Here is a 72,089-nt window from a genome sequence, read left to right on the forward strand (position 1 = left end):
CGATTTTTTATTTTTATATTTTATGTTCTTTCTATGAAATTGTATGAAATGTCTGTATTATTTGTGCTTTTATGGACATGTTTTTTAAATGATCCGAATAAAGCTTTATGAAATGAAATGACTGAACTTCAAACTAGCTTGAGGGCATGGGAGGAAGCTCACTTAGATGGGAATTTGGAGGAGGAAGAGGGGGATAGGGATACTGTCATCGGAGTGGATGAATTGTACCAAACCGAAAGGGGGAACCTATTGCAAGGTCCAAGGACACTTTCGAGGGAGGGCAGCAGTGTCTCTGTGAGGATCTTAACCGAAGCAGAAGTAGCTGACTGAAGAGACGAAAGGCAGTTGAAGTGGGAGTTAGCTAAGATGGAGAAGGAGAGGTAGGAACAGAGGCTGGCTCATTAATTGAGTTTAAAGGAGTTAGACCTCAAGGCCCTGCAAATAGTGACTCCTTGTGCTCCTGTTGGTGGCAGCGAACCCAAAGAGATAGCCATGGAACCCCGGCCCTATTTGCCAAAAGCTACAGTGCAGGGGATGACATTGCGAAATGGTTGGCTGCCTATGAGGTCTCCTTAAGAGCCCATGGGATATTGGAAAAACACTGGGTGGGTGGTTTGTACAAATACATGCCTCCTGCAGGAAGGGATACACTTTTGGCCCTAGAGCAGGGGGAACAGACCAACTACCCCACCATGAAAGTGGCACCGATAAAAAAGTGTGGGTTGACTCCCGAAAAGTACTGTCAGAAGTTTAAACTGTCACAAACTGGCCTCGCAGAATTGGGTGGATTTCCAAGACTATGCAAAGAAGGCCCTAGAGGGTTGGCTGCAAGGCAGCGAGGTGGGGGACTACGAGGGGTTGTATGATCTTATCCTCAAGGAGCACCTACTCGAGAAATGCTTTCCCGAGCTGCGACAACACCTGGTGGACAGCAAGCTGACCAGCCCCCGGAAGCTTGCTGAGGAGGCGGACATCTGGGCTAGTACCCGGGTGTCCTCGAAGGGGACTGGAGGGGATTCCCAAAGGACCGGGCAGGGCGCTCCCCAGAAGAAAGAGGGGGGAGATAAAAAGAGGGAGTTCTCAAGAGGCCCCCAAAACAGTTTCCAGGGAAAGGGAACAGGATTCATTCCCAAGGCTAACCCGCCAAGAAACCCTCATCCTGACCATAATCATCAGCCAAGGGTTGTCCGCTGCTATGAGTGTGGTGGGGTGGGGCACTATAAAGGTGATGTCAAGTGCCCAAAGAGACCACCCCCTCCCACTGGAGGAAAAGCCCCGGAAGCAGCTAGTGTAGTGCTCGGGGAGGAGTTGCCCTTAGATAAAGGGAGAGTGGGCGGGAGTCACTTTAGTGTCCCTGGGAGATCAGGAGATGGTTCCTAAGATCCAGGTGCCCTCAAATACTACCAAGTATGGGCAGTGGGTCACCATCAATGGCCAAAGAGGGGAAGCTCTGAGAGACACAGGAGCCATTATGACTATGGTAAGGAGTCATCTGGTGTCTCCAGAGCAGGTGATTCCACATGTACTCCACCCCACAGCGATGGCTGGCGGCAGAATGGGTCACTACCCGGTGGCCGAGGTTCCATTTGAGTGGGAAGGGGTTGCAGGTCTACTTAGAGTTGCCGTAAGCACTGCCGTACTAGTTGATTATTTGTTGGGGAATGATATGGAGCACAATGCTTGGAAGGAGGTGGAATACCAGACTCATTCTGAGATGCTAGGTACACCTGACTGGGCCTGTGCCAGCACAAGGTCCGCGACTACCCAGAGGTGGAGTTCGCCAGGGCTGGTGCCTGAAACAAAGGCACAGCCAGTTGCCAGGAAGGGAAAGAACCAGGGACAGGAGAAGCCTGCCTCGACATCCAAGCCTCGTGAGATGGATAGGCCGCCTGAGGTGGTGGACCTGGAGTCCACGGAGGGGGATGTTGTCTCACTGGAGAACCTACCAATCCCTGCCGAATGGCATGTGAAGGGGGGGCCTACCAGGGAGGAGTTTTGTAAGGGCCAGATGGAGTGCCCTACCCTTGAGGGACTGAGGCGACAGGCCGAAGCCCAGGCAGCAGGTAACGTTACTGGGAACTAACACATTTACTGGGAGGATGGACTACTCTACAGTCAACTCAAGGCACCAGTGCACGGTTCGTCACGGGCCTTGGTTGTTCCCCAACGTTACCGAACCTTTCTTTTAGGACTGGCTCATGAGATACTCTTTGCAGGACATTTGGGTCAGGACAAGACCTTTGCCCGGCTTGTCCCCCACTTTTATCGGCCTCCGATGAAGGTGGCGTCCGACACTTACTGCTGGACATTTGTCTTGCCAAGCCAGTGGGAAAACAGGGGTGAAGCTGAAAGCTCCCCTGGAACCACTTCCTGTCGTTAGCATCCCCTTTGAAAGGGTGGGCATCGACATTCTGGGGCCATTAGATCCACCAACTTCAGCTGGTCAAAGGTTTATCCTGGTTCTGGTGGATCACGCCACACGGTACCCAGAGGCAATTCCTCTGAGGACCATTACTGCACCTGCAGTGGTTAGGGCCCTGATGGGAATCTTTACCAAAGTGGGTTTCCCCAAGGAAGTTGTGTCTGACAGGGGGACCAACTTCATGTCAGCTTACATGCGGGCTATGTGGAAGGAGTGTGGAGTTACCTACCGGTTCACCACTCCTTACCACCCACAGACCAATGGTCTAGTGGAAAGGTTCAACAAAACCTTGAAAGGCAATATCAGACGTCTGCCTGAGAGCCTGCGGAGGAAATGGGACGTCGTCCTACCCTTTCTGTTTTCCTACAGGGAAGTGCCACAGAAGGGAGTGGGCTTCAGCCCCTTGGAAACTTCTGTATTGGCACCCTGTGCGTGGACCGCTCAGCCTGGTTAAAGACTGATGGGAAAAGACTCACAGGAAGCTTCCCCAGGATGTGGTGAGCTATATGCTGACCTTCCGGAGGCAAATGGCTAAGTTGTGGAAGCAAGCTTCTGACAACTTGGAAGCCAGCCAAGCAGTGATGAATGAGTGGTTTGACCACAATGCTCACCCTGTGGAGTTGGAGCCTGGCCAGAAGGTGTGGGTGATGGAACCTGGTGTGGGTGATGGAACCAGCTGTGGGTGATGGAACCTGGAGAGCTGAGTGCCCTCCAGGATCGCTGGACAGGCCCCTTTGAGGTGATAGAGAAGGGTAAGGCCACTTAGTGGATCTTAAGACCCCCCCCCCGGCAGCCCCTTCGGGTGCTCCATGCCAATCACCTCAAACCCCACCATGGGAGGACAGAGGTCATCTTGATGCTGGTGAGTAATGGAGCAGAGAAAGAGGAAAGTGAGCCTCTCCCTGATCTATTTTCGTCTCAGGAAAAGGAAAGGTCGGTGGAGGGAGGATTCTCTCCCCATCCCTCACTCCTGAACAGCGTAGGGTCTGCCAACAGGATTTGGAGCAGTACTCCTCGCTGGTCTCCCTTATCCCAGGAAGGACCCACCTGTGTACCCATGATGTGGACACAGGAGACAGCCCACCAGTGAAGTCTAAAACCTACCGGCTGTCTGATAAGGTGAAGGCAAGCATTCATAGCGAAGTCACTAAGATGCTGGAACTAGGAGTGATTGAACCTTCAAGTAGTCCCTAGTCCAGTCCGGTGGTTCTAGTGCCAAAAGCTGCCCCACCGGGCACCACTCCAGAACTAAGGTTCTGTGTGGATTACCGGGAACTGAATTCAGTGGCCAAGACTGACGCTCATCCGATCCCTAGGGCGGATGAACTCATTGACTGGCTGGGAGCTGCCCAATACTGGAGTACCTTTGACCTCACCTCAGGGTACTGGCAGATCTCCCTTACAGATGGAGCAAAGGAAAGGTCAGCCTTCTCCACGCCCGAGGGCCACTACCAGTTCTGTGTGATGCCCTTCAGGCTCAAGAACGCTCCTGCCACATTTCAGCAGCTGGTGAACAAGGTCCTCTCTGGGATGGAGGCCTTCTCCGCTGCTTATCTGGATGACATTGCAGTCTTCAGCAGCAGCTGGGAGGACCACTTGTGTCATCTACAAGCTGTTCTCCAGGCCCTGAAACAGGCAGGCTTGACAATCAAGGCCAGCAAATGTCAGATCGGGCAGGGGTCGGTGGTGTACCTAGGCCACTTGGTGGGCAGGGGAACGGTGCAGCCCCTCCAGGCGAAGATTGAGGCCATCATGGCCTGGGAGCCCCCCCAAGACCCAAACAGAGGTCTGAGCTTTCCTGGGCCTCACAGGTTACTACTGTCGCTTTGTGAAAGGGTATGGCACAATTGTGGTACCCTTAACTGAACTCACTTCTAAGAAGCAACCCCGACGGGTAGTCTGGACGGAGGCTTGTCAGCGAACCTTTAACACCTTGAAACAAGCAATGTGTGAGGCTCCAGTCCTACGAGCCCCTGATTTTTCCAAGGAATTCATTGTCCAAACAGACGCATCAGAACATGGCATTGGGGCAGTGTTATCGCAACTCAATGAAGAGGGTCTGGATCAACCTGTTGTCTTCCTGTCCAGGAGACTGCTTCCCCGGGAACAGAGGTGGAGTGCATTGAGCGGGAAGCCTTTGCGGTGGTATGGGCTCTGAAGAAGCTGCGGCCATACCCGTTTGGCTCGCACTTCCTGGTGTAGACCGACCACCGACCCCTTCGTTGGCTGATGCAAATGAAGAGAGAAAATCCCAAGCTGTTGAGATGGTCTATCTCCCAACAGGGAATGGACTTCCGGGTGGAACATCGGCCTGGAGTGGACCACGCCAATGCAGACGGTCTCTCTAGGCATTTCCGCCTTAGTGATGAGAACTCCCAAGGGGTTGGGTAGCTCTCCCCACTTTCAGCTAGGGGGAACGAGTGTTAGACCCGTCGGCCCTTTGGGTGGTCCCTCCTATTTATTTTGTTCCCTTTTTGCCTCCTAGCAGACAGATTCATGAAGAACACATTTTGCGATTCCTTAATAGCGAAATTTACCGATTTGCTATTAAGGAATAGCAAAATGCTATTCATCAAGAAATCACACAAGATATAGCGATTTCTAATTATTCCTTAATTGTGACTCGCAAATTGCGAGTCGCAATTAAGGAATATCTCCCCATTCATTCCTATGGGCCTAGAGGCCCATAGGATTGAATGGGAAGACACTCGCAATTTGCTAATCACAAATAGCGATTCGCAAAAAGAAATTGCGATTAAGGGTGCAGGGGTGTCCAAAGGACACCCTGTAGCACCCCTGAAATGTGAATTTACACTGATGTTGTGCACACACATGTCCAAAGGACATGTGTGTGTGTAACATGCAACTTCGAAAAATGCATTTAAATGCATTTTTCTAAGTTTGCTATATACCACGAGGTTTGACTTCGTGGTAAATAGCGATTCTAAATTGTGAATTCGCAATTTTTAAATGTTTCATGAATAGCATTTAAGGAATCTAATAGATTCCTTAAATGCTAATCCTTGCAAATTTGCGAATTCTTTATTAGCGATTTTTGCATTTGGGATGATGAATCCAAATGCAAAAATTGCACTCGCAAAGGGCCAGATTCTGAGCATCTGGCCCTTTTGCCAGCGCATTTCGCTTGATGAATCTTGCTGTAAGTTTTCTATTTTTTATGTTCACTGGAAATTTTTGATGTTGTCCAAGGGGTTAGGTGTTACCTTGTCTTTAAAATTTTTTGAAGCCCAGTCACCCTCACAAAATGGTGAACGCAGTGATATAAAATGGTGGCTGCCAACTGTCAGTGAACTTTACCTCAGAGACTGACCCATAGACTAATGTGAGGAATCTAGAACCTTCTGGCTGATTCTGGACACAAGGGACCAAGGGTATATAAGGCCAAATCCTCGGCAGCCATTTTGCCATCTGAGAGTCAGTTGGGAGTGCAGGCTGTGCTGCTAGGGGGTTAGGACACCCAGAGGGTTGACTTATTCTTGAGGGTTGCCTCTTTACTGCGGTCACCGTCCCTCTACCCATAGATCTGGCCCTGATTATTTACACCGGTCTCACTGGTCATGAGGAACCGAATCCGAGACTGCTGGTGGGTTGAGCTGAGGGGATAGTTCTGCCCAGCTATCCAGCTGAAGTAACCTGACCAGGAATTCTGAAAAAGTATCGGAAGGGTAGGGACTGGAATAAGGGAACTTTACAGCCTTTTTCTTCCCCCTCCCCCTTCCAGGGACAACTTTCTCCTGCACCACCTATGCCGTGAAGCGCTACCGGGAGGGTCTTTCTCTCCCCACCCCTTTGAGGCTTGTTGATTGCCAGTGTGTCTGCTGTGTTGGGGACCATCGGTAGAGTGGCCTAGAGTCTGGTGGTGACCTAGGGATGGGTTGTGGGGACTCCCAACTGAGGAACGGTGAGAGGAGCCAGTGAGGGAAGTGTTCCGGGAGTTGCTGCCACTGAGTTGGAAGCGGAGTAAGCGGAAGATTGAAATTGTAGTGACTCATTGCTGCGCAGGCCCCATAGGGGTGGCACACTTCTCACAAGGGGGCGGAGCGGTATTGAGGGAGTTGCTGTTTGCCAGTGGGTCCGGAGGAGGACCTTCCTCCTGCTTGAGAAGAGAGGCGGTGCCGCATTGAATCCACTGAACACCCGCGCAGGCCCAGAAGCGCGGTTCGGCAAGGAAATGGCGGAAGTGTCGGGGTGAGGTGAATACAGAGACTCCGTCAGCAAGAGCGTCCTCCCCTCAGTGCGGGCTCGGAGGTAAATTAGCCTGGCCTGAGAGGGAGCGGACGCAGGACGGAAAGGCTGACTGAAGTGTGAACTCTTTGCAGCTGCCAGAGACTGCTGTAACGGAACACAGGCGCTCTTGGCTCAAGTAAGCGGAGATCTGAGGGTTGGTGAGAGACTTGCAATCAAAAGCTGGAGCCACAGGTCCTAGTGGGTAGTCATCCATAAAGTCCCTAGACAAACTGTCGCGCTGGTCAGGAGAGCCTGACCTGGCAGGACAAGTAGGGTAAAGCTGGGGGCCATTGCAGCACGAGACTTTTGAACCTTCGTATGATACGGACTGTAATACCAGCTTAACAGGAGGGAATAGTTCTGGCTCCTGCTGAGTAAGCACCTAATGCAAATTTACCTGAGCAAGTGGTAAAAAGAGGGCTCCAGACTGATCTACTGTTGGTTGCTAGCGGATACGATTTAATGTAAAATGTTTTCATATTGAGCCTTGCTTAAACCACCAAGAACGTCCTATAACTTGTAAGAAGTGTAATTGGTTAATTCTTTGAATCTCGAGAACAATGTAATGTTGAATTTTTATTGATGCAAGAAGTTAATGGTGGAGGTATCTGATGTGAGTAGCTATAATGTATCTTACAGAACAAGAAAGCTTAAAAAAAATTTATAAAAGTGAACCGTATTTTTTTTAACCTGGTGTAGTGTCATTTTTGAGTGGATGGGCACTGGGTTCCTGTGAGAATGTGACGCAAGCTTGTTATGTTATGTTAAATTGGGACTTGTATAGCGCAACGGCTACTCCAAAGGAGTGTCCCGGCGCTTTGAGCTCCAAACCAAAAGTGGGACAGGAAACATAACAATAACAGAGAAAGGGCCACAGAGGGGAGAGTTATCCGGCAAACAGCCAAGTTTTCAAGTTTTTCCTGAAGACAAGCAGATTAGAAGTGCTCCGCAGGGACAACGGCAACGAGTTCCAAAGCTTAGGAGCAAGAAAGCTAAAGGACCGGCCGCCTAGCCGAGCCTTTTTGATACGTGGGACCCGAGCCAAGGCCAAGGTTTCTGACCTAAGGGAGCGTGCCGGTCGATAAAAATCAAGCCTCCTCTGAAGATACTTGGCACCAGTGCCATATAAGGCCTTGTGGGCGAGAGTCATGGTTTTAAACAGTATCCTCTTCCGCACCGGGAGCCAGTGGAGGGATGCAAGAAGATTAGAGGCACTAGTCCGACGATGAAGGCCAAAGATGGCACGCGCAGCAGCGTTCTGAGTGATCTGCAGGCGTTGGAGGAGGTATTCAGGCAGGCCCAGATATAGAGCATTGGCATAGTCCAATCTGGACCCTATGAGGGCCTGAACAGTGATCCTCCGATGTTGCTCCGAAAGTAAGGGGAAAAACTTGCGCAACATTCTGAGGATGCCAAAACAGGTTCCCGTAAGGGTAGAAACCTGGGATTTGAGCGACAGCTCATTATCGATTTTGACTCCCAGGTTCTTGGCCCACTTAGATGACTGTGTGGGAGGGAACTTGTCAGCAGGCCACCAGCCTCGCCAGTCTGGTTCAGAGGGGCATCCGAAGAATAGTATTTCGGACTTATCCGAGTTGCACTTGAGGCTGTTTTGTGAAAACCAGCTAAAAACAGCCCCAAGGCACTCGCGGATCCCTTCACCATCAAACTCTTCACCCTTACGACAGGTGAAGAGGAGCTGAGTGTCGTCAGCATAAGAGACGATCCGGGCCCCATGGGACTCCGCCAATGTCGCCAGAGGGGTCATCAAGATGTTGAAAAGAGTGGGGCTCAGGATAGAGCCCTGAGGCACTCCGACTCCCAATGGCGGCATCTCGGCGGATCCGGGTGGAACCCAGACCGTCTGGCGGCGGCTGGCCAAAAAGGAAGAAAACCAATTGAGCACCGTCCCCCCTAGCCCGATGTCATGGAGCAAGCTTAGCACATGTTGCCTTGAGGTTAGACCTTCCTACTCTGAGCCAGACTACCCCATGTGGACTGTTGACCCCAGGTCCAACACTCCCTATTCAATTTTCTCTCCTTTTACTGTCTTGCCTACCCCTTCTCCCATGGGCTCATGCTGGTCCTCTCCTTTTTGCGGTCCTCTTGTTCCTGATGAGCTAATCTCAGCCTCTCACTATTAAATTGAGGCCTTCTTTCTCAGTCTTCGCTTTCTACAAAGCGAACAGTCAGCAGTTCAGTGTCTTAGATAGACTTACCGACTCTAGGAGTCATTACCGTAGGTAAAGTGACACTGGTAAAACCATCAGTGATTTCTTTGGGAAGACATTGGAAAGCAAAATTGAGCATACACATGTACATCCAGGATCTACCCCCATTAACATTTTATAAGTCATTACAATATGAAGGTCCTAAAGAGTTCAAGTTGAACTTATTGGTCTGTTGGAACTGGCTTTTCTATGCTCCCACACTGCCCGCTGCCAACAGACACCGTGTTTGGGGGATACGGGGTGCATCAACAGGGCAAGTGGGTTCTACTGGGGCTCAATCATTTATTTATTTAGAAAGTTTTATATAGCGCGGACAAGATCTTTGCAGATATCAGAGCGCTTTACATAGAGGGGTACATGAGGGAGCATAGTCAGACAGATAAATCAATAAATCAAACAGTACAAATAGGTGACTGCAAAGCCAATCATGTGAGTAATGAGACAACTCCTACAAGTAGGCAAAGGGGTCAAGCATGTAGTACAGATCGGTGCAGAGTATTAACAGAGTTCTAGATACTGGTTCAAGGAGTAGTTTATTTTCTGTAACTCCAGTTCTGTAGTAGGGGTATCTGTTATAGTCATAATCTAATGAATAGTCCCGCCCAGGTGCGTGGACCCCGGAGCAATCAAAAATAATCTCCAAAGTGTCGAAAAAATGCAGAACTGCATAGACACTTAAGAGAGAATTTAAAGACATAATGCAGCCCATAAAAGGCTACACTGTCCAGTACTTCAGCTAGAAAATCCACCAAAAAATCCACAAAACAGCAAAGCCTGTCCAGATTTTCATTGTCTTCAGTACAAACCCCTCTGGGAGATAGAGAGGAAGACCTGGACAGACAAGCCCCATAGGCTGCCATTATGTGTCTCAGAATAGGGTACTGTGCCTTTAAGAGAACTTTCCAGAACTTCACAGTATCCCAGAATGCCTTGCAGGTCTCTCTTACTTTCAGTTCTTTTTGAAGGCGTAACACGCCAGACCTGTAGCATTTCTTACATGAACATCTCTCTCCACCGGGGAGGAGGGCGGGCGCTTATGACTATAACAGAGATACCCCTACTACAGAACTGGAGTTACAGAAAATAAACTACTCCTTCTGTAGTAGGGGATCTCTGTGTATAGTCATAATCTAGTGAATAGAATGGCACGCCCATCCCCACACCAAAGCGGCGGTGGAGAAAAGAGAACCAACACCACTATTGTGCGAACAAATTCCGCAGCGAAGCCTGCCCCACCTGAGCATCCGCTCTGGCATCAGCGTCCAGACAGTAATGCTTAGCAAAGGTATGAACCGACTTCCAAGTGGCGGCCTTGCAAATTTCTGCAATCGGCACATTACGGAGCAAGGCTGTCGTAGCAGCTTTGCCCCTGGTGGAATGAGCCCCCTAAGGTCTTATTAGCTTTCTGGTAACATAGTTGTATGCAGGACACAATCCACCTAGAGATGGACTGCTTAGAGGTCGCAAGACCCGTCCTGACCGATCCATAATTGATAAATAATTGGTCTGACCTACGAATACCTTTGGTCTTATCCAGGTAAAATTTCAACACCCTCCTAACATCCAGGGAATGTAAGGACCTTTCCGCTGGAGATGAAGGATTCTGAAAAAACGTAGGTAAAGTTATGGTCTGATTAACATGAAAGTCAGAAATAACCTTGGGAAGAAATTTAGGGTGAGTACGCATAACAACCTTAGCAGCATGAAATACAGTATAAGGTTCATTACAACACAACGCCTGAATTTCACTCAGCCTGCGGGCCGATGTAATGGCCACGAGGAACACCGCCTTCCAGGACAGGTGCTGCATCGAAGCCTTATGAATGGGTTCAAAAGGCTCCTTCATCAAGCTGGACAGCACCACATTCAATTCCCAGGAAGGCGAAGGGAGCCTGACTGGAGGGAACACTTTCTTCAAGCCTTCCAAAAATCGTTTGATCACAGGGATCTGAAAGAAGGAAGTCTGTGAAGGGCTTTTCCTGTAGGCAGTCAATGCAGCGAGATGAACCCTAATAGAGTGAACATTAAGGCCAGATCGCGCCAAATGTAGAAGGTAGGGAAGGATGACATCTTCCTTGCACGTCGTAGGATCACAGTTCCTGGACACACACCAGATACAAAACCTCTTCCACTTGTAAGCGTAGGACGTCCGAGTGGAGGGCCTCTTAGACTCCTTCAGTATGTCCATGCAATCTTCTGGTAGATTCAGATGACCATATTGCACTACCTCAGGAGCCATGCCGCCAAACTCAAGGATGAGAGGTTGGGGTGCACCATCTGCCCCCCGAACTTCGTGAGAAGGTCCGGCCTGCACGCCAACCGTATGTGTGGAAGGAGGGACCGGTGTAGGAGATCCGTGAACCACCACTGTCTGGGCCATTCCGAGGCAATCAGGATCATCCGTGCCCTGGACCTGGACAGCTTGATGAGCACTGCCGGAATCGGATGGGTGGAAAAGCGTAAACAAAGCTGTTCGACCAGTTGATCCAGAGTACATTCCCCAGCGTCCCTTGCTGGTAGTACCTGGAGTCGAAGTCTCGGCATTTGCTGTTTTCGGCGGTGGCGAACAAATCTACGTCTGGAGTCCCCCACCTTGCGAAGACTTCTCCTAGTATGTCGTCGTTTATGACCCACTCGTGGTTTTCCTGAATCAGTCTGCTCAGTGCGTCCGCCTGAACATTCTGCACACCTGGCAGATGTCGCCGTTATCGTCAATCCTCTGGCCAGAAGCCAGTGCCAGATCGTCTGCGCCTCCCGAGACAGGGTGCACGATCTCGACCCCCCCCCCCCTGCTTGTTGAGGTAATACATCGTAGTCGTATTGTCCGTCTGCACACGCAGAGAGTTGGTCCGGAAGGACGGATGAAAGGCCTTCAGCGTCAAGAGAACAGCTCTGAGTTCCAGGAAATTGATGTGATACAGATTCAGGGCACGTGGTCTCAGACGGAGTCCACGTGCCCTGAATCTGTAAGTCTCCCGAATGCGCTCCCCAGCCCTGGAGAGAAGCATCCGTCACGATCGTCTGAGTAGGGATGTCCTTGTGGAAGGGAACCCCTCTGAGGAGATTCTCCGCTGACCACCACCACTTCAGAGACTGAAGAGCATGCAGAGGCAATCTTATCTTGTCGTCCAAAGATCCTCTCCTCTGGTCCCATTGATCCTCCAAGCACTCCTGCAGAGGCCTCATGTGTAGACGCGCATGAGGAGTGAGGAAGATACAAGAGGCCATCGACCCCAGTAGAGAAGACACCGTCCTCACTGTTGTAGATGGAGCGGTCATAAGAGCCTGAGCCTTCCGAAGGATCGATTTCAGTCGCTCCTCCGAAGGAGACACGCTTGCTGACAGCGTATTGATGGTGGCTCCCAAGTATTGAATACATTGGACCGGGATCGGGACAGACTTGGACATGTTGATGTGCAACCCCAGCTTGTTCAAGAGAACGCACGTCTTCCGGAAGTCGGCTTGAGCTTCCGAGAAGGAGGAGGCCTTGATCAACCAATCGTCCAGGTACGGGTAGACAAAAACCCTGTCTTTCCTTAGGTGTGCCGCCACCACTGCCATGCACTTCGAGAATGTCCTGGGTGCAGACTTCAGTCCGAAAGGTAGCACCGTGTATTGGTAATGATTGGCGCCGACTTGAAAACGCAGAAACTTCCTGTGCTTGTGTGCTATGGGCACGTGGAAGTACGCATCCTGTAGGTCTATGGCGCAAAGCCAATCTCCCTGTTGCAACTGAGGATAAATCTGATGCAACGATAGCATGCGAAACTTTTCTCTGCGAATCCACTTGTTTGCTTGTCGCAAGTCCAGAATGGGCCTGAACTCGTTCTTGTCCTTCTTGCGAACCAGAAAGAACCGGGAGTACAGACCTCTTCCTCTTTGAGACAGAGGTACGTCTTCTATCGCCCTTTTCTTTAACAGGATATCGGCCTCCGCCTGGAGCTCGAGCAGTTGATACTGCGAGCTGACCGGAGGGATCGCTGGAGGAGGGCTGATGAACCAAAGACTGTATCCATTGCAAACAATATTCAGCACCCACTTGTCCCGAGTAATTTTTCTCCACTCTGCCAGAAAAAAATTGAACGCTTCCCCCCACCGGAGCGGGTAACGGATGACGGGGAAGTAACCGCTCAGGGTCGAGGCCGGGCCCTTGTTCGCGGTAGAGGGCTGCTGCCCACCTCTACCCCTCTGACGTTTTTGGAAAGGTCTCCGGAACTGCTGCTGTTGCTGCTGCTGTTGTCCCGAAGATAGTCCTCTTCCTTTCCCTTGCGAGCCGAACCGCCGTTGGAACTGGCGGTAGGGTTTCTTGTCCTTGGGCTTCTCCAAGCCCACCGCCGTCAGGGTCTCCGCCTCGGCCTTCATCCTGGCCATCTCGTCATCTGCGTGTTTACCGAAGAGCGTGTCCCCGGAAAACGGCAGGTTGGCCACTCGCTGTTGCGCCTCAGCCTTGAGAGACATAAGCCTGAGCCATGCATGGCGGCGCTGGTTGATACCGTGGCAATAGCCATGTGCAGCTAACAAGGAGATATCCGCCGCGGCACTGATGGCCTGGTTCGAGACAAGCATACCCTCCTTGACAATCTCCATGAAGTCTTCTCGCCTGTCCCGCGGCACAAGGTCCGCGAACTGCTCCATGGAATCCCAAAGCGCACGGTCATATCGTCCTAGCAATGCAGAGTCGCTGGAAGCCTTCATCGTGGTGTAAAGTCCCACACGCCTTCCTTCCTGCTGAATCAATCCAGCGGCTCTCCTTGTCTGGAGGCACGGTGGAGGACGGGGAGGTGGAATGCTGTTTTCTGGCCGCCGTAACTATCCCTGAGTCGGGGACTGGGTCCATCCTCAGGAAGGCAGGGTCTGAGTCCGGTGCCCTGTATTTCTTCAACAGTCTAGACGGGGCGGCCTTCACCATCGCAGGTGTAAGGAATAGTTCCTGTGCCGGTTCCACCAGTCCCGGAACCAAGGGCAGCAGAGGGCGAGACAGGTGCTTCTTGTGCAAAGTCTCGAATATCACGGACGTCATAGGTGTAGGAGCCGTCACCGTGATACCCAACTTCGCGGCCCCCCTCAGGAGAACCTCCAGGAATGTACCAATGTCATCAATAGGAGACACCCTATTCTCCGGGGAATCGGACAACGTAGGAGAATAGGAGCGGGTCCTAGAAGATGTATCTGTCCTGGACCTGTGTCTCCTATGGCGCCGTCTGGAACGGGTGGAGGACCTGTGCCTGCTCCTCGAACATTGCCTCCGTCTGGAGCGACACTTCGATCTCCTGGGCCTCGGCCGGTCCACCAGCTTCTCCGGGGTGGCCGACTTGGGCTTACGCGGTTCCTTGGATTTAGGAGTCTTCTTGGGAGGGGGTCGGGAGATCGGGCAACGAGGCCGACCTCGGCGGAACCGGTGGAGGCTTGACGGGCAGAGGAGGAGGAGTAGGAGTCCTCGGACACAGGCCTCTAGGTAGCGGAGGAGGAGGTGGAACTGACTTCTTTGGAGTGTATACCTCAGAGTACACCGATCCCGGTGACCCACCATCCTTCCCGGGCTGAGGGGAGCCCCCCACAGCCTTAGGCAGCGTAATACGATCCTTCGACGCCGCTGGCCGGTGTTCAGGCGTCGACCGCCGACCCCTCGACGTCGAGCGACCCCTCGGCGTCAACCGTCTCTTCCTCTTCGGCGTCAAACGACTGCAGTGTCTCGACGTCGACCCGGACCATCTTGACGACGACCCTCGGTGCCTTGACGGCGATCTCCTGTGTCTAGACGGCGATCTCCTGTGTCTAGACGGGGATCTCCTGTGTCTAGACGGCGATCTCCTGTGTCTAGACGGCGATCTCCTGTGTCTAGACGGCGATCTCCTGTGTCTAGACGGCGATCTCCTGTGTCTAGACGGCGATCTCCTGTGTCTAGACGGCGATCTCCTGTGTCTAGACGGCGATCTCCTGTGTCTAGACGGCGATCTCTGGCGCCTCGACGGCGACCGCCTCGACGCCGCCTTGGAGCGTCTCGACGGCGACCTTGACCTCCTACGCCTCGACGGCGAACGCCTCCGTTTCGCCGGCGAGTGCTTCCGCGTCAACGGCGGGCTCGACGACTAGGATCCCCTCGACGACGATGAAGTCTTGCGCCTTGACGGCGAACGACGGTGTCGCCTAGGAGGCGAGCGTCGGCGCCGATCCTGTCGACGCCGAGAGCTCGACGTCGATGACAGCGACGATGACAGCGTCTGTGTCCGACGGCGGCCTATGCAGGTCCCTCGACGGGCGACGTTTTCTCGACCCAGAGCCCTGGGGAGATGGGGAGCCGGCCTTGGACTTCCCCCTCGACGTCTTGGTGGGGGCCACCGACCCAGACGGAGAATGGGGACTTGTGCTGAGCTTCCTGCCCCCGGGGAGCCCCCCAGGGGCCTCAGCGTGGGCAGATGAAGCCCCTCCAGACCCACCTTGCGTCTTCTGTCTTCTTTCTTCTAGTCCCTGAAGTCTGATTTTCAGTCTGTCCTTCAGGGTCCTGCCAGAGAAACCTTGGCAGATCTCACACTCCTCAGGGATGTGGGAGGAGGGAAGGCAGAAGATAAAGACCTCATGGGGGTCTGTCTTGGCCTTCTTCCTGGAGCACTCCGGGCATTTGTCGAATAATGCAGGCATCATGGACTACCAAGGGGTGCAAGAAACCAAGAAGAAAGCTTTAAAGTACTGAAAAAGTACACAAAATCGAGTTTAGTGTAAAAAACACCAACAAAACCCTTGAAAAGGGAGAGCTCAATGCTCCAGGGTCCTGCTAGCAGGAGCCGGAAAAAAGAACTGAAAGTAAGAGACCTGCAAGGCATTCTGGGATACTGTGAAGTTCTGGAAAGTTCTCTTAAAGGCACAGTACCCTATTCTGAGACACATAATGGCAGCCTATGGGGCTTGTCTGTCCAGGTCTTCCTCTCTATCTCCCAGAGGGGTTTGTACGGAAAACAATGAAAATCTGGACAGGCTTTGCTGTTTGGTGGATTTTCTAGCTGAAGTACTGGACAGTGTAGCCCGTTATGGGCTGCATTATATGTCTTTAAATTCTCTCTTAAGTGTCTATGCAGTTCTGCATTTTTTCGACACTTTAGAGATTATTTTTGATTGCTCCGGGGTCCATGCACATGGGCGGGACTATTCACTAGATTTTGACTATAACCGAGATACCCCTACTACAGAAGTGTATTTAGCCATGAGAATAGCTTTACTTCTTTTTTTAAAGTGTGTAGTGGAAGAGATAAGCCTGGTTTCTGGAGGGAGCGAGTTCCAGATCCTAGGTGCCATTCCCGAGAAGGAGCGCTTACATGTTTTTTCCTTCCGGAATCTTCGCGGTTTCAGCAGAAGATTGTTTGTGCCTCTAGTGTTTCTGGTTCCGCCAGAGATTGTCAGTTTCTGAGCGAGGTAGCCGGGTGAGTTTAGGTGAACCGCCTTGTGTGTCATGCAGGCGATTCTCAGGTGTATTCTGGCTTCAAAAGGCAGCCAATTCAGGGATTTCAAGTCAGGGGTAATACAGGAGTGCTTTTTTGACCCAGTGATGAGTCTCGCTGCAGCGTTTAGGGAAGCTCTTAGTGGTGCGGTTGTGGTTAGGGGGGGGGGGGGGGGGGGGGGGGGGGAGTACGCAGAGGGCGGTGCTACTGTATTCAATTCGAGGGATGACTAATGCTTGTACTGCGGTTTGGAAGTCTTTGGCTGGGAGGAAGGGTTTTAGTTTCCTCAGAGTATTGATCTGGAAGTTCGCTCCCTTAGTTGCCTTGCTGATATGTTGCTGCATGTTGAGATTGGTGTCGAGTGTTATGCCTAAAAATTTTGCTGAGTCCACGATGGTGGGTTGGACATTGAGTGCGGTTAGGTGTTTAAGCCAAATTTGAGTGGTGGAGATCTTCGCTGGAGGTGAGATCAGAAGGAACTCGTTTTCAGGGCATTGAGTTTGAGATGATTATCGGCAAGCCAGGATTGGGTGCATCTGATTGTTTAGTTCAGGAGCAGGATGTCATTGGGGGATTGTAATTGGAGATAAAGTTGGGTGTCATCGGCGTACATGTGAAAGTGTACATTGGATGCTTGTAGCAAGGTTGTGAGTGGTTCCATGACTAGGTTGAACAGAGTTGGGGATAGAGAGGAGCCTTGGGGGACGCCTAGCGTTACAGGTATTGGCGAGGACATCTGGTTGTTGCTCTTGAATTTCTGCGACCTGTTGTGAAGAAAGGAAGTGAACCACTTGAGAACAGTTCCAGATAAACCCATTCTTGTATTTAGTAGTTCTAGCAAATTCTCATGTTTAACGGTGTCGAATGCTGAAGAGAGATCAAGAAGGATGAGGAGGCAAGTGTTTTGGTCTAGCATCTGAAGTGAGTCGTCAATTATGTGCGTCATGGCAATTTCTGTACTGTGTCCTGCTCGGAAGCCTGACTGGTGAGGGTTGAGGAGATCAAATTGTTTAATGTGTTTAGTCAATTGTAGTTGTGCGCATTTTTCCAGCAGTTTGGCGAGAGTGGGAATATTGGTAACGGGACGGTAGTTGTTGAGATCAGAGGGGTCGGCTGTGGGTTTCTTTAATAGAGGTGTGACTTGACCAACTTTGAGGGAGTCAGGTATGCTTCCTTGGTCAGGTCTTTTAGGTGCATTGCAGAGGGAGCTGATCTCCAGGTACGCTCTGCCATTCGCATGTCTCGTCTATGTGGGTTGAGAGAGCTTGCTTCTGATGTCCCGGGCCAATCCTACCATCGATCGAGAAGCAGGGCCAAGAATCACCTCAGCATTCAACTTGCATTGATAGCAGCAGCGAAAAGTCATAAGCTTCTGATGGTAGTAGCGCACAAGCTCAGAAACCTACAATCCCAACAGCTAAATAACCGAATGTCCAACACCCACCAGAAAATAGTCTTACACGTGCTACACTGATGTCTCTGCTATGTGTAACGGAGATCAGTCTTGCTCCAGTTTGTACAGTATCTCATTATAGAGGCACTAAATTAGACTTAGACCTCTGCTCCCATTCCGCAGTACGGACTTCGCGTAAAAAAATAAAAATACAAAAAACACAGGTGGGTCAAGGGGTGACTGAATGCTAACATGGGCATCAAATTATAAGTAACCAGTATTGGCTCAAAACATTTATCACAAAACCAAACTAGGATGCAAAACTATTCTCTAGAAAACTAAACTGGACCTATAAATACATAAAAAAAATAAGTAAAAAATTCCACTTTATTACATCAGGTCAGCGCACATGATTTACATGCTGGGTGAAGAAAGAAAACACTTTGCTCCAAAACAAGTTATTAATTTTATTTTTCTTAGAAAAAATTCGAAAAATAAGCTCGGGCATTTAATGCATTGTATACATTCTTCAAATCTACAAATGTAGATAATTTGCAGAAGGCAACACATTGCTTATCTTTGGCAGGTAACCATTACCACCCCGATGTATAATCTGTAGAACATAGCAACCAAATATATAAATATTTATGTACATGGCAAAGAAAATATATATACACAACGTGATACAACATTAAGTGATCTGGTAGCAAGATTGCACATTCATCAATAACCTGCTATGCCATCAACTATCGCCCCCGAACTTTCTTTCTACATGGACAAGATGGGGTTTCAGCGTTGCCTAACTAAAGCATTCAACCCCACCACCTACACCATGTGTCTAGGACCAACTGACTGCAGAAGTACCAGCCTTTAAAGTACACGTTTCTCTCTAAAAGCACGTTAACATTCAAACATTCTACTAACTAGTTACATTCAGGTCCCTAAGATCCGCAAGTGTGCAGAATACTCCACAACCCTAAATTTTGCACTAACTTATGTGATCACAATGAATCGCATATCTAATAAATCTTATTTTGTGGGGGCGGGGGAAACAATTTTACAGGGAAATAAGTGCAGAAAATTACACAAACCAGTGAAGCTATAAAAAAAATCCTCATAGCAGCTTACATACATTAATGTACATGGTTTCACAGTTCTACAATACAGGCAATCAACCATTAGCATCCATTGGTCTGAGAAACTAATTTTGTATTCCCATAAATATGTTTTAAAGCTCCTTCAGTCAGACGCTGACAACTTTAAATACTGTAATTTTAAATACTTAAATCCTTTAGAGAACTGACAACATTTTTCAGCTTGAGACCTGTAACGTTTACCGGCCCGAGCAGGTACTGGTCAAAGTTACATTGTCTGGTAAGAAAGAAACTCCATCATTTTGGGAGGGAGAGGCAGCTTCTTTACTTGACTAGTTGTCATCACTCTTCTTATCGCCATGCGACACAAGTGCTGAAGGTTGGAAACATATTTTGGAGTTGCCCAAAAGAAAACATTTCCATCTTGAGTTCTGTAAACAAATATAAAATAAATAATTAATTCAAATCTCAGTTATCCAAATCCAAGTGATTCAAAATGCATAAACAGCATAGTATATGGGCCCTCAACTCCTCCCGGTACTCATCGCCTCCACAGCACAAGAAAAAAAAACAAAGCAGTGTGCCCCATTACCTATGAGCTACACCCTACTAAAATACAATATTTTTAGGAAAACAAATTCGTTTTTGTTTAGAACTGTAAAAAAGGTGGGGGTGGTTAACCCAACCATCACAAGCCTCTCCTATGCATGGCACAGATGACGGAACTCCTACCCTATTACAAGCAGAGAAGGCCAAGAACCTGGAGCACTTGTTCAAGATGGAATCATCATAAATCCCCAAGTCAATAAGGTAGAGCTCGAAGTGTAAGCAAACGACCGAGTGCTGTGGAGCTACCAAGGACATCATGCCACAGGGACTGAAGTGGAAATGAAATGAAAACAATATTTAATAAAGCGCACTGCTGCCAAGCGGCTTCCTGGCGCTGGGAGACCTGGGTCAGAACTCACAGAGGGGAACAAAGGGAACCTAAGAAGGAAAAGCCAAAGAAAAAAGAAAAGTTTTTAAGGCTTTACGGAAATGACTAAAGATCGGAATGGAGCGAAGATGAAGTGGGAGACTGTTCCAGAACTGGGGAGCCAAGACAGAAAGACGAGTGCCCCCGGATCTGGCTTTGCGGAAACGGGGGATGTGAAGAAGGGAGAGAGAAGAAGACCGGAGGGTACGACTGGGAACGTAGGAAGAAATAAGGGAAGTGATGTAAGCTGGGGCAGAGCGAGAGTGGGCACGAAAGGCAAAGCAGGCCAATTTGAAAAGGGATCTGAAGCGGATGGGGAGCCAGTGAAGGGATTTCAAAGCCAGAGTGATGCGAGAGGATTTGGGTAGGGAGAGAATGAGACGAGCAGCTTGGTTTTGAATGGCCTGTAAACGTAGAGATTCGTGGGAAGGGATACCCACGTACAGGCCATTGCCATAGTCGAGGCGAGAGAGGACTAAAGCCAGGACTATGGTTTTAAGCATGCGATGGTAAAAAAACGAGAGATTTTGCGGATAAGGAGGAGGGAAAGGAAACATGAGGACACAACAGAGCTAATCTGGCTGTGCATGGTTAAGTCAGAGCTGACTTTAATACCAAGGGTACGACGGAGGAAGAGGGCGTGGGGGTGGGGACCAAAAGAAGGGGGCCAGTGAGCAGGGGACCAAGGGTTAGAAGGGCCACCCGTGAGGACAAGTTCCGTTTTATCAGGGTTGAGCTTGAGATGGTTAGCGCTCATCCACTCAGAGATAAAAATAAGAGTGGAACTGAACTTGGGAATAGAGTCGGGAGAAGAAGACAGATCAAAGACAAGCTGGAGGTCATCTGCGTAGTTATATACAGAGACCCCCAGCTTGAGAAGGGAAGAAACAAGAGGACAGATGTACAGATTAAAGAGGAGAGGGGAAAGAGAAGAGCCCTGAGGAACACCACAGGTGACCGGACGGGAGGGGGCAGAGAAACCAGAGAGATGAACGGCCTGATGTCTATCCTGAAGAAAGGATGCTAGCCAGGAGAAGGCCACGCCTCGAATGCCCGCTGCGCTGACACGGTCGAGAAGAATAGAGTGGTCGACCGTGTCAAACGCAGCGGACAAGTCGAGAAGCACCAGGGCTTGGGGAAGGTTAACATCTGCCTTGCCCTTCAGTTCATCCAAAACCGCGAGAACCACCGCTTCTGTAGAATGGCCAGGGCGGAAGCCTGCCTGGTGGGAAGCTAAGAGGCCATTGTCCTCGATGTATGAGGAGAGGCAGGAGGTAACGTGGGTCTCTAGGATCTTACCCAGGTAGGGGAGAAGGGAAATGGGACGGAAGTTAGCGGGGAGAGAGGGATCTAGGCCAGATTGTTTTAGAATAGGGAGCACGACAGCAGATTTAAAGGAAGAGGGGACAGCACCGGAGGCCAGTGAGGAGTTAAGAAGAGTGAGGGGAGGGCCAGGACAATTGGTGAAAACGGTTTGGAGGATGCGCGCAGGGGCGCCGTCCACAGGAGAGCCAGATTTGACTTTGATCAGGTAGTTGTGAAACAAGTCAGAGGAGATAGGGGGAAAAATGTCGAGGGAAGAGGAAAAGGGAGTGACAGGGCTGGTGAGGATAGGCTGAGGCACAGAAGGAATGTTAGCTTTAATTTTCGCAATCTTGTCAATAAAAAAGTTATTGAGTGAAAGACAGAGGGATTGAGAGGGAACCAAGCCGGGGGAGGAGCGATCGGAAGTGGCAAGATTGCGGACCAAAGAGAAGATTTCGCGGGGTTTATTCGCGGAGAGCGATACTCTCTCCGTGAAATAAGAAGTTTTGGCGTTGAGGACTGCTTTTTTGTAGTTGGTAAGAAGTTGTCTATACTGAACGTGCAAAGGAGGGGAATACTGGCGTCTCCAGAGGCGTTCCGCCCGCCTGAGATCAAGTTTTAGTGCCTTGAGCTCAGTGGAGAACCATTTGTGCGCGTCGTATGGGCGAACCGCTTTGATCTTTTTAAGCGGGGCCACACGGTCACACGAAGCAGCAAGCCATGAACCCAAGGCTTTGGCCTGGGATTCAAGGGGGAGACAGGTAAGGTCAGGAGCGGAGGAAACCAAAGAAAGTGAGAGGGAATCCAGATCGGTTTGATTCCAATTACGGGCTAGAAGATTTTTAGGGGGGAGAGGGTTTGTCGACCACACCTAGGTGAACAGAAAAAGAAATAATAAAATGATCGGACCAGATACAAGGAGAGATGGGAGGTGAGGCTAGGGGGCAAGAAGACCAGATTTGGTCAAGTATATGGCCATGCACGTGGGTCGGGACAGTGACGTGAGGAGTAAGGTTCAGACAGTGAAGAGTGGCAGAGAAGTCTTTGGAAGAAAAGTCTTCCTTAGGGTCTCCTGGCCAGAAATTGAAGTCACCAAGCAGGAGTACAGAGGAGTTATTGACCACCAGGGTGGCCAGCAACTCCTGAATAGAAGCTACAAAAGAAGGCATCGATTGAGGGGGGCGATAGACAAGGACCACAGTGAGAGGGGAAGGGAGGTTGAGGGAACGGGCCACCAGGTAATCCACGTTAGAAATGGGGGGGGTGAGGAAGAAGCTGAAATTTCAGTGGCGACCGGACAATCATTGCCACCCCCCCACCTGCCTTACCATCCGGGCGGTCAGCTCGGAGGGCATAGTAGGTGTCAGGGAGGATGGCTAGAAGATCAGGAAGGGAGTCAGTAGTGAACCAGGTTTCGGTCAGAAATAAAAAAATCAGGAAAATCAGTGGTTAAGAAGTTGAAAAGTGCAGTCTGGTGTTTAACTGCGGACCGAGTGTTAAGTAGATAAGCAGAGGCAACCGTAGGGGCGGGAGGGGGACGAGGAACCGGAGGTGAAATAGAGGGGAGAGGAGGAGAGTCAGGAGAGAGAAGGGTAGGGTGGGGTGAAGAAGAAGAGAGAATACCGAGTGAATGTAGGTGATGAAAGGGAAGAGGGGAAAGCGAAGGAAAGGCGGATAGGGCAGTAAGTTGGGCAGCAGTGTAAACCAAACGAGAGGCAGAGTGTGTGGCCCCTGGTCCCGGCCCGTCGCGTTAAATCAGCATGCTGATCAGTGGCAGTGCAGGTCAGTAATACTAGGCTACAAAACTCGAAAATAAAGTGTCCTGCACAATGGAGCACTGCACAGAATTTCAAATCACAATTTGTAACAGCCTCATGACAACTGTTTAACAAATCCATAACATTTGGTTGTGCCGCAACAGAACCAACGTCAAATACAACTGGACAAACTCAGTAGCCAGGAGTATCTAAAACTAAACCCGAAAAGGGGAGGTAGACACAATTTCCTTATCTTGGTTCAACATGCACATTCGGTATGAAAAAATCTGGCTACGGTGTGTAATGCACATTTTAATATGATGTAGAGTATATATGTTCGGTCTCTGGGGCTCATACTTGGTTACTGGTTCAAAGTTTATGACCCAGATGCGCACCATGTACACAGCCATGTAGGCTATCGAGCCATCAGTGGAATAATTCAATTATGTACTACCAGAAGGTAGTCAACATCTGGTCCCACACCGCCAGTACCAGAAATACCCCTGACACAAAGTTAAGCCACAAGAGATAGGACATAGAGGTCAGAACTGCAGCAAAAACGTTTTTAATTAAAAAAAGATATTAAAAACATACCCAGCAGCTAAAACACTGCCTTCAGTTGAAAAGGCACAAGAGAGTCCCTTGCTTAGAGGTGCAACTTCTACAGGGTGAGCCTCATCAATTCTCCAGAATCTTAATATCCTAGATGAAAAAATAACAAAGCTTTATGGTTAATGCATAGGTTTTTAAGACCTGTGAAAACATATCAGCGAATGTTTCTAAAGTTAGATTCAATTTCGGCAAACAAATCCATTCATTTGACAAGACAAAAATGCTATTGGACTATCACTAATAGAATCCAGTAAAAACAATCAGTAAAACTAGCACAACAGTGCACTGGACAGGGTACATAAAAGCCCAACCTTCCATTTATAAAGACATCATGATTTAACAGCGTAAAAGAACTAGGGCTCATTTCATGTCTCGCTAACCCACGATAGAGGACAGAAAGAAGCTTTGCACAATTAACAGTTGCACGGGTGCCAGCGGGTTAGATGGGAATGAGGATTGGGTAATGGGTCTTTATTGGTGTACAATAGGAAGACTACACTCCTGGAATGTAAACTGTTCAATGTGAAACTTTGCACAGTCAACCTGAATTGTGCGTTGTTGCCAAACAAAGACTTCGGGCACTACAGTCATCTCCTGAAGAGTATGGAGAACACAAGCTCCAATTCAAGCAACAGTGGACACGAAAGTGTGTCTTTATTAATCTTAGTAACCTACATAAAATGGCAACATTCTTAAAAACCTCACAGCAGAATAAAATAAATATATGCTTTCCATCAATTATGTACGTAAAGGGGAGACTCACTGGTCATCGGCAAGGCTGGCAATATGAGTTCCATCATGACAGAAGGAGACAGATTTCACCCAGTGCCCATTAGCTCCTCCGGCAAATATAGGTGAAGGAGGAGGAAACAAATGCCTGTGGGGTGGAAGAGAAAAAAACCTGATTGTTAACATACCTCGAACATTTACAAGGATTTTCACTATGTAAAGCATTTGTAACACAAGTAACGTCTTCTGTTAACATACAGCGTATGCCGCCATTAAAAAATGCCCATCTATAGTTAAAAACTGGGAAACGATAGTTCTCTGCGTTTTTATTTCTCAATTGAGTAATAAAACACTGTTGGGACTTGAATGTTCATTGCATGCTGTACGGGCATGCACACCCGCCATGACTGATGAACAGACGGCAGTGGAAATTTATATTTTGAGGTTTTGGACCAGTAGCACACTGCTCTGGCGTGTGCCCAGAGCCCTTGGCCATTCTATGAAAAAAGTCTAGGTCCAAAACCAGTTTTATGATCTTGCAGTGCACACAGAGTCCTTTTAGGACATGGCACTACTATCTATACCCAGGGTTGTTGCCAAAAATTGGCATGGCAGCATACCCTTTTTTCGAGGATTAACAGCCCTGAAAAATACCGTTTAGGTTTCGCCTGGGGCATGGAGCTTGAGCTCCGCCCCCAGGAGAAATCTCTAGTTTTCAGTAAGGGACACTTTAATACGCCCCTCTGTTCCATTGGCTAGCTCCATAAATGGAGGCTAGCCATTGGCCACCCACTTCTGTTCGTCATCACAGCGGTGGGTGTGTGTTATTTTTTTCGAGTGGGCCTGTTTTGTTCTTTTTCAAAGTGTCTGTTGTTGGAGTTGGCTGCAAGATTTGAGTTCCCACGAGGCGATCAGGTAAGGAGCATTTTGTTTATAAAATGTATGCATATCACTGAGCCGGCATTTTTACTTGGGAAATGCGAATAGCACGTTGGTGAAGTGAAAATATACTGTGACGAACGTCATGCTTGAATTCATCTAAATCACGGGTGTTTATTCGGAACCGCACTCCAGGCCATTGCATGTTTAACCTCACTGCCACTACAGACCAGGACATACCCATGTAATGCAGGCTAGGCCCCACCCCAAAAACACCAGCCGGATCTGAAGGGTCCCATATCCCTCGTCCCCGCTGCACAGGGCTCAGGCAGGCCCAGGCATAGGTCGGCCTGGCTGTGATTCGTCAGTGCGCTGCAGCTTGAAGCCTGCGCACAGTGAGCTATGGGCCTATGTCTGGGCAGGCCTGAAGACCCCGGGGCAGTGACGGCTCCTCTTGTTTTCAAACTGCTCTACCGCACTTTCTGCAGCTCAGGCAGGGACCTATAGAATTGGGGAGGTTTTACTGTGATAGGACGTGGGTTTTCTTTGTTCGCCACACTACCATTGATGTAATTAATAGAGTTTTAGCCAAATTAGCTAGTTGTTTGGTCTTAGGTGGTAGAAAATGCTCTGCATGTTAGCTATGCATGGAGTCTTATGAGGTAGTGCATGTTGAGGGTTCAGTAGTGCATGTTGAGGGTTCAGTAGTGCATGTTTAAAGTTTTAGGTTCGGCAGTGCGTGCTGAGGGCTTTAAGTTCGGCAGTGCGTGCTGAGGGTTTGTGGTTCAGTAGTGCGTGCTGAGGGTTTTAAGTTCTGCAGTGCGTGCTGAGGGTTTTAAATTCGGCAGTGCATGCTGAGGGTTTTAAATTCGGCAGTGCATGCTGAGGGTTTTAAGTTCGGCAGTGCATGCTGAGGGTTTTAAGTTCGGCAGTGCATGCTGAGGGTTTGTGGTTCAGTAGTGCGTGCTGAGGGTTTTAAGTTCTGCAGTGCGTGCTGAGGGTTTTAAGTTCTGCAGTGCGTGCTGAGGGTTTTAAGTTCTGCAGTGCGTGCTGAGGGTTTTAAATTCGGCAGTGCGTGCTGAGGGTTTTAAATTCGGCAGTGCGTGCTGAGGGTTTGTGGTTCAGTAGTGCGTGCTGAGGGTTTTAAGTTCTGCAGTGCGTGCTGAGGGTTTTAAATTCGGCAGTGCATGCTGAGGGTTTTAAATTCGGCAGTGCATGCTGAGGGTTTTAAGTTCTGCAGTGCGTGCTGAGGGTTTTAAGTTCGGCAGTGCGTGCTGAGGGTTTTAAGTTCGGCAGTGCATGCTGAGGGTTTTAAGTTCGGCAGTGCATGCTGAGGGTTTGTGGTTCAGTAGTGCGTGCTGAGGGTTTTAAGTTCTGCAGTGCGTGCTGAGGGTTTTAAGTTCTGCAGTGCGTGCTGAGGGTTTTAAATTCGGCAGTGCATGCTGAGGGTTTGTGGTTCAGTAGTGCGTGCTGAGGGTTTTAAGTTCTGCAGTGCGTGCTGAGGGTTTTAAGTTCTGCAGTGCGTGCTGAGGGTTTTAAGTTCTGCAGTGCGTGCTGAGGGTTTTAAATTCGGCAGTGCATGCTGAGGGTTTGTGGTTCTGCAGTGCGTGCTGAGGGTTTTAAGTTCGGCAGTGCATGCTGAGGGTTTTAAGTTCGGCAGTGCATGCTGAGGGTTTTAAGTTCGGCAGTGCATGCTGAGGGTTTTAAGTTCGGCAGTGCATGCTGAGGGTTTTATGTTCAGGAGTAAATGCTGAGTGTATCAAGTTCAGTAGTGCAGGCTGAGGGTAGACCATAGCTACATGATTTTACTAATGTTTGCTAGGCAGAGATTACTGGAATTGGGTGATATGGCCCTTACAGATGACGGTTGGATGGGGTGTCAGAGCAACTATTAAATTCTGTGTGTTGGTGTTACATCTGAGATAAAAGAGGAGGAGGATGATGTCCTTGTTTTTTCTTGCACAAAGGTGCAAAGCTATACATTGGATATAAAACGGGGGGGCTTCCATTGGATGGGTGGTGTAAAGACCTGACTTTATGAATACCAGGCAAGGAAACGTGTGAAAAGCGTCAAAACTGATAAGAAAATGGAGGAAATAAGAGAAATGAAATTGAGTTTGAGTGGACGCTTCGGCCTAGTAACCATGTATAAAGTTCTGTTGTGTAAGTGCACCCAGGTGTTTGGGACTTATGGATGAATCTTTTGGTTTTATTGTTAAACATTGTATCTACAGGAAGCGAAATTATCTGTAAAGACTGGGTTGACTTGGTGTGGGACTGAGTTTAAGATTTTTAATTGCAGCGGAGACTAAAATATTGTAGTCAACTCAGCTGGTATTGCTTTGTGCCAGAGGGTTACAAAAGCATATTCACTCATTGAATTGACTGGAAACCGTAGCAACTGGTAAGCATTTGAGGTGGTAGATTGTTTACACCGTCTTTTAGTTAGCTTTCAGTAAGGAACAGAAGGTAAGGTGAACATTTGTCCACGTATGAAATAGAAAGGCATAGGTTCTGAAGAACTCATGAAATATTCCAATACCTTTATGGTGTCTTATGCGTGCTTAACTTCCACATGCACTTAAGAGTGAAAGATTATGCCCATTTCTATCCTAATAAACTTAGAAAAAGCAGTGACAAAACTGTGCATTTTTAAGAGTAAATTCCTGTGTAGATTGGCTAAAATCACATTTGTAGTGCAGGCAGATAACGTTAAATCTATTGGCAATTGGACGTGCCTATCGTGGATCAAAGTGCACGAAGCAACAGTCTTTTTAGGTTTCGCCTGCTGAAAGCTGCGCACCGCGCAGCTTTTCGGCGCAGGCGAAATCTTGTGTACTGTATGTGTGTGTTGTCCTGCCCCTCTGTTCCATTGGCTGGCTCCATAAATGGAGGCTAGCCATTGGAACAGAGATCTGTCCGTCAATGCTGGAGCAGATTTGTGGGCGTTCCGGCGAATTTTAGGCTTTTCACAACGACATGAAGACGTGTCCACTGTGGGCGTGTGCTTATTATTTCTTTTACATGGCTGTTTTTTCACCCTGGTCCCGCAGGGTTGTATCCGGCTGTTCGTTCGCCCCCCCCCCCCCCCCCCACACACGTGACTCCCGCTGTCCGTGAGCCTGTCCTTGAGCCCGTCCCCCCCCTGCTGTCAGTGAGCCCCACCCCTGCTGTCCGTGAGCCCACCCCCCCCCGCTGTCCGTGAGCCCGTCCCCCCCATTTCAATGAACCATTTTTCCAGACAGCGACGTTTGCAGGCTGCATGTGTGCGGCCACTGTGACTCTTGACACATGGGTCGGCACTCTGTGCTCCTGCCCCAATTCAACCAGCATTTAGAAGATGGCGACTGGTGAAATCTCCGGGCACACCTAAAGAGCGAGTAATGGGAAGGCTGGACTTAATTTTGACCATTGGTAACAACTAGGCCCGGGCGACATTTTAACAGCATTGTCATTTCAGGAATTGGTATGAAATTCCCAAAATTACGCCAGATCACATAAATATTACGCTGCAGTTCGCAACACCATTATAGCGAGCGTGTGTGAAAACAATGAAAATAGCCAGAGCGTCAGCAGCTATATTTGACAATTGTGTACTGCGCTGGAATCATTTTAGGCTAAAAATAAAGCGTTAAATGGCGGGTCCCTATTTTATGTAATTAAGTGTAACATATCATTTTCTTGAAAATCGGTGTAGTTACTCAAAAGCAACAACTTCGTCATGGCCCTGCCCCATTTGCGAGAGATTAAGCTATTGGCATTGTAAATGACAATGCCATTTATTTATTTTCAAAACCAACACATAAATAAATTGTCATTTACAATGCCAATAGCTCAAACTTTTCAAAAGGCGAAACCATTGCATTGTAAATGCTTGTTCTGCTCCGTGCGACCAACTGCAGGAATTGAATATAAAAGTCTAACTTCAGATTAAAATAAAGACCCATATGCTGACATTCCACATCACACGTGTATGTGTGCTTTTTGAATGGCAGAGAGGCTGTGCAATGTGAGTATTTTTGTTGATATGGACCTTGGTTTAGCATGGCACAAGATGGGAAGGTGAATACAGCTTCCTCAAGCAGTGAAGTGTAGTGGCTGCATTCCTGAGGGTGGAAGCATATACACTGAAGTGAGGGAGGATGGCGAAAGGGAGGTCTTTAAAATTCCAAGAGTGATCGCAGATTAAAGTTTCCTGTGCACTGTCATTTGACTGATGCTCGGGGAGAAAGGTAAGTCAGGAGATTACGCTAAGGGTAAAAGGTTTCTAGACCGGGCCAGATTGGTGGCCTTTCCCAGATAACTATTTCAGGAAGGTTGTAAAGAGACTGCAGCGGCAGCCATTAGTATGGCCATGTTGATACACGTGCTTGAAGCTGGTACCACCCCAACTGCTGCGAGTTGCACAAAGGGAGTGTCTTCACTACAGCCAGAAAAGGACAAATGAATGGAGTCCACCTAAAACCGGGTCCAGAAACACACAGTGGTTGAACATACTGTTTGGAAAGAGACTAAACGAGCTCACTTGGTTCCAGATGCAAGCTGCTTCAATGACCAAGGAGGGGAGCGCTCTATAGAGAACTCAAAATGCTGATGGAGACCACTGCTGCAAAGTTTCCAAGTCTGCCAGAGGTCAGGAAATAATCTAAAGCTTGTTCAACTTTCAGGGCAATCGGAGGATCTGGCAAGTGCCTATAAGCCTGCCTGCTCAGAGGGAAGGGAAGGGGTGTTCCCGGCCCTGCAGGAGGAAAAACCCAGTCGTGTTCCCAGTATGTGGAACACCCAAACAAAGGAGGCTGTCATTCAGAACCCACACCAGTGTTTAAATCAAAACGATCAGAGCTACTACAACCGTGTTTTCTGTAAACAATTAACACAGGGCCTGAGAGCCTACCTTGAACTTAAAACACACCACACAGCTTACCATAGAAGCATAGGATTTCCCATATTAACTCAAGACCACATGACCTGACCTACATGTTGAAATCACATGGTGATCACTCGTGTCCATGTACCAGTGGTGTGTGTATGCCCTGCAATACCCCTTGAGGTATCAAACATGGAGGAGCCTCCTATGAACACGGAAACAAAAACTAGAAGTGGTGTAGTGTCTAGCGGGAACCTGTAGCAGGGCACACTAAGCCCCGTATTAAACCACATTAGCATGTTTAAAAGTAATCATATTTTAAGACACTCACTGGCCTCGCCAGTGAATTTCTGTATGTGACGGTAGTTGGTTAAGTTCAGGAGTCACCCCCACCTCCCTGAGAGGCCTTTTACTGCTCACTACCCTCAGAGTCAAGTGTACAAGACTGTACTTGACCCAGTTAGCAAAAACATAGGACGGGCCCCAGGGGCAAATGACCCCTACACCATAATTGTGGCCCAGTAGCTTCCGTCTGCCCGCTTTCCAAAACCAGGTACAATTTGTGGCATGTACTATATAAATTGTCGCCATACTCTTTCCAGTCTGAAGTTATGTAGAATCGTTTACAGTGAGTGTTAATGTTGGTCACATTTAGCTTGCCATGAGTGTTAGGAAAATAAACATCTTTGTTTATATTAACCTGTTCCTCACTTTTGTACGATTTACCAGCAAATTGCTGATTAACCAAGAGACAAATTTTATTTACTCAGAGCTCTACTATTCTATGGAACAAAGTCCTTAAAATGACTGGCTCTACAAGAGGAACCTTAGCAGCAGACTTTAAACAGATGACGTAGCAATGGGGTGGACCAGTAATTTAAATATATGAAGGAAAAAAACGATCACTTGATGCTGCTTAAGCAATCTAATTAGAGACCGCAGTTAAATTAACACGAACCTGTTTTACCAGTACCAAAATTGGGAATGTAATTTTTTTTAAATACGGAAGCTGAATAATTTTGCAAGTAACACAATACCTCAAACAGACATGGTTTGTAAACTGTCTCTTAACAGTTTATCACAATAAATAAACAGTTTCAAATGGTTAGAGGTTTACTTACCCAAATTCGAAGAGAATGCTGCCAGTATGGGGATCCCAAACATAAACTCGAGTGTCGTAAGATGCAGTAGCTAACAAAGCCCCATCAGGGGAGAACTCACAGGATACAACATCATTGTGATGACCTTCTAGCTTACGGATCATGGTGTATTTGTCCATATCCCAAAGAAAAACCTGCAAAGTAAAATAGTTTGTTAAAGCATCACTCTTGATTTCATAAGAAAAAACAAACTTATTACTGCAAACGCCATTTGACGAAAGTTCAATTAACTTAAATTATGGAATATGCTCAGTGTCATATCCGATGATATTAAATCTACTATATCTAAGCAAACGCATGCTGTCTTTTAAAGGTTAATGGCATACAAGATTTACAATTTAAAAATTAAAAAGGCCATATCGATCAAATTACGAAATTAAAAAAAAACATTCCAGTAATAAAAATAGTTTTATATGTCCATATAAAGAAATTGCTAAGTAATAACTCATGTGAACTATCAATTTAAAAAGTATGTAAACAGAAAATAAAGTTAACATTATTACTCCGGTTGTATCCCCTGAGAGAGATTAAGTTCACTTGTTTACAATAGGCCTGGTCACCAACGTGATTCTAGGAAGAAAAACAGATACTGCAAGACAAGAGAATTTTCACAGCCAAAAGCAAAAACCTTCGGCAAACAAAGCACATTTGCAAATACATATTTAGTGTTATTTTATAAATAAAACTCAATGCATTCATATGAAAGTAACTATCAAAAGGGTCAATGTTTTAAAAAACTGGAACCGAGTGCAGAATATAGATTTGAAGATAAATCATGACATGGAAAGGGGTGGTTACTCTTTATAGAGTCACTGCACATTTAATGTAATTTAGGTTCCAGTAAAGCTTAGAAAGTAACAGGACAAGCGAAGTTCTAATAAAAAAAGTTAAACTGAACCAGCTTGTGTTCGCACCACATGGGAGGTGACCGATAAACTAAATTAAACCCTCAAATACCCTTATATAAAACCCCATTTAAGAGTGTGTAAAACATGTAATTATACAATTCAAACCCCGACTCAAGATGCACATAAAACAGAACATACATTAATCATGAATTAGAGACACAACTTTATAAAAATAATTTAGAAAAAAAAAGCAGAAAGTGGACATCAACCAGCACCTGCGTACGTACAGTACACCTTGCCGCCGAATGCAAGGTTACTTCGTCCTATGGCAAAGCTCGTCCCCAGCCTGGTAGCCAGAGATGTCACTCTTTCTGCCCGGCTAACACCACTGTGCGCCAGTGCACGGTGCCAGCTTAACCTCAATCACACCCATTTTGCTGCCACCACCTGGGACAGGGAAAGCAAGAAGCTTATGGAAAACACACAGCCTGAAATGTGATGTATACATCCTAATCTGTTCATATTTTGCCTACTCGTATACGACTACTTTTTATCTATCAATTCATAAACAAATATCATGGTATTCAAAGTTTTTTTTTTTTTTAAACTAACATTTCGCCCCAGTAAAACTTTAAAACAATGAGTGGAAGAACGCATATCCATTACACGAAATAATTTGATCCCGCCCAATTCATAAGTAAAAAAAAAAAAACTACCATTATACATAGAGTGCATATTTTGTTCAAACTGAACTGCGAACTTCTATAACTGCCTGACATTCAGGGTTTGTCAAGGTCAGTCAAATAGACAAAGCAGCAGAACTACCAAAAATATCCAGTCTGAAGTTGCCTGCGTTACTATTGTCCTGTGCTCGACATGTTCAACCATTGAGAACTGATGTGACGAGGGGTGAGGAATGTGAATTTCAAGCTTAAATATTTGCCAACATGCATACTCATCCCTTTGTTCGGGCAACGCCGAGGTACCTTTAGTAATTCACTGACCCAGGTTCACAGATTTTGATCACATTTGGAAACGGGTCAATCTGCGGATAAAACCAGTATTTGAGGCACTACGAAGAGTCCACAAAGGTGAAATGGATAGCAAACCCCCACATTTGGCAGTATGAAATTTGTAATATTGGGGACGGAACACTTAAAACTGCATTAGACTGAGTGCAAGAAATTAATTGTGCACTCAGGACTAGCTTAATTGGCTGACAAGTTAATTGAAGTTACACTTCCTCGGAAAATAGAAGGAACATTCATTTCGAAATAACATTTTCGGTGACAAGAACATACAAGACTAGGTGTTGGGGCCAAGAGGTAAACAGAAGAAAGTTCACGCTTTTGGTTGAACGTTTACTACAGGCTTCTGTCAAATGCTCACGGGTTAAGGGAAAAGTATGGTTTGGGCTACTCAGAAAAAAACTTACAATTATTCTAACACCACGCATCAACTAGAGATGTTGTGTTGGTTTGCACCACCCTGTGTGATACCCTGGTGAGGTATAACATTCTGGCTGGAGATACGACTACAGAAGGTGGCGTGGGTAGAGATCACTGAAGAACATGTGGGCAAAGTGACCATGTTTTGGAAGAAATATTAATTGAACAGTTATCATACAGACTACCCAATTGGGTCATGCATCTGGAAATCAATATATGTGGTCTCTGCGCAACGGGAGAAAAACCCTCAAGTAGAACAGGCCTTTTATTTTCAAAGTGCTAAGTGATTATCAGTTTAACACTTTAAAAGTTAGGCAAATGGAAGCCAAGCACACTGAGATTACAGAGACCCACGAAAACTTGGGGTCTCAGGAGGAGGAAAAAACTGGGCGGTATAGCATAGCAATGGTTAACGTAAGCAGCATAGCAATAGTTAACGTAAGCAGCAATTACCACCATTGCTACAAAGAACCATGCAAGGTTTTGATACAGTAAGCATCTGGAGATCACTAGTAAGAGCAATTTGAGGCAAAGACTACCAGCTAGGCCCTTAAATTCAAAGGGGGCATTTGAGTCGGCAGTACTGGAAAGAAACTAGGTGTTGAGACAAGTACCTTCAGAGACTAGCAATTAACTGCTGAAATCGCATAGCTCCCTCTACGAACCATCTATAGATCAAAAATGTACAGGACACTCAAGAAGGAAACTTATGAGTTTAGGGCACAAAGTGTTGAATCAAAATCAGCCTGGAACAAAATTAAATGTTTATCACTGCTACAATATTCAAGTGCCAGGCTCAATGTGTTGATAGATTGCCCTATACTAGTCATGTCGAGGTAAGAGAAAACGATTATGGTATTTAATACTGCATTCTAAAGGTTTGAAACCGTGAAGAGAGCATGACTGGTATAAAGCCCATACATAACTAGTACTGGTGCACATTCTGTGACCCTTCATTTCGCCACGCTCGATTTACTTGGGCTGCACACACAAACTGGTTAAACCAAATTCACCTCTAGCATAATGGTTAGACAAATAAAGGATCTAAAGCCTAGAGTTAGAACTCTGCCACCCAATCTCTTGCGATGAAGATACCTTGCTTCAAAGGAATGTGTATGCATGGTTGAAAAAAAATTCCATGCCATAATTGCATGAGAACCCAATGGTTGACAGTCAGAGCTGGATGCAATAGAACTATAGTCTAAATTCTCAATGTCTAGAATCGAGTAAAAACATACACCTGCATTTTAATGAATTATGAGGTCATTAAACCGTTTCACCACAAACCAGTTTTAAAACTGGATAGGATCAAAATCAATTTTCAGTGGTGGGAGGTCAAAAAAATGAATACATACAATTAAACACTAATCAAGAGCCTTGGCCATACCAAAGATAAATGAGCCCACTTTTCATTGCAATAACTTAAAATTAAAAGGTTGTTAAAAATTAAACCTGGGTCGCCAACATGAAATAGTAACACAGCCAATAAGTATGTACATTATGTAAATATGGGGTAGTACTGCTGTTTTCAGAATTTTTAAAAAACGGACTGTCAAAAAAATATAAATAGGCTTGATTTACATTGGCCAAATTGAATAAAAGTTTTTTTTTTTACAAACCAAATCCCAAATAAGTGATAAGTATGACTTTACACACAGTTGCCACTATCTGGAACGTCAAGTTATCTTTAAAGCTACACCCAGTCTTCCTACATGAATGGAAGACGACATACAGGCCACAAAGCATATTCCGGTAAGTGAAGGTAGTTGAACTGACCAAAAGCATAAAACAGGATTTTTTTTCGCATTTCCCAATTGAAGAAGGTGGGTATTCAGAGACTCACAGAACGGTGCTTAGGCAAGGGCAGAACCTTGGACTTCACATAAGCGTCCAAATAAGATTGTAATGGATTTAAATGTGCTTAATTCCTAATACACTGCAACCTTTTAGAGTTCAGGCAATACAAAATGCAACATTTAGTTATTTGCATCATGCAGTTTGCAAGCTAGTTTTCATGACACTGAGCACAGAATTTGCACATACTGCAAAGTTTCGCACGTATAAGATCAAAGTACAATAACACCTACTGCTTTTCCAGCTCCAACAGAACACAGAACGGACGAGTCTGGGGAAAAGGCACAGCAGTAGACCCAGTTCTGGTGCCCTCGCAATACTTTCATCATGTTTCCTGCAAAAAAAAAAAAAAAAAACATTTTTTTTTAACATCCAATCATACGGCAAATTTGTAATGGTCAAAGTAAAGTATTACCATTCAAGAAAACTATCAAAGAGAAACAATACAACAAAAAACTAGCAATCTAACCCTCCCGTGCTTCAGTACGTGTATAAACTATTATTAGTAACACCATCAAAATAATCACTGCTTAAAGAGGCATCTAAACTATGAGATAACGCTTACATAAAAAATGCAACTAATTCCTTCAAGTTATTTTACATTACATGTGCACAATACCCACAGGAATCTGCTACAATACACAACAAAACCTCTATATAGTACAATGATGGGACTGAATCCCAAATAGCCACCCCTCCCACTCCCCCAAAATCAATTTTGGCCGCTATTTTGTACAGGAAGCAGTTGCATAAAATCCCAATATTGCACAGGGATCTGTGCAATAGGGAAATATTGCATGATTTTCTAAGAAACACTGGTTTCATCATAAGGGAAGTCACAACCAGCTTGTCAACCAGCTCTTGTCCGACCAGACATAGGAATTACAAGTCCAGGCCCATTGACATCTCCGGGGAAACCTGGAACACTATACTTTCCATTTTCAGCTACAAATCCACGAAGGCGGCCTATACTTGACACAGCAGCTCCTGGTTAGTAGTGCATGCGTTTCTACGACATCTCAATTCTTTTGCTGTTGCGGTGCACTGCTGATGACGTCACGTGTTGCATCGCTCATGACATGGTCGGTGGCATCACTCGTGGCATCACTGATGACACCATCCAGTGAATGTGTGTCTTGCTAAAAATAAATATGTTTTATATATGTATATGTAAAGGTCGATGGAAGAATAAATGTTTAAAAAAGTGTCTTAATGGATGTTTTAAAAAAAAAATGATTTGTTAACTGGCTTATTAAGTGTATCTTCGTGAATACATATATTAGCAAGTATTGTTTAAATATTTAAATGTTTGTATCAGTGTTTCACTTTGTGTATAAGTGGCTGCATGGGTTGGTGAGTAGCTACATGTGTGTATATGTGTTATTAGATGTTTTTTTAGTATCAGTATGAGTGTCTGTATGGTTTGGTTGGAGTGTTACTTAGCACATAGATGCATCAATGACTAACTCACTGTTTGTATGTGTTTTGAAGACAGCATATGTGCAGGACTGTATGGGTGGAAGAGTGTGTATATGTGTGTGTTACTGAGTGAATGACTGTCTCACTAGTGTCTTTATGAGTAACTACATATGTTTTAATCTAGTATATGTGAGTATTGATGTATATAAGTGAGTATATATGAGAGTGAGAGATTGAGAGAGTTCCTGTTTAAAAAAGTATGTGTTTCTATAGGTGATTGTTTAAGAGAGTAAGTATGTGTAAGTTGCGGGCGGTCGTGTTCCATCTTGGCTCCCGGCTCCGGCGCTGCCCGGGAGCCTGGATTGGCGGTTCCCCAGTGGCCCGGGGGCTGTATTCGGCACCCACAGGAATCGGAAGGTGCAGGACACCTTCGGGGCTGCTCCGATCGCCCCTGGCGCCGCGGTAGCTAGATCTGGAGGAGACGCGAGTGGAGGACGGCCGCGGGAAAAATGGCGGCCGGAGCGCGGAGGACCTCAACTATCTACGAGAGGTACGCTGATGGGCTGACGGGCGCAATCTGAGGAACGCAGGGGCTGCCTCTATCTCAAGATAGTCTCCGGGGGCCTCTGTAGCGGCAAAACACCGAGGGTGGCCACGGCTAGAATCTGCCTTCCCCCGCCTGCCTGACTCTAAAATGGCGGCCCGATGTGACTCCCAGCCAACGATCGGCGCCTTTGCCTGCTTGCTGGACTATCTGGCCCCAGCGCTTGCTGCCACTCCCTGGGGCGACTCAGCATGCTCTCTCTGGGGCTCTTGCCTGCGGGGGTGAGCCATCCTCATGTATCCCTTGGCGGTGAACTCTCCTACATCTGCCTCTGCGATCTGCCACCCGATGACAACATCCCGGGTGGTAGGATCGCTGGCTGCTCGCTGTTTCCGCCCGCAACAGACGTCAGAATGGGGTCAGAAATGTGCCCCTCCCCACCCCCCTCACTGACCACGCTGCCTCGCGCATAAGGTGCCCGACTCCAAGATGGCGCCCTGGGGGACACTCTTCCGATGACCGGCGGACACAGGAGACACAGGCTCCAGGGACACGAACGCATGCCAGGGGAACCTTTGCCTAAACCTAACTTTGTTGCCTTCCATTTCTGCCTGGGCGCCGGGGGTCTTTCTCCCCTGACCCTCCTCTGGTCTCCGGATTGAACTCCCCTGCCCAGCTCCTCTTGATCTATGTGGCTGCGACTTTGCTGCGGACTGCCTGTCCCCCCCCCCCCCCTGGACCTGCTGGCTATGCTAGCCCTCTCTCTGAACCTTCGGACTCGGACCTTCACGCTCCCCCGCCATTATCTCTATAGGACGTGCCTCTTCTACCAACGTTTTTCGTCCACCATTTTAGTGACCTCTCACTGTCCTTCTGACTTTCCTACCGTCTCTCTTACTGCCTTTGACCAGTATAGGCCTAGAGTATATCCATTTGTATCTCCCCCTCTTGTGATTCTACCTCTTGTACATTTGCAATTTTTCTCTTTCTATTTGCACCTTTCGTATGGGCCTAGAGTATATCCATTTGTATCTCCTCCTCTTGTGATTCTATCTCTTGTACATTTGCAATTTTTTTCTTTTCCATTTGCACCTTTTGTAACGCGTGTGATCCTAGGTCAGCTGAAATTCCTGGAGCCTAGTCCCGGCAGCTCGACGACTTTCGGAGGGCTGGATGAGGTCCCCCGCCACACGGCGGAGGAGGGCACTGGACATCGAATGCTGTCTTATGTAAACCGCTCTGATAACATAAACGGGTCAAGATCCTGAAATGTGCAATGTAACTGATTCTATGTAAACTGCTGTGACAATATGTAACGGAACTGGTGCTATGTAAAGCGCTCTGATAACCTTATCGGTTCAAGTTCGCGCTATAGAAAACTCTAAAAATAAATAAATAAATAAATAAACAAACGACTCTGCATAGATTTACTATCATCGGTGTAGTTGGGATTATGTGACAATAGAGGACCAAGTGATATGACCAGTTTACTTGAATTATTCAGCATAAGGCAAATTATGTCCCACATTCCCCGAGTATACTGATCTACTTTCAAGCTCAGGAGCATGATTTCCATCACCAAATTTCTTTCTTTCCATGCTCAGACAAAAACGCTTACATCAAAAACAACCCTACTGCGAAATCAGAGAAATTATTTTTTGGGAAGCATACCATCATCTTTTAGGTCCCAAACTCGTAGAGTTTTGTCTCGTGAAGCAGACACTAAAATCAAGCTACCATCTGGGGCAAAGGTTAAATCTCGGACTACTTCAGTGTGATCCATCAGGTTAAGGAGGAGTTTTCCTAAGGGGAAAAAAAGATGCAAAGAATATCATTGATAACTTTATTTCGACCACTGTGGGCCATAAAAGTACATGTTAAAACACAAGATAAAACTTTAAAATCCATTTTAAAGTTAGGAACACATTTCATATATATACCACATAATTTACATCAAAGACAACAAAAAACGCTCCTAGCTAAAAATAGAATTAAACCATCTAAGTAGTTATCAAAGTGATTCATGGCTATCTTAAAGGCCTTAAAACTAAAATCAAGTCATAAAAGTTCTGCGCTTAATCCACATGCCATGCAGAAAACGGGAAACGGCAAAAACAACCGGTGGCTGGGTGTCGTATCCAAGTACTCTAAGCGCATGCTCGTATTGGCGAAAACACAGATTCCTGCAGATCGGTTTATTCCACCTATTACGAGACAGCCCATAAGCTGGACAGAAGAAATATACATGACTTACATTTTCTACTGGGTGTTCACACGCCAGCCACTCTGTACTTTTATTTACCTCCCATTTGTAGGTCAATGGCCTTAGTGGTAAGCTACCCATTCTTAATTGTAAATACAGCTTCCTAGCTTGGGCTGGGGAGATCATGTCTAGAAATTCCTCCTTATATTCTGTTTTTATGTCGAGAAATTCACTGGTCATTCTCCCTACTGCCGTACTAGCATGCAGGGCCAACAAATTATTATACCTAAACCTTTTTACCAGGTCAGTTCTGGAATAAGCCAGAGAAGCTGACTAAGGAGATTCCCATAACCCAGGGACATCAAGCCGTACACACAGATCCTTGATATGCGATAACCACGTAATTTTCCTTTACCTCAAAGCCACCATACCTCCTGGAACTCTGCACGATATGGTGCGAGCTCTAGGACAGACCAAAATCTTCTCCAATAAGTTAAAGGCCTCAGGGAAACCTCATCCACAGGGAATAACCCATGGTCAAATCTTAATGGGACCAATGGGGTACTGACGGGTAGGGCAAATAGCTCTCATATAAATGTTAAACCCTTACCAAACTTTTAGGCCGACAATGTCCCCATAATTCTGCCCCGTATAGTGCGGCTGCTCTGGCTTGTACCCTGTATATTTCAATAACAGGGGCAGCCGGCTTAAATGGAGAGGTTATGTACTTTTTGGATAGCCCACCCAGAGTCTGCGTTAGTTTCAGTGAGGATTTCGTTATTTGTGCATCCCACCCCAGATGTTCCTCGAGAGTAATTCCTAAATAATCAAATGTCTTGACTCTCTCAAGAGGTGTGCCGTTCAGGGCATGGTTAGGTCGCGTTTGCCGGGGGGGGGGGGGGGGGGGGGATAAAAAAAATCAAATTTTGTTTTGGCCAGGAAGATTTCTAATCCACTTAGGGCTCAAAACTCTGCAAATCCATCAAGGATGCGTTGGATGCCAGTGGCTGTTCGAGACAGCAGTAGAGTGTTGTCCGCAAACATTAGTGCGGGCACTCTTCCTGTGGCTGGTCTTGGGGCATCCAAATCTTTTATGGCTAAAAGGTGTTTAACAAGCCCATTTATATACAGACAAGAGAGAGTAGGGGCCAGCACAGCAGTAGACCCCCTTTGCACTGGAAAACGTGCAGACAATTCTCCCGCTTTTCCACATATAACCTGGGCAAAATTTCCTGTATGGAGCCTGATCAATACTCCCAGGAGGTAATGCAGCATACCAAGGTCATGAAGAACTCTCCACCGCTTGTCCCTGGGGACCAAATCAAACGTGGCCCGCAGGTCCACAAAAATGAGGTAGAGGCTGCCACCCTCCACACTCACTGTTTTCCAGAAAAGGACCTGCAGGCGGAAGATCTGGTCAATGGTGGAAATACCAGATCTGAAGCCCGCTTGCAAATTACTTAAGATCCAGTTTTCCCCTTCCCATAGCTGAATCCTATCCAGGAGTATCCTCCCAAATACCTTCTGTGGGATATTAGGCTAATGGGCCTGTAGTTTGAGGGTTGCAGGGGATAGCCTTTTTTAAAAATGTAAACTCTCAGCCCCCGCCATGTCTTAGGTGGATCTGTGCCCATTAGTATTGCATTAAACAAGACAAAAAGGTAAGGGGCCCATATTTTAGGTTCCGACCGAAACAAGTCCCCGGGGATTTTATCAAGCCCCGGGGCTTTGTTGGGTAGTAGCTTAGAAATGGCAATCTCTACTTCCAGAGTCGATATCTCTGGAACCCCCACCCCCCCCCCCCCAGTCGATGCTCATTAGGAGGCTCAGGGACTCCAGATCGGAGTCGCCATTGCTTGGCTCAGCGTAGAGACAACCAAAGTGTTCTTCCCATAGTATTGGGGCTATATTTGGGCTTATAGCGTTCCTCCCACCCCTGCCCTCATTACTAACAATTGCCCAGAAAGATTTGAGGTCTCTGCATTGTAGTGCCTCCCTCAAATCTTCCCACTGTTCCACCTCCCAAGACTTTCTTTCCCTTTCTATAACTTGCTTCTACAGCACCCTTAGGGACTTAATACGAAATTTGTCTTTTACTTTGATAGCTTTGACCAGCTCTCCTTTCAGCTTACGGCATTCAGCAGTATACCAAGGGTGAGTCTTAGCCACATTTGCCTTAAGAGTCTGGAGTGGAAAAAAAAACCTTTAACATTGAGGCTAACTGTTTGTGAATTTCAATGGGCCTATTGTCCATCCCAGCTACAACCCCCTTAGACCTCACCTATGCCATATCACTAAGGAAGGGCAAGACTTGGAGGTAGATTTGGGAACGCCGGTTAGAAGAACCCATAATAGCGGGCCATTTTACTCTCCTCCTGTTATGGAGGAGAAGAGGCTGTGGAGGGGAATCCAGCTCTGGCGTATTGTTTTTCAATCCCCAACTCCCTGGCATCAGGGACATTACCAGGGCATTATGGTCACTATCCAACTGATGATGGATCTTAAAGTCCTGGACCTTGTCCCATGATCTAAATTCGATCAGAATGTAATCTATGATCGAAGAATGGCCCACTATTAACCCCTTCGCTGCTGGCCCGTTTCCGCCGCTGTGCGGTAAACAAATGAACAGGGGCGGGCCATGACGGACCCCAGCCGTCATCAGCACACGAGCACCGTAGTGCATGACGGCTGGGGTTCGGCATCAGCATGCAAGGGGTTAAAAGTCATTACCAGGCCTATCTGATTTTAGTCTGCCATTACAAGGTCTTACTGATAAGGACAGTATAAGGGACATAATTTGGAGTACCAACGGTGTCCATGCTTTTACTATAGGAATTGATGGTTCCGGTATATTCCAATATTTGTTTTCTTTGTCCGGGTCCTCCATACTTCAAGTACTGAGGGGCTCAAACAGTTGAAGTCCCCACCAATATTTATACCAACTTCGGGGTCCAGGGTCCTGACAAATCCCCTCAGTTGATCAATAACCAAAAGACTCCGGACCACTGTGTTGGCCTGGAATAGATGTTAATTATGGCTAGGTGCTTATTCCCTGGAAGTATTAGCAAGACACATAAGATGTCTGGGGAATTAACTGTCACCTGCTTCGCCATAACTCCAAGGTGAGGGACTACCCACGTACTAAGCCCTCCTGACAGTCTCCCTCTTCCCCCTTTTGTTGCAGGAACATTAAATGTTGCAAACCTGCTCTGCTGGTAATCGTCCAGGGCCCACGTCTCCTGCATAAGACCGATATTGTAGTTGTCCATGAACAGACCCCAGTCATCTGATTTTAGTTTATTTTTCAGACCTGAAACATTCCAGGAAAGTATGTTGACACTCCCGTTTTCTTCCCTGTGTATTGGGCTTCTACTTGCACCATAGTCTGGTGATCTGAAAAGACAATCACCCGGCTCGGTCAATGCCTTCCTTTCACCAACGCAGCTGTCTTTCCTTCGACCTATTTCTCTAGCCTTAATACATCCACTTTCCATATCACCTCCTATCCCACTCAGTGAATCACTTCTGGTTTGACTTTTCCTGTCCCCTGTTGTGCCTTCCTCTGCCACAGCTCCTGACAAAAAAAAAGGCGCTTTCTCTCAGTAAAATTAACTTTCACTGCCTGCAAATTCTTACATTCAGCTGTGTAGCAGGGGGGCTTCCTTGGTTTCATTAGTCAGTCTACAGATTCCAGGTTGCTAAATCTGTTCTGTTGGTAAAACGGGTCAAGTGACATTGGGCTATTTAGTGTGCCATTCCTGTTAATATTTCCTGGAAAGTGATTACCCCCCTGGTTGTCAACGCCCATCCAGTTAGTTCCCTCACACTTCTGCTCAAGGCAGTCCTTGCTGTATGTACTTGGGTAAAAATACGTTAGTGGCAGGGTTTTAATAGACCTTATCTGGGCTACCCGACTCCAAATTACAAATATACCCAACTGTCCAGCTATTCCTAAAATTGATCACAAAACAGTCCCCTTCTATATTCTTCCCTCTGGCTCCCACCCAATCTATTCGTCTAGCGAATAAGATTTCACTGGTTCCCCAAATCGGCAGGGGTCTATTACGATTCAGCCAGTAAATACATTTATTTTTAAGGACTCTAATCCTCAACCTTACTCGGGCTCAGTGATGGGACCCCCACAAGGACCACCACATAGGGAACTGACCACATAGGGAACGGACGACGCAGGCAAGGCGGGGCAACTGGGGCCTGCTAGGGCCCAGTGTTCTAGCCCCCTGGCCCGGATTCAGTACCTGCTCTGGTCCTTGGCCATGGCTACTACCTCCTGTCACCCCACTACCCCCGTATTCCTTGTATTAACTGGGGGGCTTGGTGGTACTATCGCTGGCTGGGTAGATTGGTGTATATCTGCTATGGCACTTTGGCCAGATGGTACCCTCTCTATGGTTGTATCCACTGAAGTTATACTCAGAGTACCTATCGGACTTAGGCCTGATGTTCTTGTACCATTACCGGTCATTTCCATGGGCCCCCTAACCGTCCCTCCCACTTTCGGTATACACAGTGATTCAAGGAAAGACAGTCTTTTCTCGATGGAGTCCAGTCTTTTATGGATCGGGAGGCAAGACTCTATAAATATCAGTTCCATTTTGGCCCAGAAGTCCCTTCCTCTCTCCAATGGCGACATGGCTTCATCAACTTCAATGAGTGACTTGTCCGCTCCAAAATGCAGACCATCTAACTCAACCACAGAAGGTTCAGAGTCCTTGGTAAAACGTTTTTGCCTTTAAACGTTTTGCCTTTTAGTGTTCTTATTTATTAGTGCAGCTCCCCCATGCTTCTTTTGGCTGCTTGGTCCGAGACTTTACTGGACACCCCTGGATTGATATCTAAGGCCAATCAAGTAGACTGACCGGATCAGGTGAATCTTGAACTTTTGAGGGGTGCTTCTGGGACGAACTCTGCTGGGGCCCTGTTCACTGGTGGGCTATGCAACATCACTACTACTTCCTTCAAACTATTAGCCTCCCCCACTGGTACGGTATCAGGTCCTGGTTGTGCAACCGGTAATGGCAGTGGGAGTATAGAATCTGGAACCGGAGATAGTGTTGTAGCTATTTGTCCCAGTGAAGACCGCTTGTCAAGAATTTGGTACATAGATAGTCTTCTCAGTGAGTTCAATTTCCCTTTTTAGGACAGACAATGCCCTAACTAGGAACTGATATATGGTCCCTACAACATTTCCTGTGATGGACTTCTACCCCTTCCCCACTCCATTGGCAGCCATACCCTCGTATCGACAAAGCATAAAAATCACAGCGCACTGACCTTATCACTGGAATCCGTAGCAAGATTCACAGAGAAGGGCCCCGGCCCGTCCTCGTTCGGCCGTAGACTGCCCGCCCTTTGCACGGCTAGTCCCGCGAGGCGGCAGATTATCACAGCTTGGCGTGGGCGTGCTGAGGACTCCTGGAAAATGTAGTGCTCCGTCTCCCCCTCTCGGCGGCCGCGCCTGGTGTCCAATGGCGGCGGGGGGAAACAGCAACAAGGCAGCAGCAAGCGCCCCGGTTGGTCCGATGCAGCAAGGTCCCGACTGGCAAGACAAGGTAAATGCTGGACTGAGCAACCCACTCAGCCGGAGATGTCACGGCTTTTTAAGCGTCTCTGGGCGCGGGCAGGCTGAGGGCTCCTGGAAAATGTAGTGCTCCGTCTCCCCCTCTCGGCGGCCACACATGGTGCCCAATGGCGGCGGCAGGGGGGTTTGGGGGGAGTGAGGGGGGGGGGGGGGGGGGGGGCAAAAAGGCAGCAGCAAGCAAGTGCCCCGGTTGGTCCGATGCGGCATGGTCCCGACTGGCAAGACAAGGTAAATGCTGGACTGAGCAACCCCCAAGGATATAAACTATAACTTTTTTTTTTAGACAAAGTTAAGTTTCTGGATTGTGTCAGCCTGTGTCAGTAATACACAACACAGGCTATGGAGCCTTAAAATGTTTTTTTCTCTTTTCCGGAGGGTAACCACTGGCCGAGGGCTAGATTGAGTGCCCCAGTTTTCAAACAACTCTTAAGCAAACACTTGTATGCCCAGGGTTCGAGTTTAAGTGATTCAAAGTTTACTGCACCTAGTAATGACACGGTTTAAATCCCCCCACCGAATACATAGACAGTTTCATGCTATTGAAAGTTCCCAGGGGAAGAATTCCTATCTAGTATAGAAGGGAACATGCACATTTTGGTCAGCAAAGCACAGACATCCGCAATCAATGTATTTTATACATATTTATTTGTTGCTATACTCAAGATGGGTCCGTTTATCGTGTCTGGTAAACACTGAACCACAGGGTATTGTATTTTACTGTTTTTGTACAATTATATTGCAACACTGTCTGGAGGAACTCTTATTTAGCTGCCTTCATTGTCGGTGGTGCTAGTTGCATAGCCCACTTCAAGAGTGTGCCTTCAAGTGAGTGGACATCCTCCTCCAAATGGTCACTAAAAGGAATGGGGTGCTGCCTCAGTATGGTGGCTACTGCCTCCGGCGTAAACTGTGCATAGGACCCAATACTGCTGGTCCTAGGTTTGCACTGGGAAGAAGGCCTCCCATATTTGGAAGGTGAGCAGAAAGTGATCAGACCAGATGATAGGAAGTGGTGAGTCAATTACAATCTTAGGACGAAAAAATCTGATCCAAAGTATGGCCTTTTTTAGATCGAAGACCTAAAGGCTGCGCTTGCGCAGTCTGGGGAGGAGATTTAAAGATTCTTAGTAGGGCTTTAGAACCCGCCTCCCTGGCCCGTCTCTCCCCCATTGGCTGGCTTCCTAAACGGAGGCCAGCCATTGGAGGAGAGATGCGTCACTCCAATTTAGCCCAGTCTTTTTCAGATTTGGGGGGCATAAGTTTTGCTGTTCTTTAGACAGTGGCGTCATCTGTCACTCAAAACAGCAAAACCACGCCCCCGAAACCAAAAATTTTCGATGTTTGCGGCCGCCATTTTGGTTAAATCCCGGGTACTGCGTGTCTGCTGTTGTGCTCTGCTTGTTTTTCTTGTTTCTTATGATTGCTCTACAATTGAGGAAAACTCTGCCTTCTATCGGGATCGGAGTTACATTTCTTGTGCCGGCACCTCTTCTTTCAATACACATTTTCAATGAGCCGTACTGAGCCCTGAGCAGCGAGCCCCTGAGAGGAAGAGAAACCAGGATGAGGCAGGAGAGAGGGCGCGCGCTAATGTTTGTGTGCAGGCACCAGAAGCTGCCAGGAGTCAATGCGGGCCGACGCCCTTCCCTCTGATCCGCACGCAGGGTGACGGGGAGCGGGGGCGCCCCTGGGCACAGCCTGCAATCCACACCGGGGACCCCCGTTCGCGCCGCAACTACTCTGGGAATAATAAAGAAAAAACAATTCCACCAAAAAGGTAAGTAGAAATGACTCCTCCCTTGCATGTTTACACCCCACCTCCAGCGGGAACCCCGGCCACCCTCTGCCCCACCCAGCCCCTTCCCTGCTGCTGGGGGAATCCTCGCTGTGCAGGGAGGAGGGGGCGCCTCGTGCTGCAACATACAATCCCCTATGTGGCAGCCACACAAGCCTGCCACGGGGCAGGCACGTCATAAGGTCTGTTCGGATTGAAGCACGCACGGGGCGCCGCATCACATCCCTCCTGTGTCTCTCTGACTTTGCGCGTCTGCGGAGGTCCGGCTGAATGGACAAAGCGCAGCTGTCTGCCATCAGATGGGCAGAGGGTATGCACAGCCCCCCGGAGAGTAAAGTGCCCAATGATATTCTCTGTTGTTGGCTGCCCGGGGGTCGCCACTGACTGATCTGGGCGCACTGATGATCGATCGTGTGTGTCTGCTCCCCCCAGGGTCTGCAGGATGGAAGCCAGCCGCCCCCTTGCAGCCGGACAAGGTGGGATGGATCCGTAATTCTGTGGCAAGGGGATCTTTCGGGCGATCTGGAAAAAACGCTATGTGATCCTAAAGGGCGATCAGCTGTACATATCGGAGAAGGAGGTATGGCTGCCCCGCAGTGTATTATCGGTCCCTGGAGGGGGGTATTGTTGAGCCAGAGTGAGCGCAGGTCTAAAAAGAACTTACAGGGGAGGGGACATGGTCCTTTATCCCAGCAGCTGAGCCTCGCATCGCTTATTTATTTACTAAATCACTTAGTAGTTTTTGTATAGCTCTACACGTCGCCACTTCAAAGCGCTAGAATGGCCTCTTGCTACATTTGAGTTCAGATGCTGTCCATCCAGCTTTACTTTGGGAACGAACCCTAAACTTGCTAACATGTTTCTACCCAAAATCTATCCTGTAGATAGACTTTGTGGCAGAGCCTCTAAATACTTTACAAAATGATATGCTGATTAATATAGCGCACTAATCACCAGAGAGGGTATCTAGGCGCCTCGGCAGGTGTGTGGTTGTTTAGTCACCGAGGTGCTTATCCGAAGAGCCAGGTCTTAAGCTTCTTGTGGAGCTCAAGAAGTGATGGTGTGTTCAGGGAGGTTATCACCTGTTTTATTTATGTGTTTATTGGGAGGCTTGTGACTCATGACTCAGGCAGACTTACCTTTTTTTCTTTCCTCGCCTACTTTCCAATATCCAGTTGTATGCATTCTGAGAATAAAAGGTACACCTTTTATTGTGAGAATAAAAGATATGCACCTTTTATTCTGACCCACAACCCTGTCATTGCAGCTCTATATGTTTATGTCATCATCAAAATAACTTTATTCGGTCTAAACAAGACCATAAAAGTATAACAATCCAAATGATATGGCAGTGAGCAGCTTATATCCCATAAAAAGCATAACATTCATGTAATATACAGAGAACTTACTCAATAGGTGAATTGCGACAATTACAAAAAAAACAATAAACAAAATCTATACATCACAAAGCAATGACAAGTACATATCCACAATCAGATTCTTCCAGCAAGACTAACTGCATTTACATATCAACACTCCCCTTATCAAAGGGCCTTCTAAGCGCAGAGACGAGGCGAGAAAGCGAGCTACAAAATACGTGGAGCACACAGCCGGGAGTGACTGCAGATATAACGCGGGCCTTACTTGTACAAACTGCAAAACTTTCAATAGTGGGATTAAGTACATTCTTCGATGAGTTTAACCAGAAAAGACGACAAAATGCAATAAAACCTGAGGAGAAAAGTTATCCCAAGTGCAGGGGATTAACTGTGTACACCACTCCACAGTTTTAGGGAAACCTAATAACATATGAGACATGTCTGGGTCTTTTGCAGTGAACGGCATTAAGCAATTAAGTGCAGTACCTGTGGAGCACCTGTGCTGGTAATTAAAGGGAGCTGTTCTGGTTCCAGACAGGCGCAAATGTCTTGGACCCTTTGGGAACACCTGCTCTGTGTCAAGCTAGATCTGTGATCATAATTATGGCAAGCGCCTTGAGCCTTGCAAGGGGTTGGAAAGCTCTATATATGTCCCATTACAGTATAGCCAAACTGCTGGTTTATGTAGAGCTTATTAGTAAATGAATTGTCTGTTTTGGCAGCTGTTAGTGTTGGTATCTGCACCCAACAGCACTTCGCTACCTCACACGGATGAAGAGCTGCGCCATTTAAACATGTAACTTGCAGTTTGCATCCAGATTTCTGCAGCTGGGCACCACAAACACCACCTCTCAGTAGCCAGACTGGTCTATCTTTGAAAGCTCTAACCTGCTCATTTCTTCAGAATGTCCAAGTCGGTTGTTGCTGTTGAAATCAGAGTTTAATTGCGGCTGCTGCGGGTTTAAGGAGTCTGGTGGTGGGCTTCTGTCACGAGACTTGATACATTGGTGGCCTCCTGGTAGGGTCTTGCACATGGTCTCTACAGCATGGCGGCTGCCTTTGTGGCACATTTGTATGCAAGGCACGAGCCTAATTGCTCTTGACTTAAGTGCGAGCTAGTCTAGACCTCATCATGTGGGGACCGTGATGTCTGACCCCTTTACTACTGCACTATACAATTCTACCTTCAATGAGCAGCTCTGAAGCTGGGAAGCCTGGCTGCTGAGGGGCCACAGAGGAAGGGTTTCACATAGGCCTTCTTAGGAGCGTATCTGTGTGTGTGGCTCTGTGTGCGTGTAAATGCAATAGGTCATGCATTTGCGAGCAATTACACTATTGGCATTGTAAATGACAGTGCCATTTAACGATTAAGCTATTGTCAATGTAAATGACAACGCCATTTATTTTTGATCTTAAAAAAAATGTCATGAGCAATGTCAATATATCTACCTTTAATAATGCTGAGACCATTGCATTGTAAATGCTTGTCGTGGGTAGGTAGCGAGACACCGGGAATTAGGTTCAGTGTGCTAAGGGATTCACATAGCTTCATGGACTCATGATCTGCCGCTTGATCCACGAGTATGTTAAAATCCCCGAGAACCATGCAATGGTTATATTTGGCTGCTATGAGGGGACAAGGCGGGACCAAGGGACTCCAAAAACAAACCTGCTTGCACCGACGGTCGATTAATTAATGTGCTGCTTAATGTGCCGGCAATTGATTGCTGAGCAGACACGATCAGACGGAAACAAAGGCTCTCCGCCCCTTCGATCTCTGGTAGAGGTAGGCAGGAGAGAGTCTTCAGCTAGAGAACTACAGTTTACAGTCTCTGAACAAAGTACGTTTAAGTCTATAACAGCTTTTGAGTTAACAGTGCAGGCTTACACCAGTAGTAGACAACTATGGGCAGCTGGCAGCAGCCAAGCATGGTTTTCCACAATATGTATAATCGAGAAAGTTATACAAGAGATCCCAACATAATTATTTTGATCGTATATAAGAATGCCCCATACAGTGCTGCAATTTAGTTTAACACGACTAGTAAAATACAATACACTGGGGTTCGGAATTTAACGGGTGCAATAACAGACTCCATCTCGAGCATTAGCAAAAAATAAATGGATACAAAATACATCACATGCAGCAGAGGTCGTCGCTTTGTGCGCCAAAATGGGTGTGTGTTTATGTACTAGGACTCGTTCCCCTGGTAAATTTCAGCAGCTTGGAACTGCTAAAATGTACACCAGGGTGGGATTCCAACAGTGCGATTACGAGGTGCAGTAAACTACGTACAACTGAAAATGCGAGCCCAGTGAAAACAGGTGTGTGCATAAGCATTGTTAAAAACTGGGCCACTCGTAATCCAGTACCCAGCAAGTGGTTATTCCAAGAAAAAAAAGAAAAAAATATGTTTTAAGGCCCAATAGCCTGTGTAGTGCACTACTTACCTCAAGACAGGTTAAACAATATGTCAAATATATATTTCTTTTTTTTTCACACACACCTTAAACTGACTCGTACACCGTGAGTTCTGCATCTCTTTCATGGACTTCATTCCTTTGCTAGTCTTCATCAACAAAGTATGTAGCGTATACCTTGTTGCTATGGCACAAAGTTTCTCGGTGGGGGACTCTGTGCTCTCATTTCAGTTGTGTGAGTGAAATACTCACACAACTGAAATGAGAAATCAGAGTCCCCCACCCTCACTGAGAAAAACTTTGTGCCATAGCAACAAGGTATACGCTACATACTTTGTTGATGAAGACTAGCAAAGGAATGAAGTCCGTGAAAAAGTACAGAGCAGAAACCTGGTTTAATACATGCTCCGAGGTCCTAGGGGCAAAATGTTTCCCGTTTATAAAAAATAAATGAAAAGTAAACACATGCATATAAACACATCACTTTTCAATGCATTTTGTAGAATAAAAATAGTATGAAAAAAACTTTAGTACAGAGAATAGGTACGTTTGTGTAATATGCATTCAAGCTTTACTGCACATAGGTTGTGAGCAGAAGCACACAATGTACTGTAAGACCAGTGTTTTCCCTCCCATGCAACTGTGAGACTCTTTCCGTAAGAGGCACGGCTGGAGAGATGCCAGCCCTGCTCAACCTCTAAAGAGGTAGAAACCACCCCTCATTCTTTGGTGCTCAAATGTGAATTGGAGCACAAATGAGCTCAAACTGGTAAACAAACTAATGATTAACTTGAACGAGACAGAATAAAGCAATCCAATTAAAAGGGGTTCTTTGGGCCAATAAGTAAAACATGTAAAGGGCTTTTCAGCTTGTTACTAATAGTTTTGCAAAAAGATGTACAAAACAAAATCACCAAGATAAGAAGTTTTCGAATAAATCTATGATTGTTAGAGCAGAAAACATTTCTTAGAACGGGTAGAGATCATGCTTGCAGACTACAACTACTGTTCAGAATTACATCCAAAAAAATAAAAAAACACCTCACCTACAATACACTGATACAGGTATTAAAAATACTAAATATAAAACTGAATATCTGTAAACAAGAAAGGAGCTCAATGGAAGTTATAACAATCATTTCACATCCTACTTACGTTGCTAGCACTATGAAATTTGATGCCAAGGCATTCGTTAAACTAACTAACTTTCATATGTTATCAGTTATTAGACTAAATGTCACGTGGCACCAAAGAAAGTTAACAAAGAATGTCAGACAGCAAGTTTGAATATACGTTCATAAAAAATAAAGATAAAAGTAGTCTGCTTACCTGTGTACACATCCCATATTTTTATGCGCCCATTGTTTAAACCAGTTGCAAGCAAAAGCTGATCCTGACCAAAATTGAATCGATGCCATTCTATGTTCACACATCGGCTCTGTTTCTCAGGCACAGAAGAGCCAAAGGCAAGACTCCACACTATGTCCCCACAGTCTATAGTGTGTTCATATGGTTGAGACTTCTGGCATTCATTGCTATTTTGTCTTGAAAATCTGGGGATCAGAGAACTGGTAGAATTCTTGATGCCATCCACGACACTGCAAAACAGGTTCAACAAATGTAAACATTTCTCAAAATGGCTGAACTGTAAATTAAAAATATTTCCCAAAAATTCAAATCAATGAGCAAGCACTACTGTAGAACCAAATAGCAGAAAGCCACGTCGAAACGAACAGTAAAATAAAAGGCAGACAAACCGAATAAGCACAACAACAACAACAAAAAGACTCCCCACAAACAGCCCAAACTTGTTCTAGATTTCTCCAGTGGTTGTCATGTAGAAAGTGTTACAATCATTGCATATCAAGCTGAAAACTTGATGGGTTCAAGCAAACAAAATGTTTTAGGTTTTCCTTGCAAACCAGTCAAAACGTCAATTGCCAAACTAGGCAAGTGGCCATTCCATATTAGAGCAGAGACATCAAATTATACAGTTAATGCCTCTTCTTATTAAACCACCATTATTTAAAAGGGATAGGTCACTTTAAATGTTCTAAAACTATTTAAAAAAATGTAGTTACTGTATGAATGAAAAACATCTTACAAGTTATTATGGCACTGGGACCAGGGAACCAATTTTACAATGCGATGTCCTTGTGACCACGCAAAATAGGAACCATCTGGAGCAAAGGCAACGGTCCAATTTTCACGCCCATACTTTTGTTCAAAAGGAGCCGTTGGTTTTATGAGTTCTCCTATGGTGCGTGATCTCACTAAAATAAAAGAAAAAGTTTATTCAGCACAGTTTATTAAGCGAGATAAGAAGAACACAGCATCGTTCACGAATAGTGATAAGTCAAATGGAATCAAAGTGTTAACCCCTGACAAAAATAAACCGCTGCAAAAATATATAACACATTGCAAGCAGTATTTGCATGAGAATTCACTTAACATGTTGGGGAAATTCATTCACAAAGCAGGGAGGACGAGGGATCAAGTGAAGGAGGAGGTGCGGGCGAGGTCTCCATGTATTGCAGCCACAGCTTTACCCGGTGCATATTCACACGGTCCAGAGTTTACAAACCCAGAGTTACCAGTACATTTATGGCACAGAAATACTGGACCAGGTTATTAGCATGAAAGCCTCAGATGGATAATTAATCCAGTTTATTAACGTATCTACCATGTCACTGCAGGGCTTTAAGTGAGATGCAAAAACTGGGTGGGTGGGAGGTCTCAAAGGGGCATAGCCAGTGTAATTGGGGCGTGGCTTTAAAACGCTTAGGCTAAAAATCTGTGTTTAGCATAGTGTTCAAACCGACTTGTACTTTGCTGTTTCTGTCATTGCAACCAGATATGTGATACAAACATCATACCTACAAGTCAGGACTATTGGCCGTGTCAATGGTTATTAGTTGCATTAGATAAATAAGCTGCAACGTTGGCTTGTTACATATAATATTGAAAAAGCTTCCAATTAAAGCCCTGGTGACCCTACAACAATGTTGCTGCTCTTGCGTTTCAGAAAGAAGAGAACCCCAGAGAGAAAATGACTTTAAAGGATTGTCCTTCCCCCACAATGCTCACCTGTGAGAAGTGAGCAGTGTGGGCGGCGCACATCGATGTGCCTGCTGTCTCGAAACGTGTCTCAATCTGGATGTCACTGCAGTCTTAAGAAAAAAGAACCGCCTGTCCCAAGGCTCAAAACAGAGCCAGATAGAGACTCGTTTCGAGGCCCCCTTAAAAAACTGCCGATGCTCAGACCCCTTGAGACCCGGCCCACTTAAAGCCCTGTATGTCAGTACAGGTATAATAACGGTTAAAATGCATATTTAAGTTTTAGCCATTCTGACGAAATTATACAATGTCGAAATTATTCTCGACAGTTCAAGATGACAGGCGCATCATTCAAAAAAGATCAAACACTGCCAGGTTTAGTCTTCAATGGCAAATAACCGAATCCACACTGTGGCACGCTCAAAATGTAAGTAAACGCATTCGGTCAAGAGTTCATGCTCACCTTCTACTGAACACCAAGTTACTTATTGTGGGTGTGCTTTTTAAATACGATCAACTACTAATCGGGTTGGGCACGGACTACAATCAAGTCTGCAGGTTTAACACTAGTTTCACGTAAAGCGCAGGGACGAGTTTCTCGGCCGAGTAGTTAGTTATATTTTAACTCGCACGGTCTCAGTGCCACGTGGGGAATAAAAGTAAGGTGCCCGTTTCCACGAACCAAGGCCGTGCGATGTACTTGCAGCTTTATCATAAAAGCTCCCGACACTAAATCCTCAGCTGTCGGGAGCAGTGCCCTCCCTCCTCCAGCTTCCACCAACCACGGCCAGGATCCTTACAAGGATGCTAACAGCGGGGGGAGGGTGACGAGCTGGAGAGACGACGCCAACGAGGAAGGGGCGTGCATTCTGCGTACATGACAAAATAGACGCGCTCAATGGCAGCCCTCCCGAAATATCCCAATGGTGCAGCTCCTGCAGTACGTAAAGCAGCCATGACACTTCAGTGAAATCAACCCGTCAAACATACACGATGTACAGTTGAAGTGCGCAGCGGGCGGGTTTTATTCCCTCTATTTCACGGCGAGTCAAAACATAAAATGAGTGCCGTAGATCCTAACCCGTGAAGCAACGGGTTCAACAACCATTCTCAGAATATTGAGCTATGCATTTCTTTTCTGAATAAATGCACAATGAAAAGAACGCCAATGACCGCCAAACTGAGTACAGCAAAAAAAAAGGCACGCGTGTTTAGCATTTAGAAAATAAGCTACGCACAATACCCGCAATAGACATTTTTTAAATAGTTAAAATATAAACTATCGATAGGTAACTGTTGTAGCAGTTGCGTTAATGCTTCTAGCCGACATCAGGATAAACTCTTGAGACACCCGGGTAAAAAGAGAATACTCATGTGGGGCGCTGATCAAACGACACCAAGGTACTGAAATAGGGATCTAAATTGAGACAACCAACCTACCCTCGTGGACAAGGAAAGATACAACAAACGCACGCAGCAGGACTTACTGTAAGAGAACAGCTTAGGCTACCACGCTTACTTTAGTGTTTCGCACCAACGCATACTTGACGCGCATCGCACTGTTCTGACAAGTCGACATGTCACCCATTTAAGAGCCACTCCTGAATTCAGAATCTCATTAGGCGTACTCGTGATTTTCAGTGGTCCCACGTGAATACGGTCACTAGTAAAGATAATGTGCATACACTGGTCCTTTTCCATCCCATTCGTATTTTAAACCCAGACACAATAAAACCTATGCAATCGAGACATTTAACGGAACAATTTATATACATCATTTTAATTATTTGGTTTCCTGTCCCCAAAACAACTTAATGCACACAATCCATTTGATTGCATGTGTACTTACCAATGTCATCTTGGTTGAGTGTGTCGGGAAAGCCGGCCATCTAACTAGAGCCCACACGCCAGAAACCAAATCGGACTGAAGACGGTTTTGAGGAGCGAGTGGAGAGCAGACTGGATCACCACCTGTGAGAGAAGCGACAGCGTCAGATGTTGGTGGGTGAGTGAATGACACCTACACAGGAGAAGGGACCACCCCGAGTGGTGTGTCACTGCAATGGGGTGAATCACAGGGTACAAGGTCGGCCGGGGTCTGCTCTTGGGAGACAGGAGATTGTACCGAGGGTTTCGAGTTGGGAGGGGTTGCAAAATAGATTTGTGCGGTGCTTCTGACGCCTAACCAGAAAAGAAGGAAGGAAGCAGCTTTACCGGGACTGGTTCTTGTATCTAGTCTGAGGTGGTGAAAACGATGGTACAGAGAGAACTGTACTGGTTTGGAATATGCGGGCAGAAGGATGGGACGAGGTCGACCAATGGACTTACACTAAAAGGGCGATGAAAAGAAGACGCAAAGCCCTTCTACTAGCGGTGGTACGGGTGCTCAAAGGCGAGTCACTGCCTTCTGGACTTATATGTATCCGACGGGTTGGCGGAGGCTGCCAACCGCTATTGGGAAGGGCGCTATATGCAGAGCAAAAATCGAGACGAATACAAACTAGGGCGACAGATATGACCGACAAAGCAGGCGCGAGTCCCTTAACGGTTCGCGAGGACACAAGGGTGGGGCTTGGCAGAGCAGACTCCACACGAACGGTACAGACCTAGGCTCGCTAACCTTCCTTGGCCCCGAAGATCTTGCCGCAAACTAACCCTCAGCGCTCCACGACGCAGGGTAAAACTATAGTGTAAGGGGCGTCGCCGTTAACGTCACTGAGGAGGAGATTAGGCCACACCGAGCCTCCTTGGGCGGGGCCGCCCACGTGATCGCGTTGGCAGGCTGCAGTGTGAAAGGGCGGAGGCGGAGTGACAGTTGGGTTGAGTCTACTGTAACCAATCGGAACTAAAGCTTCATAGAGGTGGGCGCGGTTAAGCGCTTGGCAAAGAGGTTAAGAAAACAGAACGGAAGCGCTCCCTCGTATCAGACGTGTGGTTGTGTGTCGTTTGTGGAACTAATGTAGGCCCAGGGCTTCACTAGAATACTCCACATTTCAATCATGCAAGGAATGGGTGGATAATTACGAAGGCCGATTGGCCTTATATGTATTTATATCAAAATAAATTGTTATACAAAGACTGACCAAAATATTAAATTAAGGTGATGCAATGATGACACAAGGTGTTGCACTAGTTCTCGTATCCAGGTCCTCGATCAGTTGAGACCACTTGCATAGAATGGCCGCCAAAATTCAGCTTTCCAATATGGCGGTTTCGCTGGCGTGTTTATTCCTTCTACTATTTCCAAGCCTAGAAATCTCTAGAACAGTAGTTTTTTTGTGCATTAATGTAGCGCGAAAGTATTGGAGCAGTTCATAGAAGCACCAATTTAACTACACAAATTCATATATATGTTTTTTTGTGGGGCGGGAGGGGGGGGGTTGGATTAAGTGCTTTGTTCCGAATCACACAGAATGTTAAAAGGACGCCCAGACTCGAACTTGGTCACTCTGTTCCAAAACCGACAGCTCTCTATAACTCCACGCATCTGTTGTGTCCTTTTGGACACAGTTGAATGCTTTGCTAGCCACTCCCTCGACGGCTGGCTTACACATTCACCTACACCCATCCAACACAGGTGCTACCAATTAGGTGCCCTGCTAATAAAGAAGCACGAGTGCATGTACTCGTGGCCATTACCAGCAACTATTTATTTATTTAATACATTTTTATAAAGCGCAGACTTTACCCGAAGGTGTCAGACCACTGCACAAAAGAACAAGTTACGTTACATGAGAGAACTGTTACAAAAATGGAACAAACAAAAATAGCTAGCCATAGAATCAAAACAACGCAGGCAAGGGGGGGCGTGGCTTGGATGGCAAGGAGGCAGCAGACCTAAGTCCGGAGCTCCCGACCCCCAAGTTAAACGAACGGCGAGAAGAGAAGCGAAACGCCAACAAGCGTAACACAAAATACAAGGAGAGGTGTATGAACGGAAGGGGCACCGGCCACAAGCATCTGCAACCCGCAACGTCCGCTAGAAAGGCAGATCGAAGCGGGGAGAAATTTGGCAAGACGAGAGAATCGGGAAGCGCAAGATGGCGGCTAGCACCTGAGAGAAGACCCGAGACCACAACATACCGCCAGGCCCCCAAGTAAGAGCGAACCAGGGCAAACGCCGGGAAAAAAGAGCCGCACGCAGTCCCTTCCCAAAGCTGCCGCTACCTCCCCCCCTCTATGCGAAGCCCTAGAAAGACAGCCTAACCGACACCAACGCATAGCACAGGGGGAAGAGGGGGCATAACGCGAACAACAGGAGGCGGCCATATTGGTTAGTACAGAAGCCACGGGCGGCCATTTTGGAACAGGCGGAAAGAGCGGAACGCCTAGCAGCGCCAAAACAAAAGGGGGAAAAAAACCAACAGACGAACGCGCACAACAGCAAGCAGCGCCCGCCTCAACTCGGGGAAGTAATCCGGGAGGTGAAGGGCAGAGTGCAGCGCTTTGACAGCGGCGGACTCTTGAGGGAAGCTCCAAGACACGCACCGCCTGCCGCAAAGTGAACGCTTAACAAACACAAAACAAGCGGGAAGAGCGGAACGCCGACCAGCGCCAAACAAAAGGAAAAAAACAAACAAACCAACAGACGAACGCGCACAACAGCAAGCAGCCCCCGCCTCAACTGGGGCCCCGAGGCGAACCCCCCGGAAACGACCCCACTAATCGCAATACTGAACACAAGGGGGGGAAAGGGGGAGGAGGAGAGAGACGGAAGCGGCCATCTTGGGCAGGAGTTTATAAAGCGAGCGGCGGCCATCTTGCATAAGGGTAAAGAGTAATCGTACAGAACGCAAAGGTGACAACCACCGCATGCTCCCACACGCCAAGCCATTGCGGATGGAAACAACCAAGACAAATCAACCTGCGCCGGCGGAAAGGGGGCGGTCACCCTGACTGAGGCATAAAGTAAACAAGCGGATATCTCAAGACGAAGCGCTACAACACCACAGTGGAAAGTAACCAAACTGGGCAAAAATAAGCGCCGACCTGCGGGGGCCCGCAGAGCGGACCATCCGCCAATAAACACACACCCTCAGGGGCACAAGAGCATAAGGAATAGAGAGGGAGACACCGCAGGAGGATGGCGGAGTCCAGGACCAAGACCAGAGTGGTCAAGTGGCCACCCAGAGTCAGGGACTGCAACCTAACCACAGCGCCCATCCCAAGCAACAAAGAGGAGAGAAGACTAAAAAAAGTACCCACAAAGCACCAACCGACAGAAGTGAGACTTCAAACACATCAGGTCAGAAGGGGGTTCGACGCAATGGCAGGGAAAGATGGGAACCAGATCACAAATGTCCAAAAGAAGAACAAAAACGATCCTACGGCCTCACCAGCGAAAGAGCGAGGAGAGCAGGGCAACGAAACAACCACTTTGGACACGCTACTAAGGAAGATAACAGAGGGCAATGACCTAGCAAAGCCACAAAAAAAATAGTGGACAACATCCAAATGGAACTAATCGCAATAAGAGCCGAGCAAAGCAAAGCTAACGGCAGAATTGATGAGGCAGAGAAAAGGATAAGCCAGCTAGAGGATCGTTCCAATATAACACACAAGGACCTGGGCCTAGTCATAAAGAGAACAACAGCACTGCAGAGAACCATGGCAGAGCAAGAAGACAGAAGCCGCAAAGGGAACATAAGACTGCTGGGCATACCCGAGGACGAAGAAGACACCCCGGGAGCATGCGCCCTGATGCTGGAAAGCATAATCCCCAAATTAACCGGCCTCACCTTCGACAAACCGCTCGAACTCGTCAAAGCATACCGCATACCAGCAAAGAAACAGACAAACAGCAACACCCCCAGACCAATAATATGCAAACCACTACGAGAAAGCCACACTGATGATATATTCGCAGTGGCCAGGAAAGGCAAGCCAATGGTGATAAATGGGAAAAAGGTAACAATCACCCAGGACTTCTCTAGGCTAACGGTAGAGGTGAGGAAAGGTTTCCTAGCCCAGCGGGAGACCCTGCGTAAAAACAACATTACCTTCTCCTTCGCAGGGCCATCAAAACTGAGAATCACAGACAAACATGGGAGCAAAACCTTCGAAGACCCCAACGAGCTGCACAGGTACCTGCAAGGACCGGCCCCAGAAGAAATGGAGCATCAAAGCCCAGGAGCAAAGAGGAGAGCCTCCACGGACGGGGCAGAAGAAGAGGACATATGACATAGACAGTGTGCACCCTTTCTTGAGATTGGAACCCCTGAACTGTAAACTTAAACGACCATACCTACCTCGAACACGCACACACATAAAAACGCATCTACCTCAAGTCGGGAACGACAGGAAGCGACAAAGAAGGACCAAACAACAGCATTTCCTTTTTCTTTTGCTTCCGCAATGGGTTGTACATGCCTATATCTCCCTTCAGACTCCAGGCGTGGTGACTATCACTCCACACCGGCGGGAGAGACTATGCAAGAACTTGGGGGGGGGGGGGAGTGTGAGGACCCTTGCTGTCGCACACCCGGTTTTCTACAGACGGGGGGAGGGGGGAGGGGGGCAGGGGGAGGTCAGGAGGGGCGGGCGGGACAGGTGGGCATGAAGGCTGACGTGACAACAGGCATTTGTGCAATGTATAATTCCTTTTTCTTCCTTTGCTATATCCATACCTTACCTATAACCCCTTTCCACACACTGAAACCCCGGGGGGGGGACACTCAGGTCTCACAAGGGAACAAAGGCTGACATCTCGGACTCAGGTCAGGAGGAAGACAGACACACTAGCGAGAACACGGAACCCCCATGACAGACCAAACAAGAGCCAGCATAGCCACAAACCTAAAGGTGGTGTCCATGAACGTTAAAGGCCTAAACCATCCAATCAAACACAGGAAAATACTAGATCATCTGGCTAAACTTAAAGGGGACATATACACGCTACAAGAGACCAAACTCTCAGAAGAAGAAACAAAACTACTCAAGGCGAGATGGATAGGAGACGTCCTATGCTCGCCAGCAAAGGGAAAGAAACGAGGCGTAATAACTATCCTAAGCAAGAAAGCCAATCTCACCATCCAAAAGACGAACACGGATGAGGACGGTCGCCTGCTGATAGCAAGTGTCCAGAGAGGGAATGATCTGATACACGTGGCCAACATCTATGGGCCAAATTCCGAACACAAAGACTTCTGGCAAATGGTGGACAGCAAACTCAGCGATCTACCGCAAGAGGACCTCCTGATCGCAGCTGGTGACATGAACAAGACGATGGACCAGGCTACGGATAGACACCCGACCAGACTGAGCCACAACTCCCCAAGCAGCAACACCCATAAAGACCTATGCACCAAACACCTCCTAGCAGACCCATGGAGGCTACAGCACCCAACAGCGCGTGAGTACACCTTCTACTCGCACCCGCACAATTCATACAGCAGGATCGATTATATTCTGATGTCCAACAACCACACACATCTAATCGACAACACGGAGATAGCCCCAATAACTATCTCTGACCACGCGCACATATCCCTCAAACTGACCGGCAAACACAACGACAACCCGACGAGAAGATGGAGACTGAACGACGACATCCTACAGAACAAAGAGAATGTAAAAGAAATAGAGGAGGCACTAAATGACTACCTTGAACACAACGACAATGGCGAAGTAGGAAAAGGCACCATCTGGGACGCACTCAAGCGACACTGAGAGGCAAACTGATAAACATCAAATCAAGAATGAACAGAAGCAGGAACAAGAAAATCTCGGAGATAGATGGCGAAATAGCAGCACTGAAAAGAGGCCACTGCGCTAACCTAGCAGACAAGAACACACTGACCACGCTCACAAAAAAAAAATATGAACTGAACAAAATCCTGAGCGAACGAGCAGGTTTGTGGCTAACAAAATTCAAATCAGTGAATCTGTGCAGGGCCAACAAAGCAGGGAAACAGCTGGCGTCCTACCTCAAAGCGAAGCAAAGGCAACACGCAATAGCAGCAATAACAGACAAATCAAAAAAATCACAAACAACAAACAAAGGAATACTAGAAGTCTTCAGACAGTTCTACCAAGAGCTATATTCCGAAGATAAGAACCTGAGCGAGGATGGAGGCCGCGCTCTTCTAAGAGACATCAACCTGCCAAAACTCAAAGAGGAGGACAGAGCACCACTCGAGGCTGACATAACGGAAGAAGAAATTGAAGCGGCAATCGGCCAACTAAAACGGAACAAAGCGCCAGGACCCGACGGATACACCACTGTGTTCTACAAAACTTTCTGCCAAAAAGTCAAAAGAGTACTATCGGAAACATACTCCGCCTGCATACAAAACGGCAAGATGACAAACACCATGAGCGAAGCCAACATCACAATAATCCCCAAGGAAGGGAAAGACCCTCAATACCCGCAGAACTATAGACCCATCTCGCTCATAAATGTCGACTGCAAAATCTATGAGAAAGTGCTGGCAAATAGATTAAACAGAGTTCTACCGGACATCATCCACAACTCACAAGTGGGATATATCAAACACAGACTATCGCAAGACAACACAAGGCTGCTATGCCACCTAATCAACCACACCACACAGAGTAACGAGCAGGCAGTCATGATAGCGCTGGATGCCGAGAAGGCTTTTGACAGTGTCTCGTGGCCCTTCCTCAGGAACTGCATGGCAAAGTTCGGCCTAGGGGAGAAATACATAGCAATGGTAATGGCCCTATACAACAAACCCAGAGCAAAAATAGTGGTGAACGGAAGCACATCTGAGACGCTCACACTAGGAAGAGGAACTAGGCAGGGATGCCCACTATCACCGGGCCTCTTCCTACTGGCACTAGAACCCCTACTAGCAAAAATAAGAGACAATGAGAGGATTACGGGTGTCAAGATCAAAGAGGAAACAGTCAAACTGGCAGCATACGCGGACGACATCCTCATCACAACCACAAACCCATCAACGTCAATCACAGCACTTATGGACACAATAGGAGAATACGCAGAGGCATCAGGGTACAAACTCAACAAAAACAAATCGGAATGCAAACCAATGAACATCCACACCACAAGATCAGTACTCGGGGACTCAGGCCTAGCTTGGCAAACCAAACCACTTAAGTACCTAGGGCTACAGTTTGGAAGAGACCTAACATCCACAATACAGCACAACGAGGATTCATTGCTAAAAAAAGTTAAAGAGAGACTAGAACTGTGGTCGCCAAAATACATCAGCTGGTGGGGAAGGATAGAGACGATAAAAATGATGATAACACCCGCAATAAACTACACGCTAAACATGCTACCAATCCCAATGACAGATAGCTTCCACAAAAGACGTTAATGGGGTCTTTCACACAGGATAGGATGTAATGGGTCCAATTAATGGTGGTTGAAGCAAAAGATCCATGGAGCAAAGGTGTTCTGTAATGAGATTTCACCAAATCTGTGCGGTTATTGGAAGGTTCCATATGAATAATTATTTTCTGTTAATTACTGCAGCTCCGTTCATGCAAGTCACTGCAGCAGCGGACAGAGGAGGTGAGCAGAACTAGGAATGATTTTAGAAGAACAGGATTGACAGCTTCCATCCAGCAGCAAAAAATTGTTGGTCTCACATTGTCAACCAAATAATACTGTGCATGTCTGGGAGACCTGTAAGGAGAATACCTCCACTATTGATGGCTACCACGATGTCAGGCGTTTGAAGCCCAAGCGCCACCTCAGCTCTTGAAAACACCACCCCAGCATCATCAACAGAGAGGATTCAGTGGTGAAAGAAGTCCGCAGGGCGAAACTCTGAAGCATGCTGTGCAACTGTATGGGAAAAAAGTTAACAAAACAGGCTAAATTAAAATATTATTACTTACAGCTCGAGGAACAACATTGGCACAATAATTACTAAAGTAACATAAGAAACTGGCAAATATTTAAACAATATACCGTTCATGTGCTTTAATCAAGTAGAAATAAAAATTGAGGCAAGAAAATATATGAATGTCAAAAAGGAGGACAAGGAGACAGTGGACAAAGGACTTATGATGCAAGGAAGTTCATGTTTTTCAGGGCACTTGTGATTTTTACTCTACAACTCATGGGTTACGCATTTTATTAGCTGCCGTAATATATGCATAAAAACCTCCAATACAGAAATAGAGTCTCTAAGCAAGACTCTAGGTTTCGCCTATACAAAATCTCTTTGCTTTGTCAATGCTTGTATTGCTACTGTTTTGAAGTATTCAGGGAATATGGACTTTCGGATTATGCACTTAAAAGCTTTTCTATCAATTAGGAGATTTTTTACTTTTTGGCAATGAGGGCTGGGTAAATCAACAGATAGTGGGATGAGGAAGTGGTGTTTTAAAAGCAGAGGGGCAGTGGCGCAACACAAGCCCACGCAGGCCCCGCCTTGCGGGGGGGGCCCGCGCTCCAGGGGGCCCCGCCGGGCACTTCACTGAGTGTAACACATCATTGACTGTGCGCCCGGCCTCTAATATTTTGAATGGCGGTGCCGCCGCCGAACAAGAAGGCTCTTGCAAAGTGGTCCGGGGGCCCCCGCCGGGCCCCCTGCGAGTCTTAGGGGGCCCCTGAGAGTCTTAGAACTGATGCGGCCGGGGCCCGTGTGAGTGAGGCACTGGCACAGTTCAATGTTGTCTGCGCCCCGGACAGGGCCCTGAGCCTGAAGTTCTTGAGGACTGGTGCAGGACTGGACTAGTGGGGGGGCCCGACCGGGGCCCCCTGAAATTGTTACGCTCTCACCCAGGGAAATAGAACATGGTACTGTAGGCGGGCGGGCCCCGGCCGGGCCCGGGTGTGTAACTGAGAGACAGGCCCTCAGGCAGGTAAATGCCTCCTTCAACAGCATGTGGGCCTAGAGCCAACAGATATAACAACATCCTTGCACTGTTTGTACAAGTTAGGTTTATTTCGTTTGAATATTACTCAAAGGTGCACGCATGACGATGAAAAGATGCTGCAACTTTGTAAAACCTTATTTTATTTCGCCGATTTTAGAGACCGAAAAACGAGTTTCTTGTACTATTTTCTAAATTGATATATTACAGTCACATATCCAAATAAAAAAAAGGGAGAGTTGAAGAAAAATCGGATGTAACTTTCACCATTTACTTGCACTGGACTGCAAGAAGAAGACGTTTTAAATGAGACAAAGCAAGCGAAGGGCCTGATTACGATGTAGGTCAGAACGAATCCAACCGCTGATCGGAGGCTTTTCGACCGACATAGTAGGTTTAAATTCCTACTGACATATTATGATGATGGAGGTCAGAGTTTAAACTGGCCAGGGAATACGACGCAGTCAGAAAGCCCTAATAACTTTTAAGGTGAGTGTTTCCGCCACCGGGATTATGATGTTGATTTCCGACAACCAATTCAGTGGTCCTTTCTGAAATGGATTCGCTGTCGGAAACTGGCTTTGGAAGCCCTTAGCAGGGCCCTCCTACCCCCCCGGTCAGTGTTCCCTTGAAGGCGCGCACCTCGGTGGTGTGCACACACATCTTCAAGACCATTTCCGCCAAGAAAAAGCACTTGCTAAATTTCTTTCGTTTTCTAGAGTGTGGAAAGTTGACTAAAAACTCCCTTTTCTTCCTGGTGTCCCATCATGCACCCTATCCACCCTAACACCGACCAGGCAAGCCGATTTTTTTTACTTTAAGCACGAATCCTGTTATACCCCCCTCTTGCCTGTTTTTCTTCTCGTAGTACTGGCACATGCAAAGAATGATGGCCAGCCATCATGTATCTTACGGGTTTCCGTCCTGTTCGATATTTTCCCTTAAAACAGAACGGAGTCAGCTAGACGGTTACTTCGTCGAATTCTCCCCCCCCCTAACTCTATCACAGAACGAGCAGCTCTCGCTCGTCAATGCTCTCTCAGCTAGCAGGGGCAGCCACGGGTTGGGTCAACAATCAAGAGTAAAACTGATCAAGCACACGAGACAGACACGAAGAAGAATAGTTAACCACGACCCATTCTCCTTCTCCCCAGCTGCACACACATACCATTGTGAAACATCACCGCCCTTGTGTGGAAGTAAGGAGCACAGAATGCCTCGTTCTCTTTATTTATCAGTCTGTCCCTTAAAATGCAGATTAATCATGTGCAGTTGGATAGCAGGAGTATCCAGATCCTGACACTCAGAAGGGGGAAAAAAGTCATAACTCTGATTAATTTCTATAATTCTGTCGCAAATCCAAGTGACTGTAACATCAACAACCTTGTAAATTGTCTAGCTGAAAATTGGACAAAATTACCACAGGACAAAATACTCCTCGGCGACTTCAATACGCATATTTGCGGTAACCCTCTGCTGACAACCCTGGGATCGTTGGGCTGTGGTCTTAAAACAGGCCCCCACTTCACACACTGCCAACGTGGATCAAAATTGAACACTTTAATGGATTCCACGAATATGACCATGGCACTATCTCTGAAAGAGGACTCCTTTACCTTTGAAAATCCCACTTATAAAGGATCTGAGTCAGGGTCCATCATAGACCACATCCTTCTTTCTGCCGGTGTGGCCCAACAGGTTCTAAAGTTCGATATCCTTGTGAGCACTTATAGTGATCACAACCCCTTACATCTCGAGCTACAATGCGACTCTTTCGTACTCCAAAATAATATCAAGGATCCAGGGGTACTTAAGCCGGTTAATAACAACCGCCGCTTGAAATGGAATCTGATAAATAGTGACAAACTGTATGAGATTGTTGCCAAAGACTGTGAACCTGAACTTAAGCTCTGTGCCACAGACTCTGCTTCACCTGAATGCGTTCTATCCGCCTTTGCAGTGGTGTCCAGAAGGATAGAAATTTTTTTGACTGTAACTGCCAAGGGAACAACTGCTCAACTCCCACAATGGTTTGATCATGCCTGTTCTTCTGCTAACCGCAAATTAAAGGCTGCTCTTAAAAGCAAACCGAGAGATCTAGCACTGGTAAAGGCCCTTCGAGCAGATTACAAAAAAGCACTTGCCTCATGCAAAAAATCTATAAAAACTAAAACATGGGAATCTCTGCTCGACCCCTCAATTTTGGGCAACAGCTCAAAGTTCTGGAAAATAATTAATAAACCTCTTTTTGACGACCCGACCGCTGAGAGTCTCGGCACAGTCATACCAGAGAATGACTGGATCACCCATTTTGGTTCTATCTTTAAGAGCGAAGCTCCACAGTTAACAAAATCACCTCATCTCCCCGAAAGCAGCCCTCTACATTTCTCTATTAAAGAAATTGAACTAGGGATTCTTGGTCTCTCTAGCAACAAAGCCCCGGGCCCTGACGGTCTTCCACCAGACCTATTTAAATCCAACATCACCTTATGGGCTCCAATTCTTACATCTGTCATTAACGCCGGGGTTGAAGTGGGAGCCCCTAAATCCTGGGGAGCATCCACTATCGTCCCGGTATACAAAAAGGGCGACAGAACAAAAGCAGTTTGCTATAGACCAATCTCCCTGATAAACTCTGTTGCGAAGGTAGTGGGAGGGGTACTCTTAAACCGGCTGAATGCATGGGCCAAGCAAAATAACATAATGACCCCAGCACAGTATGGATTCAGACCAGGACATGCAACAACTACTCAGTGTCTGAATCTATACCTAATAAGTGGTAAATACACCCAAGCAAGAGATGGAACATTGTATATGGCCTTTATGGACCTTTCTTCGGCCTTTGACTGTGTTGATAGGAGCAAACTATGGGAAATCTTGCAAAACATGGGCGTCGAAAATAATCTAATCAATTTCCTGGCCGACCTACATAACGACACACGTGCTAATGTACGGTACACAAAAGACTTGAAAGTAACGAGAGATTTTAATATTAACCGGGGCGTCAGACAGGGCTGTATTTTAGCACCTTTCCTTTTTAATTTGTACATTAATGGACTCGAGGATTATCTGGTAAAAACTGACACAGACTACCCTCGTATTGGGAAAACAGGGGTGCCGGTCCTGCTATTTATTTATTTATTTATTTAATTTCTTTTATAGCGCTGGAATCAATCCCGTAAGGGTATCTCCGCGCTGAGCCAGCTATAGAGTTCTCAGTCAGTGCATCTAGGGGAATTAAGTGGACAGGAATGCTTCTTGATAAAGAAGGGTTTTCAGTGTTTTCCTGAAAGATAAGTAGTTAGTAATTGATCTAACATCAGGTGGCAAATTGTTCCATAAGGCAGGTCCAACCGATGAAAAGGCACGGTCTCCTTGTCTGGATTTCTTTGTGACCGGAGGTTTTAAGAGCGTTTGGTTGCTTGAGCGAAGAGACCTGCTCGGCTGATATAACACCAGAGATTGAGACAGGTATTTAGGACCTACACCATAAATGCACCTATGGACCGTGCAGCAGATCTTAAAATCAATGCGCTGACGTATGGGAAGCCAATGTAATTCCTTCAGCAGGGGTTTGGAGGGGGTTCTAGCTGGTGCGCCCATGACCAGTCTTGCTGCCGTGTTCTGGACCACCTGCAAGCGACCTATTGCATCAGCATTTGCTAGTGTCAGCAGGCCGTTGCAGTAGTCCAGACGACTGGTCACTAAAGCCTGCACAAGTGTCTTTCTGTAGGTGGCAGGGAGATACGGGAAGACACGTCTAAGTAGACCAATAGTATAAAAGCACAATCCTGCAATGTAGTTGGTGTGCTCCTTCAGGGTTAACTTTTGATCCAACTTCACCCCGAGATTCTTTACATGATGTTTAGATGTGGGTGCAGGGCCAAGATCTACCGGCCACCAGTCAGGGGACCAGAGAATGCTTGCTTTACCAAAGAGCATGACCTCAGTTTTTGTGACATTGCATTGGAGGCAGTTCGTCGCCATCCAATGTGACACCGCCCTCATGCCCTCAGCAAAATTCTCTTTGACTCTAGAGTCAAGGGAATTAAAAGGGTAGAGGAGCTGGGTGTCGTCAGCGTAGGAGATCGGTGTGAACCCATACTTCCGCACAATCTCAGCTAGGGGGGCCACGTATACATTAAACAATGTTGGGCTAAGACACGAGCCCTGTGGCACCCCCTTTGTGAGCCCCCTAGAGGTGGAGCGGAAGGGGCCCAGGCTGACAGATTGTGACCTCCCGGAAAGGAAACTCTCCAACCAAGATAGTGCAGGGCCTCCGATTCCTACTCCTTGCAAACGGCTGAGAAGGATGTTATGATCCACAGTATCGAAGGCTGCTGACAGGTCCAACAGCACTAGAATCATAGAGCCACCTCTATCCTGTGACATTTTGATCTGATCAGTCACGGAAAGAAGGGCTGATTCAGTGCTGTGGTTGGGCCTGAACCCAGATTGTGATTGGTCCAGGCCCCCTGTCGCTTCGATAAAACTGGAAAGAATGGTATTTACATGCTTCTCTGCCAGTTTGCTGATGTAAGGAAGGAGAGAAATCGGACGAAGGTTGGAGAGTTCAGACCAGGGCAAGATGGAATTTTTGCGTATGGGGTTCACCACCGCTTCCTTCCAGGCTGATGGAAGCAAGCCCTCAGTGTAAGAGAGATTAAGTAATTTCTGGATGGAAGGTCCTACTATGTCAATAAGAGGGGAAATGAGTTTGGCAGGTAGCAAATCAGTGGGGGAGCCAGTCTTTACTTGATGAATGAGTATGGTCAGGCCCTCAAAAGTTATTGCTGGGATTACCCGAAGGGTCATTACAGGGGTCAGTATAGGGGACATTACAGGGACCTCGTTGGCCAAAGGATCTGAGACTGCAGTGATTTTTTTGTATATCCCTTCTATTTTGTCCTCAAAGAACTGAGATATATATGCTATATGCGGACAACGCCGTTTTGATATCCAGAACCGCATTAGGACTTCAAAAGTTGTTGGATTCTTTCTTCCAATTCATGTCCTCACGTGATCTGAATATTAATAACTCCAAATCTTTTATTATGACGGTTGGAAAAACCCCCAAAAAACGATACCCCTTTTCAGTCAACAGGGAAAGTATACCGCTAACAAAAACATTTTCATATTTAGGAGTACTATTTGACCACAAACTTTCATGGGGCCCTGCTATAAACAAAAAGAAAGGCGAGTTATTACGAACCAATTTTGGAATATTGGACTTTGCACGCAAATTAGGTAACACCCCAGTGTCCGCCATAATGAAACTATATCAGGCAAAAAGCGTCGCGGTGGCATGTTATGGGAGTGAGCTGTGGGGTTTCTCATCAGTAGAAGCTCTGGTAACACTAGAAAATAATTTTTTGAAACAGGTCCTGAGCTTACCTAAAAGCACCGCTAATTTCTCTGTACATGAGGAACTGGGCACACCGTACCTAGGAGACAAAATTGCTGCAAACCCCCTGCTCTGCTGGTTAAACTGTTGGCGCAATGCATCTATACCACTGACACATAGCATCCTCGCTGAAGCCCTCACCTGGGAAGGACATCTTAAGATACCCTGGATGAATTATATTAGAAACTGTTGCAAAGACCTGGGTAGATTGGATCTATACCTAACACCACAGCATACCACAAAGAATGATGTTGATTTTGTAAAAAACACTTTCTTGTTAAAACGACAACTTGTCAGGGAAGACATCGAGATGAAGAAGTCCAGTGTTAGGAATCATATACTAACAAAGACCTGGGTGTTCTGTGAACCATACTTATCATGGAACATTTCTAGATACGACCGCTTTCTGTTCAGCAGATTCCGATTTGGTCTCTACCACTTGCTTTTAGCTGTGCCGAGTGGAGCGCATAGAGGTCAAGTGTTGCCAGCTTGCGGCTGCGACAACCTGTCTCCGCAAGACTTGGCTCACTTTTTATTTCTGTGTCCTTATTATTCGAGTCCAAGACAAATGTTTTTAAAACCTTTGCTTAAAAAGTTGAATTTTGTACAGATTAAGCCTGCACTTTTATATCTTCAGATGTTGCATGACGACAGTACCTTTTTTATGTGTGAGTTTTTAAAAACAGCCCGGAAGTTCAGATTAAGTATGGAAGGATGATTCCAAGATGACCTGCACTAAACATGAAATCATGTCTTGAACAGGCACATTTATTTTTACTGGTCTACTGCATTTTTAACTCTCTCGTGAATTGCCTACTTTTAAAAATGTTTATAAAAATCTTGAATGAATTGTATAACAATGTACTTATGTGCTTTTATGACTGCTTTTATGACAGTCGAATAAAGGATTTTTGATTGATTGATTGCCTCGTTCTCTTTACCTTTCCAACAGAAATGACTCGATTCTCTGTCCCCAGACACAAGTAACACTGTAACTTGTCACCACAATCACCCTGATGCCATATGTTTGTCTATGTCTAAATGTTATTCAAGTTACTCTTTAAACGAAAACAAGCCTGCTATGTCTTCCGTATGATTGCATCATGGATGATTGAATCAAGTCCAGGGAGCTCCTTCTTTGATTGCACTCATAATGTATATAAGTGCTGTCATGTTTCACGTAAAGCAGACTACTCCTGAACCCGCTTAACTCGAGTTCTGGAATAAAGCCCTTTTTAACTCGAAGACCACGGACTCTGCTCCTCATTTTACGTACTACCTTTCTATGATAACTATAGAAATTCCGGCAGTGTAAATAATCCCCGCTTGGGATCCACATCCCTAGAAAGAGTCTATGTAATTGAGTATCTCGGCATAACCCTCAATCAGAATCTATCTTGGTTGCTACATAAAACAAAGGCAACCACAAAACTAATTCAGAGGGCTGGTGCCATTACAAGAATCGCCAAAAAATCTCCTCTTCGCCCACTGGCCCCTGCCATACACATCTACAAAGCCCAAGCTCGGGGAGGCATTACCTACGGGGCCGAGTTATGGGGACATACACCGATACAGACTATACAGGTCGCAGAGAACAACTTTATTAGACAACTGGCGGCTCTCCCACCGAGTACTCCTCTTTTCCCTTTGAGAATGGACTTGGCATTACAACCAAACACTGAGGAACTGGGCCTTAAACCTTTGACCTACTGGAGACGTTTGTGGAGCATTCAGGATTTGGCCCACTACAGAAGAGAATTGCAGGAGCTTCTTAGGTCAATTCACGTGGCTAAAATCCCATGGCTGAAGTACATCAGGGACATGTGTACGACCCTCGGAGTCCCAGAGCTATGGAGTAACCCGGAAGCAATGTCCGTAAGGCTCCCGAGGAAAGAACTTTCCAAACTGTTTTACAGCTTTATGCTCCAGAGATCTCTGAGTTCAATCAGGGAAGGTTCCCTAACCGATACGTTTATCAAAGCAAAAGACTCCTACAGACCTGAGTACGTCTTAGACGCTATGACGCCAGTGTATGTAAGAAAGATCTTCTTGCAATGGAGATACGGTTCTCTTCCCTTGAGGTCCCTTACTAAATCCTGGGACGGTAACTTGGATTTGGGTAACTGCCCAGCATGCAACTATAAGCTGGAAAGTGATCTGCATGTGGTACTGTTCTGCAGAGCCTACAGTAGAATCAGGA

The 72,089-nt window shown here is 46.8% G+C and overlaps 1 protein-coding gene and 1 long non-coding RNA gene across 3 annotated transcripts; one reads left to right on the top strand and one right to left on the bottom strand.

Annotated features, from left to right (window-relative positions):
• Positions 1-18,174: 18,174 nt before the first annotated feature.
• On the bottom strand, positions 18,175-56,384 carry WSB1 (WD repeat and SOCS box containing 1). Of its 2 annotated transcripts, none has more exons than XM_086954819.1 (10): positions 56,280-56,384; positions 55,523-55,644; positions 52,721-52,889; positions 51,946-52,214; positions 38,891-39,022; positions 35,490-35,590; positions 31,068-31,240; positions 24,235-24,348; positions 23,454-23,561; positions 18,175-19,252 (listed from the first exon to the last, which is right to left on the bottom strand). In XM_086954819.1, the coding sequence occupies exons 2-10, from the start codon at positions 55,560-55,562 to the stop codon at positions 19,090-19,092; spliced, it is 1,269 nt and encodes a 422-aa protein (XP_086810945.1). In that variant the 5' UTR covers positions 55,563-55,644; positions 56,280-56,384; the 3' UTR covers positions 18,175-19,089. The 2 variants fall into 2 exon arrangements, with proteins under 2 accessions (XP_086810945.1, XP_086810947.1); XM_086954821.1 differs by having other exon boundaries at positions 56,294-56,327.
• Positions 25,036-26,577, top strand: LOC147729911 (uncharacterized). Its single transcript, XR_015308356.1, has 3 exons — positions 25,036-25,842; positions 26,096-26,262; positions 26,320-26,577. It is a non-coding gene; the product is annotated as an uncharacterized LOC147729911 (long non-coding RNA).
• Positions 56,385-72,089: the final 15,705 nt, after the last annotated feature.

The sequence above is a fragment of the Lissotriton vulgaris genome, chromosome 2_1, assembly GCF_964263255.1.
Source record: "Lissotriton vulgaris chromosome 2_1, aLisVul1.2, whole genome shotgun sequence".
Classification (NCBI taxonomy): Eukaryota; Metazoa; Chordata; class Amphibia; order Caudata; family Salamandridae; genus Lissotriton; species Lissotriton vulgaris.

What these genes read in the sequence shown, in the direction of transcription:
- WSB1 (XM_086954819.1), bottom strand. Translation starts at nt 55,562, where the DNA reads ATGGCCGGCTTTCCCGACACACTCAACCAAGATGACATTG. An exon ending in ACTCAACCAAGATGACATTG is followed by an intron (nt 52,890 to 55,522) that starts GTAAGTACACAT and finishes CTTTTATTTTAG; the next exon opens with TGAGATCACGCACCATAGGA. An exon ending in GGCAGTGTTTTAGCTGCTGG is followed by an intron (nt 19,253 to 23,453) that starts GTATGTTTTTAA and finishes ATTTGTTTACAG; the next exon opens with AACTCAAGATGGAAATGTTT.